The sequence below is a fragment of the Prionailurus viverrinus genome, chromosome C2, assembly GCF_022837055.1.
Source record: "Prionailurus viverrinus isolate Anna chromosome C2, UM_Priviv_1.0, whole genome shotgun sequence".
Taxonomy (NCBI): domain Eukaryota; kingdom Metazoa; phylum Chordata; class Mammalia; order Carnivora; family Felidae; genus Prionailurus; species Prionailurus viverrinus.
In genome coordinates this window covers 144,043,238-144,115,326 of record NC_062569.1, presented here as the reverse complement: position 1 = coordinate 144,115,326, position 72,089 = coordinate 144,043,238, and the positions used below count along the sequence as shown (strand labels likewise).

The window sequence follows — 72,089 nt, the reverse complement described above, 5'->3', positions numbered from 1 at the left end:
TGGGGCTCTGTGCTGATAGCTCAGATCCTGGAGCCTGTTTTGGATTCTGTGTCTCCCTCTCTCTTTGCCGCTCCCCCACCTGGACTCTCTCTCTCTCTCTCTCAAAAATAAATAAATGTTAAAAAAAAAAAAGAACAAAAAGTAAATTCTTACATCATCAGTTTGCTAGGTGTGAGACACAAGCCAGGGATGAAAAAAATGACCAAAAATAGCTGACTAATATGAAGAATATTGGTGAAGAGGCAGCTTTATCTAAATGGGTTTTACCTAAGAACTTCCTTCTTTCCCTTTATACCCCTCTCACCAGGGATGTGATTTTATTTTCTCTTGTGATTGCCCTTTTAGGACTGGAATCCTGCGAGTGTTCCTAGCGCTGCCTTATGGAATAGGTTGAGTTTGGTAGGAGACACAGAATGAGGGTAAATAACTCAAAGTGGATTAGAAGGTAGCTGTGGGTACAGGCATCCATCGCCATGGGGCAGCAAGAGCTGGAAGGAGTAAACAGAAGGAAAGATAGGAAAGAACCTTGAATGGAGCAGAGGGGGTGAGACTGGATGGGAGAAAGTGAGGTGAGCGGAGCAGGCCAGTCACGGTCAGCTCTACATCCTTGAAGACAATGTCAGATTACACCAAGAAGAAAGAAACCAACCTGGAGTTCAGAGAAGGCTCAAGTGGTGAGAGAGAAAAAAGAGCTGTTATCACTGAATTCCTTGAGAAAAAACTGTTAAGAAGCCTGATGCCTTAAAGGACAGTGGCATCCACGGGTCAAACAAGCTTGAAATAAAGGGCAGATTTGATTAAATCATTAAGCATGAATGCCAGGTTATTTCTTACCTTCGGGTTTTATGCATGCTCTTCCCTCTGCCTGGAATGCCTTCTCTCTCTCTCTGCCATCACCTGTTCACTCTTGTTAATTATTAGGTCTCCACCTACCTGCTCTTTCTCCCAGAAGACTCCTCTAACCCCCGGAGACTGGGTTTGGTGCCCTCCCCCGTGTTCTTGCCTCACCCTATTCTGGAACTTATTGCGCCCATTGAGATTGCTTTCTGCCATGCCTGTTTTCCTGAGTGAGCTGGGAGCTCCTTTACGACAACGGCCGTGGCTTGTTTGAAGTTGTATCTCCAGAACATCCTTCAGTGCCCAGCACTGTACGGGAGTTCAACAGATATTTGCCACTAAACTGGGCTAATGAAAGGATGCCTGAAGACACTACTTCGGCTTTCTCAATGGCATTTAAGGCCCTGTGCTGGGCGTTTGGTGGTGGAGCATCAGGAAGAGTGAGGTAGATAAAGCAAAGCGTCTGGACACTCTGCTGAGCCCCGAAGGAGCCTGGTAACAGCTGTGACTCATGGTGTGGTACAAGACAAGTGAAACAATACACTACAGTAGCCCAGGACAGGAGAGTTGGAATGCCAGATCTAGTAAAGAAAAATACAGGGTGCCTGGGCACCCGGGTGGCTCAGTTGGTTAAGTGTCCAACTTTGGCTCACATCATGATCTCACGGTTTGTGGGTTTGAGCCCCGCGTCGGGCTCTGTGCTGACCGCCCAGAGCCTGGAGCCTGCTTCGGATTCTGTGTCTCCCTCTCTCTGTCCCTCCCCCTTCATGCTCTGTGTGTCTCTCTCTCTGAAGTAAATTAACATTAAAAAAAAATTATTTTTAAACACAGGGTGCCCAGTTAAATTTGAATTTCAGATAAACAACTAATAATACATATAAATCTCATGGGATATTGGAGGCATACTAATGCTGATAGTTATACATTGCTTGTTAAAATAAAGGTTTGACTTGGCCTGTGATTTATTAATCCTAAAAGAGAGGAACATGGCCTATAAGAGATACTATAACTTGTGTCTTATAGGGGGCATAATGCGGATAGAAGAGAAATATGGATGATTCCGGAAAGATTTTCTTTTTATTTCTTTTTTTACAAATATTTTTAATGTTTATTTATTTTTGAGAGGGAGAGAGTGAGCAAGTGGAAGAGGAGCAGAGAGAAAGGGAGACACAGAATCTGAAGCAGGTTCCAGGCCTGCTGTCAGCACAGAGCCCGATGTGGGGCTCGAACTCACAAACCTGAGCCAAAGTCGGACGCTTAGCTGGCTGAGCCACCCAGGTGCCCCCAGAAAAGATTTTCTAGGCAAAATGGGAACTGAGTTGAGTTGCAAAGGACGCAAGCCACAACGTGAGGAAATGTAGTTCAAGCAGTAGACCTTTCTGGTGAAAAGTCAGTGGCAGGTCCAGAGACTGGCTGAAATCTGGTTTGGCTAGTGTGAGAAGGTAGGAAATGAATGGTGAGCAGCCCAGCTAGATGGTTGGGCAGGGTCTGGTCACTCCACTTGTGTCAGAGCCCCAGCACCCCCAGCACCCCTGCCCTACTCGCCTAGGCCAGACTTCATGAGCAGGCAAGATGGGATCTTTCTGCCTGGGCAAATGTTTCATCTTTACCCAGTTGAGTAGCATTGGACATTAGTCTCTCCCCGTCAATCATGAAGAAGGAACACCAGGCATATTTCGCAAGGGTGATAAATTGCTCAATTGTTTGCATTTTTTTTTCAAATATGGGTGTCAAAATAGCACCTCTAACCAAGTTGAGGAGAAAGTGAATATTAACAATGACTTATCAAAACAAGATGGGAAATACTAACAACTTCTAAGGCATTTATAATTTAGCCTTTTACACTTCTCTCTTACAACTTTTATTTAGCACTATATGGTAAATATATAATGAAATTGATAAAATAGTTTACTTTCCATCTAGGTAAGAGGTGGAAATGTTTATGTAAACTTTTTTGAACACCTGCTATGCTCCAGGTGGCAACATATACAATTTTTTAATCTTTTTTTAAAAATATTTTACTCTTTTTAAGCAATCTCTACACCCAACACGGGGCTTGAAATCAGAACCTCGAGATCAAGAGTCATAGCTCCACTGACCAAGCCAGCCAGGCACCCCAATAATTTCCCTTAGTCTTAATCACAACATTACTAAATGTTATTGTACATACAAACATATGCAATAATAATATAACACTATTGTGTATATAAGCATATACAATAACGCTATAATGATTGTTATGTGCCTCTTGCTGAGTGAGGTTCATGTTAATTTGCTCATCTATGATCACTCAACGAGCAATTTGGTGATTTTAGGATTCAAATCTGATTTGACTCCAACGTCTATATTGTTTCTATTATATCACACCTATAGATATAGATCCATGGATAAATAACAATTGTTGAGCCTTGTGGCATACACATTGTGGGAACAGAAAGGAAAGAACGTCTAATTCTGCCTTATGGGCATCAGGAATGGCTTCACAAGGGAAGTGATGCTTGAGTAGTGATTGACAAAATTATCTCATCTTCTGATCAGATTAATAATAGGCAATATATGAAGCATACCCACAATAAAAGATTATTACTAGTTTTTTTTAATTATTACTAGTTTTAAAAACAGATATTGTATTAATTCAAAAAAGCTTTTATTAGGTCTTTGTAATCTTTTATTAAATGTTCCACATGGTGACACACACTTACATTGTCATACTTGCTTCCTTTTTTATTAAACACCCACTAATGTAATTAGTCATAATCATTAAATGGTCATTATTTATAATCTTCAGTACTTATATGATTATAGTTTGATGATACCTCTTTTGTTAGAAGCACTACGCATTCACATAGAAATATATTTTAAATATCTTTATAATTCTATGACCTACATGAATGGTTACATAGTTGGGTTGACTAAATTCCTCCCACATAATTATTTCAATTATATAAAATATTACTTACATAAGTAGAATGGTATTATAGTTGTAAAATATTCAATTCTGCAATTATGTAAGATTAAATTAAGTAAGAAGAAAGGACTGAAATTTTAGCAGCATACTACTTAGAGAACACCTGAATGGTTCTCTTTCTATATTTTATTTTATTTATTTGTTTTTTTAAAGTCTATTTATTTATTTATTTTAAAGGTTACACTCGTTACATTTTTTAAGTTCATTTATTTATTTTGAGAGAGACAGAGAGTGAATGGGAGTAGGGGAGGGGCAGAGAGAACAGGAGAGAGAGGAAGAATCCCAAGCAGGCTCAGCACTGCCAGGACTAAGTCCAAGTCTAGAACTCATGAACTGCGAGATCATGACCTGAGCCGAAATCAAGATTCAGAGGCTTAATGGACTGAGCCACCTAGTTGCCTCTAAAGTTTATTTATTTTTTTTTTTAACGTTTATTTATTTTTGAGACAGAGAGAGACAGAGCATGAACGGGGGCGGGGCAGAGAGAGAGGGAGACACAGAACCGAAAGCAGGCTCCAGGCTCTGGGTCATCAGCCCAGAGCCCCACGCGGGGCTCAAACTCACGGACCGCGAGATCGTGACCTGAGCTGAAGTCGGACACTTAACCGACTGAGCCACCCAGGCGCCCCTAAAGTTTATTTAAGTAATCTCTATACCCAACATGGGACTTGAACCCATGACCCTGAGATCAAGAGTCACATGCCCCTCCGACTAAGCCAGCTAGGTGCCCCTCTATTTCTATACTTTAAACGATGCATCTATAGTGATAAAATATGAAAGCAAAATGTTTTTCAATGTTTTGCTTTCTTAGAAGACATTAACCAAATTTTAGTTTAAAACCTCAAAGAGTGTTAGTTATGAATATATTCTTGTGGGTTGAATCCTCTCTGAACCCAAACCTGGCTTCCAAATTCTCTTTCAAGGAAGCCCTCTAGAGGGATTTCACTTACTCTGGTTAATACCTATTTTTCCTGGCAACTCATTGTCCATTGCCTTAGAAACTTTTGCAGATTTTTCTCCCATAGAAAAAGCTATTAAAAAATTCCCAGGACTCTATTCTTCGCTTAGTAAGCTTAGCCGTCTTTGACTGACTTTCTGACAATGACCGTCCAGAAGCTGCAGGAAGAAGTGTGTAATTCTGACCTTGACAAGAACACTGGTGAGGAAGGTTATGTGCTTGAATTTCAGATGTGTTCCTCAGGGAGTCATATAAAATTGATGCTTATACTCATTAAAGAAGAAATCTTTTTTTATTAAAGGATAAATTTAAATGAAGAGAAAATTACGACTTTCACACAATATAAAATAACCATGTATAGAAGATTTTATTTACCTCAGGAATTAATGAGGGGCCAACAGATGTTGTAGCCAGTTTAAAAGAGAACCACAAGTTTGTAGTCAGATAAAGAATGTGAAATGAATTTGCAAACAGATGCAAAACTGGCAAAACTGGTCAATATCCACTGGAATACAATTTGCATTTTTGCGGACAGGAAGTGTTTGCATTGCAATAAATTTTCCACAAGTTAACTTCTGTATATAAAAGGTTGTGAAGGGAGGGATGCCTGGGTGGCTCAGTCTGTGAAGCAGCTGACTTTGGTTCAGGTCATGATCTTGCAGTTCTTGAGTTCAAACCCTGCATCGGGCCCTTTGCTGTCAGCATAGAACTGGCTTTGGATCCTCTGTCCCCTTCTCTCTCTCTCTCTCAAAAATAAACAAAAACATCTTTTAAAATATTAAAAAATAAATAACAGGTTATGAAATAGCCTCGTTGAAGGTAGATAAATATATAGATAACCCAGATGGATGAGGTAGAAGGCAATTAGTAAATTTCAAAGTCTGTCCCATTTTTTCTCATGTATTCTTTATTTAAACGGTGCTTTTGGGGGGCGTCTGGGTGGCTCAGTCAGTTGAGTGTCTGACTTCAACTCGGGTCATGATCTCATGGTTTGTGAGTTCCAGTCCTGCATGGGGCGGGTTCACTGTTGTCAACGCAGAGCCTGCTTCAGATCTTCTGTCCCCCTCTCTCTTTGTCCCTCCCTCTCTCTCACTCTCTTTCTTTCAAAAACAAATAGAAAAAAAATTTTTAAATAAAGGGTGCTTTTAATGCATATGACATCGTATTAATGATAAATAGCTCAAGATTTAGAAATTAACTGGTAAATAAATTAGTTGTTGCAGTCAAAGTCTCACATGCAGGAGTCTGGTACTGAAATTCATTTTGGACAATAACATAAAACGTAAGCATTCTTTTGAGAATCTGGCACTGACTAATTCTACGTTGACACCAAAGCTGAAATGTTATTCTATTTTCTGTCCATGTCCGTGAAATACAATATAAACATTCTGAATGATTCAGATCAGTTATCTATGAGCAATTTCCATGCCACTCACAGATCTACCTCTATCATAATAACAATAATACCAGCAGTAATAATAAAAACTATGGCAGCCAAGTCTTACCAATCCCTTAACATGTGCCAGACCGTGTTAGGTCTTTCACCGATAACTGTTTAATTTTCATAATACCACATACAGTGGGGTATAATTATACCTATTTATGGAATAGCACTTCATGCCTTCCTTACTCTAAGCCCTTCTTTTTAAATAAAGAACAGGAAATTTTAAGCAAACAAGTTTCATTGAATGATTTGAATTATGGTATTTCAAAAGCAGCACGGTTGGGTGAACTAAATAGCAATCCTTTTTTGGCTCTGGTTTCCTCAATGACTTGGCTTCTTTCCCCTCAGTTTTAAGTTATGAATAGCGTTATATAATTGCTGATGTTTAATCTCTGGGCAATGCTTCGAGACATCTCTTAAGGTCTAAAACCCTCAATTATTCCTCTTTTTATGAGTGGAGAGAATTGGAAAGGACTTGAGTGCCTTGCTTTCAACAGACAGATTTAGAGTCTGGAATTGTTGACTTCTAGCCATTCAGAGAGAAAACATCTAAAAGAATAATGCAATAAAATTACAAAACAAACATCTTTTGGGGAACTGAGATACTCTCTGGACTGCCCACGTTGGAAAACTGTGTTCACACTTACCATCTTCTTTGCACTCCTTCCTCCTTTTTTTGTCCATCTCTGTTCTCTTTATTGGCTTTGTATGATTAAAGAGTCATTTAGTACCTCTGACCACACAAAAGAATAAAGAAATAGGCGAAGTTTGACTTTCTCTATGGCATATGCAAAGGAATTCATTTTAATATATGTTGCATTTATTTTACAGATGACTTTTTCTTGTTTTCCTAGAGTTACAGTTCTAAACTCTCTCCAACTTGCTCTGCGTTTTTAATTCCTCACTTTGCATTGTGGCAAAAGGAGAAAAAAAGCAATCACTATGCCAAGGACACCCTCTAAATAAAGATGGTTTATCCCAGGCCTGACTGTGAGCTTTCTCCTCCCCACCGATAGAAAGTGTTAGAAAAAGGAAGTAGCATGAGTCATTACTATTGCCACACATTCAGGAAAACCCCTGCTCGGTCTTCCTCTCTACTCTGTGTATGACAGGAGGTAAATTTTCAGAACACATATTCAGGAGTTTTCTGTAAGAATGCAGCATCAATTTGATTAAAAACAATAAAAAGAAGGACAGACATAAAAAATCTTTGAAGAAGAGAAGAATGAGTCTGATCTAAATTTGTTGAGAGGCTAGTTGTTTGGAAGTGGGAATGCTGTGTCCATTTCTTACACATCCTCTAAAATAACTAGGACCACTCCTAGATCAGGTCACCCAAGCATATCCCACCCCCAAGTAACTGACATATACACAGGATTGTTTCTGTGGGGAAGACACATTCAGCTTTCCAGTTTGATTACCAAGGACATGTTCAACAAAATGAAAAGACAACCTACAGAATGGGAGAAAGTATTTGCAGACCATATAGTTAATTTTATACATGGTGTGAGGTAAGGGGTTCAACTTTATTCTTTTGCATCCAGTTGTTCCAACACTATTTGTTGAAAAGATAAAAGATTTGGTGTGTGTGTGTGTGTGTGTGTGTGTGTGTTTAAAGTATAATCTCTATTTTATTTTATTTTTTGCACAAAGCAGTTTTTCTTCAGTCCTTAAAGACTTATCTCCTTACATGGGCTTTGATGGAGGTCATGAGGCAGCACCTGTGGGTCTAAATCAGAGTGGGGTCCTTCTGTGCTTCACGAGGGTGATTCCTAACTACTTTGCTGTGAATGGCACAACTCACACAGCAATGTAGTTTTGTATACAGCTTGAGAAGCATCTAGGCGTCCAAGACACTTGCTTCAGAAATGTCCTTGATGGTGGCAGCCTCCACTATGTTCAGAATAATGAACTTCCTAATGGTCTTTTCCTTGGGCACGCAGTGGGAGAAGTTGGTGGAGGAAACAGGCTGTAATTGGCCGTGGCCCTTTCTGGCATGACCATTATTCCTTCTTTTCCTGGTCATCTTCGAAGCAAGGACTCGAGAGAGTGAAAAGATTATGGTTTATCCATTGAATTATGCCAGTACCAAATTGTCTTTACCACTTTATTACTGTAGCTTTGTAATAAGTTTTGAAACTGGGAAGTCTACATCCTACAAGTTTCTTAATCTTTTAAAAGATTGCTTTGAATATTCTGTTTCCATGAGTTTCCATATAAATATTAACCTGTCAGTTTCTGCAAAAAAAAAAAAAAATAGCAGCTGGGACTTTGAGAGGGATTGAGTTGAACGCATAGATCAATTTGTGGAATATTGCCATCTTAACAATAATGCCTTCTGATCCATGAATATGGGATGTTTTTCCATTTATGTAGATATTCTTTAATTTTTTTCAATGACATTTTGTGTATTTTCTGTATATAAATCTTGTGCTTTAAATAAATTCATTTCTGGGGCGCCTGGGTGGCTTGGTTGGTTAAGCGTCCGACTTCGGCTCAGGTCATGATCTCACGGTCCGTGAGTTCGAGCCCCGCGTCGGGCTCTGTGCTGACAGCTCAGAGCCTGAGACCTGTTTCGGATTCTGTGTCTCCCTCTCTCTCTGACCCTCCCGTGTTCATGCTCTCTCTCTGTCTCAAAAATAAATAAACGTTAAAAAATTTTTTTTAAATAAATTCATTTCTAAATTTTTTTTTGCTCTTGTAAATGGAATTTACAAGATTGATTATAGGTGATTATAGTTGATTATAGTTTTGGATTATTCTCACACTTTCCTTTAATTCTTTAAACATGGCTTCCTTTAGTTCATTTAAAGTCTTCGTTTAAAAAGTGCAAAGTCTGGACATTGTTAGAATTGTCTGGTTGTTTTCTTTTGCATGGGCTACACATTCTTGTTTCTTTGTGTGTCTCATATTTTTCTGTTGAAAAAATATTTTTCTGTTTTAAACAATATATTGTGGCAACTCTGGAAATCAGATGCTCTCTCCAGGCTTTTTTGTTGCTGTTTTTTTGTTTTTGTTATTATTGTTGCTGTTTATTTATTTATCGGTTTAATGACTTTTCTGCAGTCTTTGTGTAAAGTCTGTGTTCTTTGTCATATGTGGCTGTTGAAGTCTCTGCCTGGTTAGCTTAGTGGTCAGCTAATGATTACCTAGAGATTTCCATAAATGCTTTGAACTAATAACTCTCCCAGCCTTTCTGTGTTGGGATCTTACAGCTCTGTCTTAGCTTGTGCAGAGCGTCAAGGCAAGCTAGACAGGAAAGATTAGGACCTTCTGGGGCCTTTTTGTGTATGCACATGGTCTTCTAGATTTCCAAGAATGTGTGTGAGCTTTTCAAAATCTCTTATGGACCTCTCATTTCCCTGTTGTTCTTTTTTAAGTGTTTTGATTAGGCCCACTCAGTAACCTCATCTCAGATAGCTGCAATATTAAAAAATTGCCATTGATTTTTTTTTTCCCAAAGTCCCTAGAATCAGGGATGTTGGTACAGAGCATGCTCTGAGTCAGGTCAAATAAAATCAGGTCATGGGAAGGGGGATTTTCAATAAGAGGCTTTACTGGTCAAATGTTGACAATTGGTCAAATGTTGACAGGCTTTGGGGAAGTTCCAAACCCATTCTACCCTCTCCAGTTAGACTGCTGGTTCACACAGCTATCACATTGTGCAACTTTTGGTCCTCAAGGGGAGAGGAGGATGGTTCTTACCAAGAGTCAGCCATTTTTCTTGATAAACACGACTTGGAATTGTGTAATTCTTTAGTTAATTTTCAGAATACAGAAAAATTTGATTTCGACTTTTGCCACAGCTTTTATTGCCTTTATGGAGAAGCAGATTTTTGGAGATCCTTATCTGCCATTCAGGAAGCACTTTTTTTTTATTAAGTTAAAAGATAATTTTTTAAAGGTAAAAACATGATACATAAATCAATACAAATATTAAATAAACACATGGCAAAGGTTTTATTTAATTCATTACTTAATGTGGGACACAGTAAGATGTTATATATTCAAGAAAGTATTGAAAGAACACACACACACACACACACACACATATGCATACACAGACAATTGAGAAAGCTGTATACTAGGATTTACAACCCTATGTTAAATAACAATGGTGAGAGTGAACTATTGGGACCTCATCAAGATAAAAAGCTTCTGCACTGCAAAGGAAACAATTGACAAAACTAAAAGGCAACTGATGGAATGGAAAAAGATATTTGCAAATGACATATCAGATAAAGGGCTAGTATCTAAAATCTATAAAGAACTCACCAAACTCCACACCCCCCCCCAAAAAAAAAAATAATCCAGTGAAGAAATGGGCAGAAGACAGGAACAGACACTTTTTCAAAGAAGACATCCAGATGGCCAATAGACACATGAAAAGATGCTCAATGTCACTCCTCATCAGGGAAATACAAATCAAAACCACACTGAGATACCACCTCATGCCTGTCAGAGTGGCTAAAATGAACAAATCAGGAGACTGTGGATGTTGGTGAGGATGTGGAGAAATGGGAATCCTTTTGCACTGTTGGTGGGAATGCAAACTGGTGCACCCACTCTGGAAAACAGTGTGGAGTTTCCTCAAAAAATTAAAAATAGAACTACCCTATGACCCAGCAATAGCACTGCTAGGAATTTACCCAAGGGATACAGGAGTGCTGATGCATAGGGGCAATTGTACCCCAATGTTTATAGCAGCACTTTCAACAATAGCCAAATTATGGAAAGACCCTAAATGTCCATCAACTGATGAATGGATAAAGAAATTGTGGTTTACATACACAATGGAATACTACTTGGCAATGAGAACGAATGAGATGTGGCCTTTTGTAGCAACGTGGATGGAACTGGAGAGTGTTAATGCTAAGTGAAATAAGTCATACAGAGAAAGACAGATACCATATGTTTTCATTCTTATGTGGATCCTGAGAAACTTAACAGAAAACCATGGGGGAGGGGAAGGAAAAAAAAGTTAGAGAGGGAGGGAGCCAAACCACAAGAGACTCTTAAAAACTGAGAATAAACTGGGGGTTGTTAGGGGGTGGGAGGGAGGGGAGGGTGAGTGATGGGCATTGAGGAGGGCACCTGTTGGGATGAGCACTGGGTGTTGTATGGAAACCAATTTGACAATAAATTTCATATTTAAAAAAAAAAAGAAAAAAAGTTGTGCCTTTAATTTGCCTTATAAATCTTTTCAGGATCCAGGTATATCCCATCTCCCTGGGTAATTAGTTCACTTTTCACTACATGTGGATGACGTGATTCTTATAGGTCACTTTTCCATATTAAATGTCAAGGGCCTTTGAAGACTATTCCTAGTTTATTTGATAGGAATCAATTCCCTACATACAGCCCCACGAATTTTCTCCACGTGTGTATACATGACAAGGAAGCAACCTAGGGTACTGCATCGATTTAGAGGAAATCAGAAAACAGGGAAATGTCTGTGAGCCCTGATAGGAAGGAAAGGTGGGGGGGGGGGGGGGCGGAATCTAAAATCAATTAATGTTTTCTCTTTAGATTCTCTCATTTCCTATAATGTTATACAAAGTAAAGATTTCGGAAGAAAGAGAAGATTCGAGGACATGGAGGGAGAGGATAAGGTGGGAGTTTTGTGGGGACTTCAAGGGCATCAAAGTGATGATCATACAGAGCTAAACACGGCTGGCTTCATAGATGTGCCACATGTGTAGTTGCACAGGACCTGCACTCAGAAGGGCCCTGCCCTGGCTTTAAATGGTTTACTGTCAGTGTCAGAGATTCTTAGTTTTTGAACCAAGGGGTCCAAATTTTCAGGTCACGCTTGGTCCACAAATTATGCAATAAACCCTGATGCTACATCAAGCTTTTTTTAAGTTTGAACCAATTACAAATTAAAAGTAAGCATTTATTCAAATTTCCACCTATTTATTACTTTGATGGCCTTATACTAGGATCCAAGAATAATAGCAAACCAAACTGAGATCTCACAGTCCCATGCTTTTCCCACAGATGGAAAGAATAGGAGTCAAGAAATGACTCTGAGCAACAACCATCAGGAGTCATGTACAATTGATCTTTGCGCAGAGCGCAGGAAGAGACCCGTGTTCCTATTAGCAGTTCTTACACGAGCTTAGATAACTGCTCCTAAAATCGAATGCTAGACCTCTAGTAATGGGTGACATCTGCCCCGAGCTAGTGAAGTGGCTTCAAAATCCCCAATCTAGTAACTGAGTAATTCGTCACCATTGTCAAAACCATCCTTTGTCATCCTTCACCCTTAACAGACGTTACCCGGTGTAAGAAAAAGAAAATGCTTACAAGCTGAGAGTGCATCACTCACTGTAGAAAAGTAATTACCCTTACTTCCATTTCAGGCATTGAAACAGACCAAATGTCCTATTTCCACGTTCTATACACACATATTCATATAAATACAAACGTGCATCTCTGCACGAAGTGACAGGGCTTTCTATTTGTAGACATATTTGTATGTAACATACTCTGGATAAAGGGGCACATGGGGGGGGGTGGTGCTCAGCCAGTTAAGCGCCCAACTCTTGATTTCAGCTCAGGTCATGATCTCAGGATTCATGAGCGAGAGCCCCGCCTACGGCTCTGCACTGACAGCGTGGAGCCTGCTTGGGATTTCTTTCTGCCTCTCTCTCTCAAAAAAAAATAGGATGTAAAAAATTTCTTTAACATACTCTGAAAAGATATTTAAAATGAAGGAATTTGGATATGATCAATATCTTCCAAGAACTTTCATCTGGTAAGGCAAAGGGCACTGCTGCCCAAATTGATAAATGGAGAGCCTGACCTGCTGGTATAGCAGTGCTCTTAATCAGCTCCCAAAATAAAAGAACGTAGCCCCGTCACTGCTGATTCACCACTACCCTCAAGGGTTTGAGTTTCCTTCTTGTGGCAGAATCTTCTGCATCCGCCCCCACACACTTCACCCCATATACTGGTTCTTTTTCTTCCATACTAAGTTTCAAGCAATAAGATTGTATTGGCCAGAGTTCCCCAGAGAAACAGAACCATTAGGAGATAGAGAGAGGGGGGGGATTTATTAAAGGGAATTAGCGCATGTGATTATGGAGGCTGACAAGTCCCAAGATTTGTCATCTGTTAGCTAGAGACCTAGGAAGCCAATGGTGCAGTTCTCATGTGAAGGTGGACAGGCTTGAGACCCAGAAAGAGCCAATGTCTCTTATCTGGTCTAAAGGCAGGAAAGAGCCAACATCCCAACTCAAGGGAGGCAGGCAGGAGGAGATCTCTCTTACTCATAGCCTTTTTGTTCTATTCAGTACTTCAACTGATCAGACAAGCTCCACCCACATTAGGGAGGCCTATCTGCTTTACTCATTTTACTAATTAAAAAGTAAATCCCAGGAAGCCTGGGTGGCTCAGTCGGTTAAGCCTCAGACTCTTGATTTTGACTCGTGTCATGATCTCATGATTCATGAGTTTGAGCTTCTTTGCTGACAGTACAGAGCCTACCTGGGATTCTGTCTCACTCCCTCTCTCTGCCCCTCCCTCGCTCATTCTCTCTCTCTCTTTCTTTCTCTCAAAATAAAAACAAAGAAACAAAAAAGTAAATCTCATGCAAAAACACCCTCACAGAGACACCCAGAATGTTTGACCAAACATCTGGGGACCCCATGGCCCAGAAGCATCTCATGGCAGCTTCCAGGATAGCCAGCCCACCAAGTTGGCCTCTCTTCTTCTGTGTCCCTACTCCCTGTAGCCATCTTGAACCCTAACAATGAGCAGCTGGCATCTCAGATTATAATAACGAGGGACATCCCTAGGGGCACCTGAGTGGCTCTATAGGTTAAGCATCCGACTTCGGCTCAGGTCATGATCTCATGGTTTGTGAGTTCGAGCCCCGCATCAGGCTCTGGTCTGCCCCTCCACTGCTTGCACTCTGTCTCCCGCATTGTCTCAAAAATAAATAAACGTTTAAAAAAATTTAATATAATAATGAGGGACATCCCTTAATAAGAGCAGATAAATTTGAGGCTCTGAAGATTTTATGGAGCAGAACCTCCAAACCAACCCAGGACTCTATGTTCACACCTACTCTATGATGTGAAAAAAAAAAAATGCTTTTTCACGTTATAGAAGAATCTTTCCACTGTTACTAGGGGGTGGTGATTGGGGCTGGGGCACAAGCATGGAATCTGCCCCTTTGCCACTGATTCTAATCCCAATACACCTCCCTTATTCCCCCATTGCACATTACAGAACAGGATCACACATTGGACAACAAATTAGCTAAAATACGACTAGAAAGAAAGAAAGCTATAAGACCTGTGTAGCTCACCAACTCTACAGTGAGGGTGATAATAAGACTTCTACAGCACAGTGATCTTTCGTGCACCTTTCACAACAATTCATTTCTTTCCAAAAATAACCTTGTGAAGCAGAGAAAGCTGATATTTTCACCCTCATGTTTCTCTGTGAAAAATCTAGGATTGCCCTGCTTGGATGATAATTTGGTTTTAATTGATTCCTCATATGAAGCTAAGCAAAACCATGCAGAATCAAGTGGGCAATCTAATATCTTATTAAATAGAACACTATCACTTTGCAAACGTTTATGGGGAGCTTTAAAACGGCCTTTATAAATGCAAATTAAGCCTTAAAGCAATATGCTGAGATAATAGTAAAATTCTGTTTTAACATGATGGACATCAAAATGACTGCTAAATTTAATTGCCTTTCAATGGAAACCTCTGGCCACTGTGGAACAGAAGGACCTTGGGCTTGTCATTTGTTCGTTGTCTTGGGTTTTCAATTAAACAAGAAAACGCTATTATTGGTGTCAAATGCATGTTAGCATTAAAGGCCAGGGGAGGGGCGCCTGGCTGGCTTAGTTTAGTGAAGTGTGCAGCTTTTGATCTTGAGGTTGTGGGTTCAAGCTCCACGTTGGATGTAGAGATTACTTAAAAATAAAATCTTAAATTTTTTAAAAACCTTTATTTATTTTTGAAAGCCAGAGAGAGACAGAGTGTGAGCAGAGGAGGGGCAGAGAGCGAGGGAGACACAGAATCCGAAGCAGGCTCCGGGCTCCGAGCTGTCAGCACAGGGTCCAACACGGGGCTGGAACGCAAAAACTGTGAGATCATGACCTGAGCCAAAGTCAGATGTTTAACCGACTGAGCCACCCAGGTGCCCCTAAAAATAAAATCTTTAAATAAATAAATACATAAAGGCCAGGAGAAATCGTAAAGCTGAGAGCTCTTTAACTTTTTTTAGCCCGGTGTTACTCTATTTGATCATGAAACAGTGTTTTCTTCTTTTTTTTTTTATTACATACTTAACATTTCAAACACTGATGTTGCAAAAGCATGGTTTCAGAAATCCGATACCACATTCAACTTCCAGAGCACTTTCTTCTAAACAAGCAGCAGTTAAGGATGAGGTTGGGAGGGGGCAGGGTCTGCACGCCCAGCTTTCTCTCCACCATCCTCCCAAATTAGGATTGCCAGACTCAGCCAATAAAAATACAGAGCTCCCAGCATACCTGGGGGGTTCAGTCAGTTGAGCCTCTTACTCTAGATTTCAGCTCAGGTCATGATCCCCCCCGGTTCAGGGGATCGAACCCTGTGTCGGGCTCTGTGCTGACAGCGCTCAGCCTGCTTTAGATTTTCTGTCTCTCTCTCTGCTCCTCTCCCCCACCTCTCAAAACTAAATAAACCATTTAAAACAAAATACTGAGGCATCTGGGTGGCTCAGTGGGTTCAGCGACCAACACTTGATCTTGGCTCAGGTCCTGATCTCATGGTTTGTGAGTTCAGTCCCCACGTTGGGCTCTGCACTGACAGTGTGGAGCCTCCTTGAGATTCTCTCTCCCTCTCTCTGTGCCCCTCCCCCCTGTCAAAATAAATAAATAAACTTTAAAAAGATTAAAAAAAATTTTAAATACAGAGTTCCCAGTTAAAATTAAACTTCAGATAAATAGCTTTTTTTTTTTTTTACACAATGATTGGGACATACTTATGCCATATATGTATATGTATATATATACACATCTCATATTTTGTCTGACAACCCTGCCCCTGACCCATCCTCAGGAAGGGAGGGGCTGATGGTCCTCCTGGCTCATATTTCCAGACATCTAATGGACAAACTAGGAAGGACACAGGGTTAAAATCACAAACTTGGCCATCCTGGCCATCTTGGGGTTTTTTTGTTTGTTATTAATTAGCTACTGAGGTATTTCTACCTTTTTACCTCGTTGGTCATCTGTGCAAAAGACTCTCAGGGATGCCTGGGTGGCTCAGTTGGTCGAGTGTCTGACTTCGGCTCAGGTCATGATCTCACAGTTCATGAGTTCAAGCCCTGTGTCGGGCTCTGTGCTGAGAGCTTAGAGCCTGGAACCTGCTTCGGATTCTGTGTCTCCCTCTCTCTCTGTTCCTCCCCTGTTCGCACTCTGTCTCTTTCTCTCTCTCTCTCTCAAAAATATAAAAAGTTAAAAAAAAGACTCTCTATGCACCTCTGTAGATGCATCACTCTCCCCACTTTTCCACCCTGGTATGTGCCCCAGGAGCCTGGCTAGAGGGACCACAGCAACCAAGTTCCCTTGCCCTCTGACTTGTGATTGGGTTTTCCTAGTGGGAGCCACCAGCAGGAGAGAGAAGGACAGGAGGAGGGAAAGGCCGAAGTATCTATCCTCTAGGCTACTCCCAGCTAAGCCCTGGGTAAGCTGTGGCCTCACCTCCCCACCAAAGCACAAATTCTTGGGAATGCGATGGGGAGGAGCCTCCTCTCCAGAACAGTCCCTGCCAGGTCCTAGTACTGCTTCTTCCCTCCTTCATCTTCCAAGGCGTAGGAGAGACTTCCCTGAGGCTGCCAGTCCCAACGGCTTCACCAATCCTCCCAGCTTCCCTTAACTCTGTCCCCAACTTGGTAAATATTCCCTTCATTAGGTCTCCTTTCATTGGCCCCTTTTGAATGCGCTCTTGTTCCCTACAGGGACATTGATTACAGAGAGGAGGACTGAGATTTGGGGGATACACAAACTCCTCACCTGCACCTTAATCCTCAATCTCAAACTCAAACTAGATTCGCAGAAAGTCTTGCTTTGGGGGTTTTAGCACCAATAATAAAGAGATTCCTTGCTTCCCATCTCTGGGTCAGCCAGCTAAAGGTCAGTGAATGCCACTCAGTAGGCTTTTATAGTTACTGCTACTTGAACCACTATTATTATAATTAGCACCCTGCATATCTGTATTTATAATATTGCAATGGTTTTGTAACAGTTTGGGGGTGGGGGTCAGTGTATTCAAATGCCATCAACATTCATCTCTCTCTGTGAAAAGAAGAACGTACAACCAGATGGAGATTTGCACGTAGAGCACAGTGACTCCCAAGTCTTGAGTCTTCTCACCTGGGATCTGAGATCTGACCCCTGTGTTCACCATGCTAGTTCCCAGAAGGCAGAAATCCCTAAAATTTGGTCGGGAAACCAGATATTCTCAGAATATATATTGTGACAGAATAGGGCTTGACACAACAACAAGTTAAATGAAAAACAAAAACAGGGGCGCCTGAGTGGTTCAGTCACTTAAGCGTCTGGCTGTTGCTTTCGGCTCATGTCATGGTCTCATGGTTCATGGGATCAAGCCCCCCATCAGGCTCTGCACTGACAGTGCAGAGCTTGCTTGGGATTCTTTCTCTCTGCCCCTCACACACTCTCTCTTTCTCTCAAAATAAATAAACATTTTAAATTAAGTTTAAAAAATAGAAAGAAACAAGAAAGAAAAAAGAAAGAAAGAAAGAGAAAGGAGGAAAGAAAGAAAGAAGAAAGAAAGAAAGAAAGAAAGAAAAGGAAAGGAAAGGAAAGAGAAAGAAAAGAAAAACCATCCCAACGTACGCATGATTTCTTGCTTTTTCCCAGCTATTTTTAAATCAAATCACCATAGAATCTATGGCATTCTGGAGATTGCAGGATTTGTGAGTCATATCCTTATTTACAGGAATGATGGGGAAAGTCAGCATGTTCAGTATTTACTTCATTTTTGAGAAGTGAGCAGGCAATTAAGAAGCAGGGGGGTGGAGGGGGCAGTCTGTCTCACACATAACTTTACCTCATCCTACTATCTCTTTATCTTTCCCTTTCCAAGGCTCAGATCTAAGAGAACAGCTACTGCCCAGACATGTTCAGTGACAGACAAAATAGGTTGAGATCAGCCAGTTGCAAATGCAATTTCTCCCTCATTGGCTGTTGAAAAACTTGGTTCCTCCTCTATTCACACTGGCTCAGTCCTTCTGCTCAGAATTCTCATCCTAAACTCCTTAGTGCAAAAGCAGCCACTAAAAAGTTTTTAAAAGACAAAATCTTCAGGGACCCACTCTGTTTTCTGGCTTGTATGACTCAGGCCATCACCTCACCATCATTATCACATTATCTGCACTCTTAAAAGCCACCCACACACAAGGACTGGATAGGAAGGAACATTTTCAAGGTTTCAGGGAGCAGAATGAAATAGATATGATTTTAACAGTATAACTTAAAACTCTTTTGAGTAGAAGACATTTTTCTTTCAGGGAACTTTTGTTGGTAACCCTGAGAAATCATATATTCCCAGTTATTTAAAATACAGACTGTTAGAATTGGAAGGGTATTCAAAGAATCTAAAGGTTCATGCTATCAGCTTCATGGGTTATTTAATCTTGACCTATGTGCATTTCAAGTTTCTATGTTCATGTGTGAGATGATTTCACTCTCTCCTCTGATTATCATTCTTTAAAAATAACAAGATGGCTGAAAAATATTGTCTTAGAAGTTCTAATTGCTTAAGAATATTCTCTTGCCAGTTCTAGGTTTGGCAATTTTGAAACATGAAATAAACATTTAAAAACAGGTTGCTAGGGGTGCCTGCATGGCTCAGCCGGTTAAGCGTCCGACTTTGGCTCAGGTCATGATCTCGTGGTCTGAGAGTTCGAGCCCAGCCTCAGGATCTGTGCTGACAGCTCAGAGCCTGAGGCCTGCTTTGGAATCTGTGACTCCCTCTCTCTCTCTGTCCCTCCCCCACTCACACTCTGTCTCTCCCTGTCTCTCAAAAAATAAATAAACATTAAATTTTTTTTAATTTTTTAAATAAAAAATTTTTTAAATAAAAACAGGTGGATAGTAGAAATATTCATTAAAAAGAAGGATTATTATAAGCGTCACCCATTTAAATATATTAATGGTGACTGTGAAGGTAGATTCAGTCTGACCAAGCATTTATTATTCTCTAAGGAGAAAAATATTCATTAAGTGACTTATCAAATCAAATGTATATAATAACCCTGTCTAACTAACTTATCATCTATATAGCCCACTAGCTAAATATATACAATATAAATAGTCCTATATAGCACTCTCAGCAATTTAAAAAAAAAATTTTTTTAACGTTTATTTATTTTTGAGACAGAGAGAGACAGAGCATGAATGGGGGAGGGTCATAGAGAGGGGGAGACACAGAATCTGAAACAGGCTCCGGGCTCTGAGCTGTCAGCACATAGCCCGACGCAGGGCTCGAACTCACGGACCGCGACATCATAACCTGAGCCGAAGTCGGACACTTAACCGACTGAGCCACCCAGACGCCCCAACACTCTCAGTAATTTAAAGTGAAGTAACTTTAAAAAGAAAACTCTTAAAATATGTCACTATAGAAGATAATGTGTTCGCATGGTACGCCCTATGTTTAAATTCAGTGACTTCCTATTGCTTTTAGGATTAAGGCCAAAATTCTTAATGTGATCTTCAAGTTTCTGCCTTATTCTACAACTTCATCTTGTATCACACTCTCCCTACATCTTCATGCTCAGCCACACTGGTCTTCCTTCAAGTCTTTGAACATGTCCCAGGGCCTTTGTGCATGTTTTCATTCTGTCTAGATGCCTTCCTCCACCCACCTTCTTTGCCTCTTGAGCTCTTACTCATCTACCAGATCTTACCTCAGGAGTTACCACCTTACGGAAACCATCCCAGCCTCCTTATCTCAGTTAGATTCGCTTTCATAAACTAGGTTTCTTTTCTGCTTGGCACTTACCTCATTTACATGATGTATTTGTTATCTACTGCTAAATATCACCTCGAAATTTATTAGCTTAAAACAGTAAACATTTATCATCTCTTGGTTCCTGCTAATCAAGAAGGAGCAGACTTCTTCAAGGAGCAGACTGGTGGTGTGGCTGTGGCTCAGAGTCTCGTGACATGGCATCAAGATGTCAGCCAGGCTGCAGCCATTTGAAGTCTTGCCTGGTGCTAGAAGTTCTGCTTCCAAGTTCATTTGTAGGGCCTCAGTTCCTTACCATGTGGCCTCTCCAAGGCCTGCTTAAGTCTCTTCAGAACATGGCAGGTGGCTCTCCCCAGAGCAAGTGATCCCAGAGAACAGATGAGAAGGGAGCTACTATGTCTTTTATGACCTCGCCTTAGAAGTCACATAGTGCCACTTCTTCTCTATTCTGTTTGTTAAAAATAGGTCTTTTAGTCCAATCCACACTACACGGCAGGGAATTTACGCTCTACCTTTGGAGGGGATTTTTGGATATATTTTAAGATGACCCCAGGGCGCCTGCGTGGCTCAGTCGGTTGACAGTCTAGCTCTAGATTTCGGCTCAAGTTATGATCCCGGGGTCGTGGGATGGAGCCCTGCGTCAGGCTCTGTCCTGAACGTGGAGCCTACTTAGGATTCTCTTTCTCTACCTCTACCCCTCTCCTTCACTCATTCTTTTTCTCTCTCTCTGTCTCTCTCTTAAAAGAAACAACAAAAAAAGACTACCCCAAGTGGGTATTTGGGTAAATGTCTACCTCCCTTACTAGACTAAGGGTACCTTAAGAATGGCACCCATTTTTTTATTGTTCACTGTTGTGTCCCTGGCACCTTCCAGGATGCCTAGCAAAGTACAAGCATTCAGGAAATAGTTTTAAAAATGAATGAATTTGGGGCGCCTGGGTGGCTTGGTCAGTTGAGCGTCTGACTTCGACTCAGGTCATGATCTCACCATTCGTGGGTTCAAGCCCTGCATCGTGCTCTGTGCTGACAGCTCAGAGCCTGGAGCCTGCTTCAGATTCGGTGTCTCCCTCTCTCTCTGCCCCTCCCTGATCGCGCTTGCACTCTCTCTCAAAAATAAATAAACTAAAATTAATAAGTGAATGAAACTTAGTATTTCAATCCCAGTGCTAGGGAACTTTTACAAATTACTTAGTTACTAATTCAGGAGAATGGGGATAATTATAGCTACCTCTCAGGTCGTTATAAGAATTTAACAATACAGTCTAGGGGCGCCTGGGTGGCGCAGTCGGTTAAGCGTCCGACTTCAGCCAGGTCACGATCTCGCGGTCCGTGAGTTCGAGCCCCGCGTCAGGCTCTGGGCTGATGGCTCGGAGCCTGGAGCCTGTTTCCGATTCTATGTCTCCCTCTCTCTCTGCCCCTCCCCCGTTCATGCTCTGTCTCTCTCTGTCCCAAAAATAAATAAACGTTGAAAAAAAAAAATTTTTTTTAATAAATAAATAAAAAATAAAATAAAAAAAAAAAACAATACAGTCTATATAAAGCACTGGCATAGTCTGGCACAGAAGGGGCTCAGGAAATGTCACCTCTCATCTTCTTTGCTTCTGTTGCATATGGAATCCATCCCAAGCCACGTGGATTCTACCTATCACGTCTCCCCATCCCGTCTAGCCTGTTACTCCATTTCAATTGCGGCCTCTCTCCTTGCACACTCCTATTACTCTTCTGACAGTTCCTCTGCCTCCGGTCTCTGTCTCCTGTGATCCATCCCACGCACTACAACCATATTGCTTATCTTCAAGTCCTGTCCTCATCATTCACTCCTGATTTCAAAACATTTCTGCCCAGGGGCGCCTGGGTGGTTCAGTCGGTTAAGCATCCAACTTTGGCTCACGTCATGATCTCACGGTTCATTCGCTCGGGGCCCCCCATTGGGTTCTGTGCTGACAGCTCAGAGCCTGGAACTGACTTCAGATTCTGTGTCTCCCTCTCTCTCTGCCGCTCCCCCTGCCCATATCCTGTCTCTCTCTCTCTCTCTCTCTCAAAAATAAACATTAGGGGCGCCTGGGTGGCTCAGTCCATTAAGCGTCCGACTTCAGCTCAGTTCATGATCCCGCGGTTGGTGAGTTCAAGCCCCGCGTCGGGCTCTGTGCTGACAGCTCAGAGCCCAGAGCCTGCTTCAGATTCTGTGTCTTCCTCTCTCTCTCTGCCCTTCCCCCTGCTCACATCCTGTCTCTCTCTCTTTCTCTCAAAAATAAACATTAGGGGCGCCTGGGTGGCTCAGTAGGTTAAGCGTCCAACTTCGGCTCAGGTCATGATCAAACGGTTTGTGAGTTCGAGCCCCGTGTCAGGCTCTGTGCTGACAGCCCAGAGCCCGGAGTCTGCTTCGGATTCTGTGTCTTCCTCTGTCTCTGACCCTCCCCCATTCATGCTCTGTCTCTCTCTGTCTCAAAAATAAATAAACGTTAAAAAAATAATAAAGAAACATTAAAAAACAAAGTTTTTAAGACATTTCTGTCCAAACTCCCCCTGCAACCAGGGCCCGGTGGAACTTCCCAACCTAATTATTCACTATCCGCCTGCATATACTGGACAGTAAAGACTCGTCACTGCCCCCATATCTGGGCTTCCCAACCACTGTTCTTCTGCTCATGCCATCCTTTCCTTCTCTGAACTCCGACTGAAAACTTCATCTATCTTATTGCACTGACGTTTATTCATGTCTTCAGGAACTAGAACAAATATGCTACTTCTGTTACTAAATTGGAAGCATCTCGAAGGCTAGGATGGTGTAATTCATTCTTCATCCTCTGTTGTCGCTCCTCTGCCCTGCACTAGGAAAGTGTACCATAAACTTTTGTTGAATTGGATTTGAGTTCCAGACGGCTTTTATTTCCTTATTTATACTGACTTCGCGATACAGCCAAGTCCAGATGCCAGAATGAGATAGAGCACATGCTCTGCCCTTTCCAGTGATTAGACATTTGACCTCTACCCACAGATGACCACATTCTTGTCGTGTCTACATCAACTAAGTGACCCACAAAGAGCAATTCTCCAATAGAGCAATTGCAGAATACAATATGGGTTGTATCTTCCTTTAATTCTGGCCTAAAAGCAAATATCTTCACCTTAATATTCATCGGACCTCTGTGCTCATTTTTAATGCTCTATATCATTTTCATTATTGCTAAGAGCAAGAATACTGTAAATATATTTGAAGATAGGAAATTCTTAAATGGTTCTGTGTTATATAGATAATATGCAGAGGTGAGTAAGACTGGGGGGAATTTGTTACATGCATGGAAAGCTGAAACTGGCAATGCGAGAAATTTTGCTTTTAGATTTCTCTGGCACGACTTCAAAAGTAGATGATGTTTTCATGTTTTCAATGAATAAAAGTCTGCCTCAGACACACACACGTAGGGAAATTCTTGCTGTTGAGTCATGAATAGATACCTTTAGGAAACATGTAGTAAAATTTCAGGCTGAGACAGGCACAGATATTACAAGTATTTACTCAGTGTCTCCTCAATATATTACCAATGGTGTTCCAATATTTTGACCCTGTTAAATTATTTTCATTCTTGTAGAGCAAAGATATTTTGGAACCATATTTCCCTGCTCCCAATTATCTATAAGGGGCCATGACTGCTTGAATTCTGTAAATCTATGTAAACCTCTTCAGATGGGCAGTGACCAAAAACTAATTCCTGTGTTTAGACATTGGCAATGTACTCTTCATTCTCCCAGTCCATTAACCCTGGATTTATACAAATTTAGTGGCCAATTCCTTCTTTATATTAGTATGTATAAGGCTTGGGGTTACTAAAGAAGAAGGTTCTACCAGGATAATAGGGACTTTCGTCTTTGGTCAAATGTTAAAGCAGCTTCAGGATGAATAGGTGCATATAACATTAAAATGTTGAGATCTAGCAAAAAGCTTTGTTTTACAAATGAGGAAACGGACGTTCAGGGTGTATAGAGACTTCATGGACTCTGCACCACCTGGCAAGAAACTTGTGACCCTGCAACATGCTTCCCCTTGGCATCTGCTCACCTGCCCAGTGACTAGTCTAGTCTTGGGTGTATCAGACTGGTCACCATTGGCATGTTGGGCCAGGCAATTCCTTGTAGCTGAGGGTGTCATCCTGTGCCTGGCAGGATGTCTAGCAGCATCCCTGGCCACTATTCTCTAGACGCCTCTAGCACCTGTTCATCCTAGTCATGACAATAACAACAACAAAATGGCTCTAGACCTTGCCATCTGTCCACCCAGGGGTGCGTCACCCCCCGTCCATAAAAACTGGTCTATCCTTGGCCATCCTGGTGTTTTAATCAACCATCCTCTTTTACGTTTTCTGGGAAAATACCTTAAGACACTAATGCATCATATTGAGTATTAGAATTCTGCATGACCTACATGAGAATCTGCAGTCTTTCCAAGAGAAGGGGCTTCACTGCTGATTCTGCACATACAGATATGACTAGGAACACATTCCGACTCAGGGTAGCCAGTCCCAACTAACGGTAGCATAAGGGAAGTTAAGAAAGGGACAAAATACAGACTGACAGTTTGATTCGTGTTTAATGAAAAAGAAGTTACATGAACAGAAATGGACATAAAACAAAGAGATCCGTTTGGGGAACTATGGTGATAGTTGGAACAAGAGACGAATCATTTTATTCTTGAAATTACTCATATATTCTTATTAGTTATCACTGATCCAAAACCTCTCCTTAAATCCAAAACAAAGTCATAGTCATAGTTTTACTCATGTTTTCATGGGAACTCACCAAAGCAACGTCCAAACAATACTTTTCCATTTCCCGCATGCCCCCAGAACACACACAAGCAAAGGCAGAGATGTTTACCGTCAGGTAACATGGCGTGAAAAAAAAATGCAGCCTTATCAGCTTTTTATTACAACAGCAAGTTAGCACTGGCAGTGTGCTTTTGGCGCAAACATGCTTTCTGCTAATATTTTCATGAGAAATCTTTTATGATATGCAACCATTTGTTCTCAGTACAATCAATCATTAAGGGATTAAACCTAACTCTGGTGAACATAAAAATGTGTGCAGAAGTTTCTGACTTCAGGTTTGAGCATAGTTGAAATATTCGAGACATGAAATTTAAAAATACACGGGTATGAAACTACAGTGAGCATCTTACTAGTTTGTTTTCCTGGCTTAATTCTGTTCACAATTGTTAGCGGAGTCAGTTAATATTCTATTTTCATCTTTTTCTACCCTGATGTACACTCTGATTACATCTTCGTAAATAAGAAAAAAATATATCTTTGGAAGTGAGTTATGATCTCGGAAAACATGTACTGCCAATAGGCTTGCTTTAATCATCTTATTTAAAATATAATCTCCCTTCTCACAAACTTGATCTGGCAAGCATTAAATTCATTACAGATGTTTGCCATGTGGGTAATAGAAAGAAACAGTAGGTTTTACACACTATCCCTTTAAAATGAAAATCTTTTGGCCAGCACACAACAGTCACCGACCTTTTATGCTCACATTGAATAGTTGCAAGTTAGGATGAGCCCTGTCTCTTCTGATACTGTATTCTAAGTTTTTCCAGCTGTTCTACACATTGGGACTGAGCCAACTTCAATGTCCGGTTCTCCTCCATCAGTACCTCGAATTCCCGGGCCAGCTGAGCGGCGTCCACCTTCTCCTTTTCTGCCTGATCCAGCTTGGCAATGAGCTCCTTTCTGAAGACCCAGGGGGCAGGTGAGGGAAAAAGCACACAATTTAATGCAAACCAACTAAATTATGCAGTAACAGCATAATGGAAGCAGAATTTTGATTCTGCTTTTCTAAATTCACCACCTCTAGTTACTTCCAGCGACTTCCTTTTAGCTTTTCCAGCTTTGCAAGTTGTAGCCACTTTATTTTATTCTAGCACCTCTACCAGACACATCCAAAATACTCAACATAGACCCAAAAAGCTCAATAAGTCCTTTGACAGTCAAAACAAGGTGATTTGTTTAAAGAGTACAAAGATGGTAAAAGTTACAATTAATTTAAGGGGGAAAAAAACCAAGAAAGTCAGTTTATGAGTTAAAATATTATCTATTGTCTTACAGATAGAACTGTAGTTTGTCCTTTACCTTGTCTTTGTCCTCCAAAATCAGTTACTATCTAACTTTGTTTTCTACTTGAGAGCTTAACAAATCCTTAACAGTCTCCTTTAAACTAAAGAATCCAACTTCTGCCTGCAAATATTATTTTCCATGCTTTTCTGGACTGCTGATATAGATAGGTATAGATATCTGCAGCCCTATTTAACAAAACATTATATCTACATTTCCTTCTGGCCTGACTCTAGAAGTCAGAGAGCAGGCTAAGGTTATTGGAGGGATAAGGAGTGATAAGGTCTTAAACAAATTCAGTTCTCAGTAATTACCTATCAATAATTCATTGATATAAATACACATAATAAGGAGCTAAAGGTTCCCAGTCTATGTTTAGATTTACTAAACATGACAACCCAACACAGGTCCACCTCCCTTATGTGGGTCAGTTAATCCTAAACTCGATCTAACAGAATTCTTTGCCTATAAGCGTGTGTCACATCCCTTTCTCTATAGGCAAAAGTGCACAGAAACCTGGAAGACTCCTTTAACCAAGTGATCAACCTTGACATCACCAGTAAGGAGATAAATAGATATCACATGCACTGAGAAGGACACATCCTTTTTCTGGTATTCCTGCCAAAAATGCATACACTAGACAACCTCAAATTGAGGGAAATTCTACAAAGTTGCTAGCATGTACTCTTTAAACCGCTAGCCTAAATGGTTCCACATTTAAAGAAACTAAAGAGATGACAACTAAGGGCAATGTGCAATTCTGGGCCGGAAAAAAAAAAATTGCTGTGAAGGACATCGTTTGGAAATTGATGCAATTCAAACGTGGATTATGAAATATCCCTGTATCAATGCTAAAATTCTTAATTTGTAATTATTGTACTGTGGTTAAGTGAGAGAATGTCCTTGTTCTCAGAACATACTGGGGCACCTGGGTGGCTCAGTCAGTTGAGCATCTGACTTCAGCTCAGGTCATCATTTCATGGGTCAGGAGTTTGAGGCCCGAAGGGGGCTCGGTGCTATCAGTGCAGAATCTGCTTTAGATCTTCTGTCCCCCTCTCTCTGCCCTTCCCCTGCTCACTCTTCTCTCAAAATAAATAAATATTTTAATTTTTTTTAAAGAAAATACTGAAATATTTAGAATAATGGGGCATGATTAGATGGGGAGGATAGAGAGACGATAGATAGATAGATAGATAGATAGATAGATAGATAGATAGAGGTAGAAAGACAATAGGTAGACAGATAGATACCTCATCTCACTGAGAGAGGGAGAGAGAGAGAACCCTAGTAGTGTGCAGTGTTGGGGGATAGAGACTAAAGCACAACTGGGGAAGTTTTTAATCATCAGTGAATCCAGGGGTGCCTGGGTGGCTTAGTTGGTTGAGCATCTGACTTCAGGTTCAAGTTCAGGTCATGACCTCACGGTTTGTGAGTTTGAGCCCCACACTGGCTCACTGCTGTCAGACTGTCAATGCAGAGCCCGATTCGGATCCTCTATCCCCCCCTCTCTGCCCCTCCCCATCTTGTGCTCTCTCAAAGGTAAATAACAAATATTTAATGATAATACAAGAATAATAATAATCAGTGAATCCAAGAAAGGACATATGGAGGTCTTTGCACCATTTTTGCAACTTTTCTGTAAGTCTGAAACTGTCAAAATAAACAGTTACTCCAGGAAAAGGACAAAACACAAATCAGAATGGAAGTTCTAGTATTTTCTTTCTTCCCCCAATGGACTGCTTCGTGCACCCGCTTTGATGACCACTGAGCAAAACCAGGCATTGGAAAGGAAGGGACAAAAGGAAGGTAAGCTGGAACACTGATATGTATATACACAAAGGTCCTCTGAGTTCTTGTTGATCTTTGAGTCTCACATGGTATTTAGAATATAAAGGCTCCCAATAAATACTTGTTGAATGAATAACTGAAGAGTAAGATGCCTCAAAGACAAATCACATGCATTTTAAAGATGAGGAAAAAGAAATGCAAAGGGCTTAACTCCATTGAAAAAATCCCACGACTAATAAGACTAAGCCAGAAATCAAACCTATCCTTATGATTAAATGCTTATGGCCCTTTGCCTCTAAGCATAGTTTAAGCAATACATGTCAATAATTAAATATTGGTAAAGCTCCTTAGGTAACTGTCCTAACGAAATTTATAGTAAAATTTAGAGAAGTAAAGAGGATGCATATCTCTCAAGCCCCCACCCATCAGATCGTCTATTCTCGTTCTTTTTTTCTTTTCAAATTAACTGTCTCACACAAGTAATTCAAATGGAAGTAGAGTTTTGCTCTCAAATCCTGGTCCAGGAACTGGCAGTACAAGGTATAACAATGGCTGCTGTCCTGGTTCCATATCTGACCTCATTTAAAACTCCTGAAGACCTCTGTTATTCATTCTGACTGGTAGAAAAGATAAATTAGAAAATCACAGACTTTACAACTAAAAGGAATGATCATGATTGTCTAGTCCATTTTTCTTGCATTGGAGAAAGTCAATGATAATTTCTTCCTTACTGGAATCAGGAGGACTCAACTGATAGGTTTTTAAATTAGTTTGATGTATCTGATAAGCAACTATACATATATTCAATGAATACTATCAAAATGTCTGCTGTCTCCTGTCCAAGACCTATTTACTTAGACGTGTTTATGTTCATCCAATAGCAATTCATAATTAAACCTGGCACATTAAGCTATGGAGACAATCTTGTAAATAGATGATCTGAGGAACAAATCAATGTCTATAATTGGCTAGAATGTGGTCTTGCCTTTGATTTTGGGTTGATCACTTCTATCATTCCCTTCAGTGTAATGTGATATGGGGGTAGAAGACCATCATTACAGGAATCCTATTGCTGAAGTCAAAAGTCTGTAATACTGTTTCCAACATAATGTACTTCAACAGTAAAAAGGCCATAACCTTGGGTCCATCATAGACTATCTGCCACTCCCATCATAAGCCATATGCCTGGAAAAGGTTTTATTTGCTACAACAAATAGGGTAAGGGAGAGTCCAAGTGAAGAGAACTTTGAAACTTTGTAGAAACTAACTCCAAAATTAAGTAGATTCTTTATGTTGCAGGAGTTTAGAACATGAATTCATCATTAGGACAAACATTTCTCTAATTTGGGAAAGACCACTACCATGGTTTTTTAGATGTTCAGCATTAACTAAGACTTTCATTTGGAAAAGACAAAATCCTAGACAGTTCAGACATAAAGAGCTAAAGAGTTTTGGGTAATAATATTATAAAATACTGGGGAGAATTTATTTTAAATAGTGATTTCGACCACACTGTTGGTGGTTCTTAAAAGATGTGTGTTCTAGTACAAGCAATGACACACAGGAGAGAAGAAGTAGATGCCTCAAGATGGTAAAAAGTATGTGAAAGTCTACCTTCATTTTATGCAGGTGGGGTAATAATAAATGGTATTGAAATGGAATTGCAAAGTGCAGTCTAGACTGTGGCACTGAAGCCCTACAAATGAATAATGCATAAGGAATAAATGCATTATATCATTTGGGAGCCAAAGGACAACACTACCTTGCAGGAAGAATTGAGATTTGCTCTAGAATTTCTCTTGGCACAATTGATCTTTTGGGCTAGACAACTCTTTGCTATTGGTGGCTGCCCTATATCCACTGACATGGTAGAAGGGTCAGCAGCATCCTTGGCCTCTATTCACTAAATGCCAGTAGCATTTTCCCCCAACCCGTCATTATAACCAAAAATGTCTCTAGGTATTGTCAATATCTTGGGGGTTGGGGGCTGAGGAGTTGGCCCAGTTAAGAACCACTTATTCCAAAGGAAATGGAGATTTCCACTATCAATCATCCCACCAAGAGTTAATCGTGGAATAGGAATAGATGAAAGGCAAAATGTTTCCTCACTCTGCTCCCCCAAAGATTGGACCCTCTTTCCTTAGCCAGGAAGACCTACTTAAAGGCACTCTCACTGAGGAGTGGTAAATATTCTGTCCCTTTCAACATGGTTCCAGGCAGAGATTAGATGGAGAGATGTTGAGGAATGAGATTCCAGTTAGAAGACTGAACAGCATGTAATTAGGTGGCATAAAAGACCCAAATCATTATGACTGGGGCATTAACAGAAAGTGTAATCTCAAAGCCTGATGAAGTTTGGAACATGGGGATTTCACACAAAGCTAAATCCTAAAATGAAAAACTCCCTCAGCTATACCTCTGGAGAAAAGTCAAGAGCCAAGACAGTTCTTTGGTTCCTCCACTCATCCGTTCAAGTATTTATTGAAATCCTATTGCAAACCAGGCGCTAACCTCGATTCTTGCTAGCCAAGTTGGTCTTAGGAAGCATATCTCCACTATTAGAAATTGAGCGCAAGTCCTATACTTTATACAGAGGCATCATACCCACATCAGGATGTCTTAGTGAGGACGATAGGACTCCCCCATTACTGCCAACATTGCAGACATATGGAGAAATATCTCCATTTACTATTTCTTTATGACAGCAGAAACATCATTTCTGGGAGCTGTGTAAATGTCTTTTTTTATGTTTTTTAATGTTTATTTTTGAGAGAGAGAGAGAAAGAGAGAGAGAGAGAGAGAGACAAAGAGAGACCGAGTGTAAACTGGGAAAGGGGCAGAGAGAGGGAGACACAGAATCCAGAGCAGGCTTCAGGCTCTGAGCTGTCAGCACAGAGCCTGACATGGGGCTCAAACTCACGAGCTATAAGATCGTGCCCTGAGTGAAGTTGGATGCTCAACCGACTGAGCCACCCAGGTGCCCCTGTGTAAATGTCTTTTAATAATTTTTTTAACTGCTTGGAATATAGGGGCGACTGGGTGGCTCAGTCAGCTAAGCATTTGACTCTTGATTCTGGCTTAGGTCATGATTTCACGGTCATGCGATCAAGTCCCACATTGGGATCTGCACTGCTTGCTTGGATTCTCTCTCTCTCTCTGTCTCTCTCTCTCTCTCTGTTTTTCTCTCTGCCCTTTCCCTGGTTGTGCTCGCTCTCCCTATCTCTATTTCTCTCTCCCCCAAAGTAAATAAACATTTTTTAAATAAAAATAAGTGCTAAAAATATGGGCGCCTGGATGGCTCAGTCAGTTGAGCTTCCAACTTCAGCTCAGATCATGATCTCACGGCCTGTGAGTTCGAGCCCCGCATCGGACTCTGTGCTCAGAGCGTGGAGCCTGCTTCAGATTCTGTGTCTCCCTCTCTCTCTGCCCCTCCCCAATTCATGCTCTGTCTCTCTCTGTCTCAAAAATAAACATTAAAAAAAATTTTTTAAATAAGTGCTAAAAATAAAATATATATATAAATATATATAATACATATAAAACAAATATAAAAGTGAGGTTTTCAATGTTTTCTAGCATGATGCCCTTTTGCAAGGAAAATCTTAGTCTGAAGTGAAGAAAATAAAACAGAGCTAATGGGACCGTCTCTCGTTGGCCTTTGGACAGTCCCCTGCCTGATACTGGCTCCATCCCCAATCTTTGAAAGGGTCCCCAGAATACAACTTAAAAACCTCTGCCATCAGGAATGTCCTAAAGAAATAAATGTTTCTGGTTAAACATAAAAATCTATTGTTATTGGAAAATTCGGGACAAATTAAATGCCACAACTGAAAACAAATCAGAACAGGGCTATTTTTAGACTATGCTATTACAAATTACATATGCTCCCTTTCCCCCAATTCCAATATTATCCCCTCAATGAGATGTTGCTTCTTCAATCATCATTTTATGTCTTTTCAAAAAATATGAAAATATAGGTCTGCTATTTTTGTGTTACCCCCATATGAAAATCCTTTTCTAATGTTTTACCTGAACTCACAAACTTATATAACATTTTTTTCAATTCCATAATAAAAAGAGAAATAATCCAACTAAAACATGGGCTAGGATCTGAATGTACATTTCTCCGAGAAGACATAAAAATTGCAAAAAGCACATGAAAAGATGCTCAACATCTCTAGCTGTCTGGGGACTATAAATCAAAACAACAACGAGACCGCATTTTGCACTCACTAGCATGAAGTGTTGGCAAAGATAAGGAGAAATCGGAACCTTCGGACATTTCTGGTGGGACTATGAAGGGGTGCAGCCACTTTAGAAAAAGCCTGGCAATTCCTCCAAAGGTTACACGTTGATTTACCACATGACCCGACAGTTCCACTCCAAGGCACATACCCAAGTGAACCGAAAGCATACATCCACCCAAAACTTGTACACAAATGTTCATAATAACCAAAAGGGCAAACAACCCAAATGTCCATCAACTGGTGAACGGATAAAGTATGGACTCTCCGTGCAATGGAATATTATTCAACAAGAGAAAGGAATACATGCTACAATGTGGATGAACCTTAAAAATATCCTGTCAGGTGAAAGAAGCCAGTCACAAAAGACCACAGACCATATTGTTCCTTTTATATGACATATCCAGAATTGGCAAATGCATAGAGAGAAAGTAGATGAGTGGTGGCCAGTGGCTGTTGGGGGCGGGGGGAGGGAGGCAAGCGGGAGCTATGAGGTTTCCTGGGTGATGAAAATGTCCTAAAACTGTAATGGTGGCTGCACAACTCTGTGAGTGTACTGAAAACCATGGAGTTATTTTTTCTTAATTATGTGACATTTTTCATCCTGACTTTTCTAAGAATCTATCTCTCTTTCTGACATTCTAAGTCAATCTTTTAAGCACCACAGCACCTGGCACAATGTTTCATATACACAGAAGACAAATGGTTTCTCCTATGAACAAGATAAAATACCCTATCTGGAGCAAAGCAACCTTTACTAATTGTAAATCTCAATTTTAGATCTAATTGTAGCTTAATCATGTACCTTAACTTGCTGTCGAAATATGGATGATAAATTTCAGAAGGCATCCAATGTCCACCTCTCACTTCTTTCCATTACGTCCACAAAAAAACTGCATGTGTTATATTTTAAGAGTTTATACTATTTGTTGAGAAAATCATGTACACGTTTCATTTTACTATATATGCAATTCTATAAGATTATTCACATTCAAAAGGCCTAGAAAGAGGCAAGAAATAATAGTAGGAGTCCTGGAAAGATGTCAGAATTCTCGGTAAGTTTTTAAGGCTTTCAATAAAATTGTCATTTTTTTTTTCAATTGAGAAAAAAATCCAATAAAAGTAAGAACAAGCTTTTCATACATCACATAAGCCAGAAGTGATTCTTTAAATTAAATTCACTGCGTGCTGAGTTTATAGTCCTAGAAAATGTTGGACTCTCTTTATCTAATAGACATGATTTAAAATAATAATTATAATCAACTCTTCGCTCCCCTCTGCGGTCTCCCAAGCTTGATCCAGGGTGACCCCCTCTGGAGATGAGAGAGAAGTTCAGCTTAACCTGTGCCTGCCTGACTCTACTAAAGAAAAACTTTCATTTAAAATACCTGAGTTAACATCTCTCTGTGTCTAGCTTATGCTAGCCAATCACCAGAGACCAACATAATCGCCCACACTGTATGAAATGATGAGAAATTCTTATCCAAATCACCAAAAAACAGAGAGTTAATTACGTGGGTCAGATCCATTTGGCTTAATTTATCTTGCTTAAACACTGTTCTGGAAATTAGTTGTTGTGTAATGAATTTCCACTTCAGTAAAGTGTTAATGGAAACAATGATCACCAATAACACTTGGAGGACCAGGATCATTTATTTATAAATATAAGATATAACCATACTTCCTATTTTAATTTACCTTAGCAATTCCTTAATGCTGATATTGACTCTGTATTTTAAATATGGACCATATAAATTACAAATGACACATTTGTTACACTGTTTGTATACACAGAGGGTATTACTATATCCTACAATCAATCACTCAAAATCACCTTCACTCATGTTTGACCCTATGCGCAAGTCCCTGTTCGGTGATGGGGACACAAAGAGACATTCAAAGGTATTCACATTTGTAGGTAACTATGCACAGTCAGAAAGTCAGGACGTGAAGTTAAAAGGATAACTATTGATAACCCCAGCCTACAAACGTGCAAAAAGAGTCATTTCAGTGTATTTTCTTTCACCCAGGAAGAGAGATGAATCCCATGGAGTGTTTGGGCAGGGATATTAGCTAAGCTCTCCTCGAGGGTAGCATCTGAGGAAGGAGTAAGTGCTCCAGACCCAGAGGCTGCTGTGAACAAGGTCACAGAGGCAGGAAGAAGCGAAGAGGTCAATGTAGCTAAAGACAATGATGAGAAAGAACATTCTGCTGGGGTGTAAAGCCATAGGGGGCTAGAGCTTGCAAACCAGGCCAAGAACTCCGTGTCCTTTTCCAACAACAGGAAATCATAGGCAGGGAAACCAGGTATAACATTACATTGATCAAGATGTGAAGCAGCAAGTCCTGACCCCAAACAGCACAAGAAGGAATGGAGAAAAAGGAATTTGAGAGACTTTACTTAAAAAGAAAGGAAAAAAGATAACAAAAGAATTTGGCCTTTACCATGCATCTAGCCAATTATTTAGGAAGAAAGTGGGGGCTGGGGAGGGAGGGAGACAATATCCTAGTTTCAAGACAAGTCCAAAGTTCAAATAGGCTTAGGGAAAAAATAAGATGAGTTAATGCAGAAACAGCAGAAATATGTTTCAACAAAAGACCAGATGAGTCACTCTTACATCATTATCCTATCATATTTTTTAACAAAACATACAAAAAATATAAACTCACAGAACATATAATTTAGTGGGTAAGTTTTGCATTGCCAAAAAAAAAACCACACATGGGTTAATTAAAATAAGCCAAGTCCTCCATTACCTTCAATCTGAAGAGTTTACAAATAAATACAGAATTACCTGGCTTTTTTCTGCCTCAACAGCATAGTTCATGTGCACACACACACACACACACACACACGCACGCACACACAGACACACACAGACACATTTATATGTTATCGATTATACAAATTCTCCTTTAATTTCACTATAGGCCACATTATTAGTAAACTTCTTCAGCTTCTTTAAGAAACTTTTTTTAGGACTCAGACTGTATGCAAATGTGCAATCTGAGCCTTCCAACCACCTTGGTCTGAAAACTCTCAGACCAAAAAGAAAGTCTCAGACATATGAGGAGAAGTTGCGTTTTTCTGATCTCCTCTTAAACATATTTTAACCCCCAGGGCGCCTGGGTGGCTCAGTCGTTAAGCGTCCAACTTCGGCTCAGGTCATGATCTCACAGTTCGTGGGTACAAGCCCCACGTTGGGCTCTATGCTGACAGCTCAGAGCCTGGAGCCTGTTTCAGATGCTGTGCCTCCCTCTCTCTCTGCCCCTCCCCTGTTCACGCTCTGTCTCTGTCTCAAGAATAAATAGACATTAGGGGTGCCTGGGTGGCTCAGTCGGTTAAGCATCCGACTTCAGCTCAGGTCATGATCTCACAGTTCGTGAGTTTGAGCCCCGCATCAGGCTCTGTGCTGACAGCTTAGAGCCTGGAGCCTGCCTCGAATTCTGTGTCTCCCTCTCTCTCTGTTCCTCCCCCACTCATGCTGTCTCTCTCTCTCCTTCAAAAATAAATAAAAACATTAAAAATTTTTAAAAAAAGAATAAATAGACATTAAAAAAAAATTTTTTAAACATATTTTAACCCCCTTTGGCCATAAGTCCAGGTATGATTTTACATTTGAAGCACAACACAGCAAGGCAGTAAGGAAAGGTTTGTTATCCGAGGTCTTACAGTAAGTGCAAAGTCTGACCCCATAACCCATACTCCTCCCCACCATGTTGTACTGTCCAAACACGATCTAGGGGGTGGAGGGGGGTCTTCAAAGAGTCCCAAGAATTTTATAAATTTCTCAAAACATAACATATTTCACTCACTTTGATTTAAAAACTAAGTAATAAATATATATCATGTATCAGTAAGAGGAAGAGGGGGAAAAGTAGGAAGTTAAAGAATCAAAATAGGTTCTGATTATGTGTCACTCACTCAACAAAAATGGATTCAGCATTTACATCCCATGTACTGTGTCCAGCTTTAGAAATATGGTGGTGAGTAACACCTGACTTGCCCTGCTTTCACGGGTTCAAAGCACTTAGTAGTTTACCACTTAGTAGGAGACACAACTATTAACCAAAAGATCCCACTAATAAATGTGTAAGTGCAAACTACCCAGTGCTAGGATGGAAAAGTGTCTGGTGCTTTGAAAGTATGAAGGAATGGGGGTCACTGGGGTAGACACTGGCAGAATCGAGTGCAATTAAAAAGGATGATAATTCTGAAAGAAAAAGCTTAGTGTGACTAAAATTAGAATGCTTTAATTAATTTAATTAATAGATACCCAAAGTTCCCTACAGTAGAACTGGAATGGTAATGGAGCTATCAAAATAAAAAAACTTCCTCGGGCTATTGGACTATAAAATGTTAATACATTTACATTATTCCAAAGATCTGTCACAGTGGCTTCTTTACTTGACGTGGGAATGCCACCATGTAACCATTCATTAAAACTCACTCGAAGCCAAAGTGCTCTGGGGGCTTTGGGCACATCCACAGGGCACATAGTGTGCGTCTGGGTGCTGTTTGGGCATTTTTACCTTCCTGATCTAAAAATGATGATCAAAAAATTGGGTTTGGGTAGGAAGTACTCCTGTTATTCGTCTCAGTACTCCGTAGGGTAAAGCTTTTAATCCTCAGCAGTTCCATTTGCATTCTTTCTATAGTCAAACGTGATAAAAACATGGAAGTTTCCCAGTAACCTCTGAACCATAGAATGTCACTTGCCCACACCCCTCCCTCTCACCCTCAAGTTCAGCCCATTCCATGCCCACCTCCCCCAGTCCATGACCAGGAGACATCACTCAGAGGTAAGAGGGTTCAGGGAAACAGTACTTACTTCCTTTCCTCAAGCAGAGCGATTTCCTTTTTGACCTCATTGTATTCTTCTGCTATTTGACAGTGCTGTTTGAACACCTGCATGGATTCCACGGAGTCATGACAAGGCGGCAGAGGCTTCACAAACAACAACAAGAAGAAATCAGTCCATTTCTTTGTATCGGAATACATTATAAATGATTTTGCTCTACTGATGTTCTTTAGAGAGAGATTTTTTGCAGGACAATAGTATTGGCAGTCAACATTGGACAGGGTCTGGCTGATTCTGCTTGACTGAAAATAGGGAGGTGGGCTGATATTCTCCACATTCATCTTCCAGTGTCATTGTTGGGCATTCTCAGGCCTGAGCCAGAACCGGAAGGCTCATGACATATCTATTATTTGCCATGCATTGGAGTAAAATTAGATCTTCTAATAATTCTGTACTTCTCCCCGGAAATCTCAAACTCTGCTTTCAAGAAGGGCAGTGGTGGGGAAATAGTTCAGCTGTCTGCTTTAATTACCCCTTACTTTCTGTTCCTGCAGCCCAGAGGCATAATCTCATCCTGTAGTGTGGAGTAACCCTACAAGAAAGGCTCTCTTTTGAGAGATGCATCCAAACTGAAGAAATGATGCTGGACTGGAAATAAAGCTTACAAGGATTAACAAATCCCATGAAAGACCAAACTCCAAGTAAAACAATGCTTATAACATGTGAGGTCAAAGACAGCATGGATTTATGTCTTTGTTTTTCTCCCATCTACAAGGAAAACAAAGATGAACAGGGCAAGCCTGCAGACCCATCATGTGTTGAAAATCCTACTTCTTTCTAGAAATTATTTTTTAAAGAACTGACTTTCCCTGGGTTTATAATTCTAATTTCTAGTTAGCAATACATTATTAAAAATATTACTTTAAGGAACAGTAGCTAATTAGACTTTTAAAGAGTTTTTTAATCACCCTTTTCAATTATTTATAGAAAATGGTATATAAAATCTGAGAAATACAACTTTACTGTTAAATGGGCTCTTCAGTCTAATCCCTTTCTCACAGCAGTCTATATATGAAAGTATGTGCCTGACTAGGTCATATTTTCACTAATTTTACACTAGGAAATTGGGAAGTAATGCATTTCTTCCTTCTTTCTCCTCTCGTTATACTAAAGACAAAGATTTCTTTGGGTGTTCTATTTAGCAACCCCATCCAGGATGTAATAAAAATTCTATAAAGTTCTATAAAATCCTATAAAGTTTGACAGATAAATAAGATGATCCCTATTTATTCTGAGGCCTCTGAGTAGAGATTTTCTAAAGGAAATAAAATTCAAAATAGATTTGCATGAAATTTACCTTCACGTGGATCATCTCCTATGTCCAAATTCATGGAAAATGTAATAATAACTACATTACATAGCATTTTTCCCTACTGCCCCATAAACACATTCGTAGCATAAACTCAGTCTGTTGGAACCATTATCTCTTTATTTATGATAATAAATTGAAAAGTAATGCCCTGTAGTATTACCGTATAATGCACCCCATGAGGCAAAGCTCTTGCCAAAGGAATTCAGAACTCCTGGCTCCTCTGGGCCTATGTCCTAGACATCACCACCCTCTCATCAATTTTCACCTGTTACCCTGGCAAATTACCAAGTATAACAGTAAGGAGAATGAAAACAATTTACTCCGGACACCTTAGCCAAGTCGCTATTAAATCATCTGTGCCCTGTGTCCTTCCTGAAAGGCCCTAAGACTCTACGCATCCCATTTCCTGTCCTTACGAACATCACATAAGCTATATTCAGTCCATGCCAAAACTTGCCACCACTTCGAGGTCCCTGAGCCACAAATTCAGCATAGTTAACCTATGTGACAGCCAAAAGATTCTAGGACTCTGTGCAAAGGCTTTATGTCTTAAGAGGAAATAAATGAAAGTAGCCATGTAGAGGGAGAAATATCCCCTAATGTCATCAAAAAGCGAAACTGAAAGTTACATTCACAATTTTCTTAAGAACAGAGGGGTCTCTTTCCCCCTTAGCTTGCTCCCCTGCAATGCTTTTTTATTAAGTGGGAAGTTTCTTCCTCTGCTCTTTTTTTTACTGGCACTTCTTAATTGTGGGAAATTTGAAAATATTATGTAGAGGTAGCAAGATCATGCTGCTAAGGGTGTATGAGGATAGGGAGTATTTCCGGATATATTCAGTACCCTCACATGCTCTTAGCAGGGTGATCAGCCTACTTACACATAACGCTATTTTCAAGGTTTCTCACAATTAAAAAAGGACAGGCCCAAAATACTTAGTGTTCAGCATCTCAGGGTGTAAAAGGATGCCAGGTGCTACTCCAGCCTCTAGCTCCTGCGAGCTCTGTCTTCATCCAACCTGGTATATAACTGGGCTCCACTTCAAGCCCTCACAATCTGCATGAACGCATTAAGGAGCAATATAGTTTTGTTTTTTTTAAAGCAAGGAGGGAAGTTATATTGCATAACCCACTACAACATCGTAAAATCATTCCATTAGTCGCCAGGGGCTGGGGGGAGGGGGAAATGAGGCATTGTTTAATGGGTATAGAGTTTCAGTTTTGCAAGAGGAAAAAGTTCTGGAGACCAGTTGCACAACAATGCGAATACACTTAATGTTATTGAACTGTACACTTCCAAATTATCAAGATGGAAAAATTTATGTTGTGTGTTTTTACCAAAATTTTTTAAAACTTAATGCAAAAAAAAATTGTCATTAGATCTTTCCACTGTTCCTCCCTCATCTTCTAAGAACTCCTATGAAGACTCACTATCTGAAGTTCACTTCATTTGCACCCAAACACTCTTTCTTTCCCAAATTTCTCTCCAGGGAACTTAAAATTTCTCACCCCTTTACATCCAGAACCATTCACCACAAACCCTAAACATCACTAGACAAATCAACGCCTCCCCCCACCCCCAAAAAAAACAGGCAGCAGGACCTATTGTCTTTAAAAGGCATTTGACAGTTATCCCAGGCAAAGAAACTAAGCAAAGAATTTTTGAAATACGTATGGTTCTCATTCCAGCAGGAATTCTGGTGAATGAAGAATTTTAAGATATTTAGGTTTATACCCCCCCAAAAAAAGTAAAACTATAAGTAATGAGATGTTGTTCTGTACAACACAGAACACTGTCATTGCCTTATGATATAACGTCTCTCCCTCTCTCTCTCTCTCTCTCTCTCTCTCTCTCTGTGTGTGTGTGTGTGTGTGTGTGTGTGTGTGTGTAGCATGATAAGGTCTTCACTGAGAGTGACTCTCTCTCTTACCTTCTTATAACCCCTCAAAATAAGAGATAATCTATGACCAACAGTATCCATTGAAGAAAATGAAAGTGTTTGAGGAAACATTTCTAAAATTCAAGCACAATAATCTGGTTTCCAGTGTAAAAATGGAGCTATCCTAAGGCTTTTATCATGTGACATTTAAAACATTGACATTCATGAATTAATCAGCCATACCTAGGTTTAAGATAGGGTTTAACACATGTTCACATTGAAAACCAAACAATATTGTAAAAGAATACTGGTGGTAACCAGGTGAGAAAAATCTATTTGCTTCTTGGAATAAAAATTAACACATATTTTCATTGCTTAATTTTGACTGTTCTCCTCCAAGAGGTTTTTGTAGTCCTCGCTCCGTGCTGGGAACAGGCGAGCAATAAATAAATGCTTCTGTGTTGACAGTGAATTTCCTTTCACATCCAGAGAAAAAAATTTTCCTTATTTTCTCCATAATTATGCTACATTCTGGATACATTTGTCCTACCCTCTTGCCTGAAGAATGAAATATCGCATTCCAAAGACAAGGAATCCAAAGATACTTGATTTGAAAGTGAAAAGGTCAAGGTATTCTTCCTGGACCAGAGAACGAATTCTGTGGGATCACAGAAACAACTCTTCAGACTCACTCAATGCCATGGTACTAGTTTTCTCACAACGCAGCCAGTTCTAAGAAGGTTGAATTAAGATAGTCTCCCAACAACGACTCAAGCCAACTTTGAAACACATTTTTCCAAGACCCAGATGGGGGTTTGGATGAGGTCAGAGCCCGGGAGCGGGACTTCCTTCTCACCTCCTTTCCTCCAGCTCAGCCCCATCTGCTGCCTGAGGATGAAGCTTGTAAGGGCTTTAAATTACACGGCAGTGTGACTGAGCCACTACTCTCCCTGGTCTCCACCCCAATCATCAGGACAGATTTAACAAGATGAAGTAAGAGAGAAACCACAGGCTCCTGTTCCAAGAATGCCGGCTTGAGCCACACCATCCCATCTCTGCTCTCTGCCCGGGTTTAGATCTCCTCCTGAAATGGACTCCGTCTTCTGGAAAGCACCCCGTGGGACAGGACCCAGCCAAGCATCTCTCCGCAAGGGGGCAAAGCCAACTTAAGTGCTTCCGTTTTCTACTTGGCTTCTTCAAATACTACTGGCCCCATCCACTTCAAGAGATGTAAGAATTTAATTTTCCTCTCCCAGCTTCCCACACAGAGGATATATTTAGGAAGCTAAATATTCTACAGTTGCTGAGCAGATTTTTTATTTATTCCTTGAATCTCAGTGTTATCTTTATTGGGGGAGGGGCAGGGGGGAGGTATCTGGTTCAAATTTACATTGCATTTTAATGTCCCAAAATTAACATATAATTTGTTAAAAACCAAATGGAAAAACATGGGACTAATTGCAATATTGGAAAACTCTGTTATGTTAGAATTTAAAATATTTTTAAAATTTTTTTCTTAATCTATTTTTGAGGGACAGAGCGAGTGTGTGCAAGGAGGAAAGGAGCAGAGAGAGAGGGAGACACAGAATCCCAAGCAGGCTCCAGGCTCTGAGCCGTCAGCACAGAGCCTGACACGGGCTAGAACTCACAGACTGAGCCAAAGTCGGACACTTGACCGACTGAGCCATCCAAGCACCCCTAAAATATTTTAAGGATTGACATTTCTACAATATCTACATTATAGTCAGAGTCAATGCTAGTAATTTTACTGCATATCTTATATAACATTGAATTGAAGGCTATTTAAGTCATGTTTATTAATGTAAGCAATATTCAAGAGAGAGGTAACTCAAGAGTGTCTCAGACTTTTCCAACAAGGCATCTTGTTAGACGACTACTGGGCTTCACAAAAAAGGGAAAAAAAAGTACACCTACCACTGTAAAGCTCCAAGGTATGTGTGTATATTTTCTGTGTGGTCACAGCAGCCAACAGACAACCATACCATACTTTCCAACATGTGTATGAGAAAATGCAGACATTTTCAGTGTTTTCCATGGGATTATTTCTTAATTGCATTTCCAGATGGATGTTCAAGACTGGTGTAGCAGAATCCTGGAATGCTGAGACTTCTCCGTTTTCTCTCACTGTCTTTCCCAAGATATCAAGCAATACACTGATGCAAGACCCAAAGGAAATTTCTGAAGAGACTACTCGGATAACAAGATCTTACGGCACACAACTGAAGCTAGGAAATTGTTTATTTGTGGAGGTGACATCAGTTTCTGGACTCACCAGACTCTGTCTGAGAAAAAGCAAGTTCAGTGTGTACCACAGAGACACCTGTCACTGTCTTCTCAGATTAGATGGGAGGACTTTAGGAGGATTGAAGCTATTGCTCAATTTGACTTAAAAAAAAAAAAGTCATATTGTTTTCCAAGTACCTTAGCTTAATGGAAAAGAGAGAGCATCAGAACCTCTATCCCTAACTCAAAAATCCAAAGAGATGCTTCTCTTATCATGTTATACATATAAAGATAAATTGCTAATTCTTAAATACATCATTCAAAACACAATTTCACCAGAGAAGAAGATTAACATTAAGTGAGCAATCATTTTGCCAAGCACTGTGTTATATCTACTCATTCTCACATTTAATTCCCACAATAACAATGTAAGATCGATACTGCTGTCTCCACCTTGCAGTTCAGAAAAGTGAGGTTTAGAGAGAGTAAATAATATCAATCACGAAACTGGTAGGTGTAGAGCTGAGATCCAAATTCAGGCCAACCCAATGCCAATACCCGTGCTCCAGCCATTGTGAGTCCCATTAGGAAGTTGTTACAACGTACTGGTTAACATGTTCCCTGCCCGATTATAAAAGCATATTTTCATTCCAGTGCACTTAAGACCATATTGCAGCTTAGCTTTCGATCATCTATAGGTCAAACGACGATCTCCGAAGCATAAGAACGTGGTTAAATTTTAAGACAAATATGGTGCTGACTCACACCATCCTTCAGGATAAAGAAGGAGGTCAGGCATTATCTCCTTTCCTAATAGAAGGAAACCAAGGCCTAAGGAAAAGTAGTGATTTTTCATTCATTCTTAGAAGTGGACATAGAATTGAGCCTCTTTTCTTTGGACTGGCTGTGCTACATCAGCTGTGCCCAAATACTGCCTCTACTAGGCATAGAGAATTTAGAAACCAAGTTCCAGGAAAGGAATCCACATAAAATAGAATCAACCTACCCATTGCCCCCGGGCTGAGGCTGAAGGCCCACAAATGAACATTATAAAGAGATGTTCATTTTAACACCTACCTTACCCCAAAGTCTCTTGCCCAACATTTTGCATTAATAGAGACATCAAGAGAAATGTTTGTCACTGCTATTCTTGCACAGGGCTTTTTTTGGCTTCTGTGAAAATAGAAGCCACACGAATTACATGCTCAAACATGTCCACATTCTTGGCAAAGCAACAGAAAAATCTAGGGGGTCAAACTGGTGATAGAGTATCTACCAAATAGATACTTTATAGCTCCATTTTATAAACAACACAAGAATGTGTAATGGATATCAGAAAGTCAGAACAGGTTTTGCAAGGTTCTATAACCACACTATGGCAACCTTGCAAACCAGAACAAAAAACCTCTACCTATCAAAGTAATTTAAACAGCCCGTAGGTTTCACAAAAGGTGCAAAGGAAAGAAGGCTACCTAGACTCAGAATCCAAGATCTAGTCAGAAATAGAAAATTCATTTAGACCAAAATTTGACCTCAGGTTTCTCATCTCTAAAGTGGAGACATAATAGCTCACACAATCCTGGCAAGGCTCAGATGAGATTATTTGCGAGGAAGCATCACTGGCCTAGCGATGCTCGACATGCATGGCGGGATTTAAATCTGAGGCTCTGCAGAGAGCAGGGCCGGCAATAATCACCTGGCATCATTTAGTTTTCATTTGGCAAGTTTTGAAGGCTCCTGGAGAGATAATCAAGAGTCAGTTTATCCTCAAGCAAATAGTGACAACCACAAGGCACTTCATATGCCTTTGTAACCTAACTTTTATTCTACCGTAGAGGACTATGATGGTCGGTAAAATTCCAAGAGCCATTACCATGTGATGAAAGCACATGACACTGACTGTGAAGTCGGCCTGCTCTGCAGAATGGATTGTGCCTTTTGTACATAAAGCATTTTCATTGCTTTCAACACAGAGACTTCCTGCTGCGGAATGGCTTAAATTTATATGCCTAGGCTAAGCATGGAGAGAAGAATCTGCTTTAAGAGTGATTTCCTGTATGAGCTTTCCCCTCTCCAGTCTCACTGTCTTGTATTTTCGTCATTCATGCACTGGAGACAGAATAAAGGTAGCAGGCAACAGACCCAGACAGAGGTGACCCTAACCAAATGGCTTGAAAACTGGCAAATGTTTGTAACAAACTCAGTCATACCTTTTACCCAACAAACAAGCACTTACTTAAATGATTTTAGGTATAAAGCTAAGAATGTTCCCTCCATTCGTGAAGGCTTAAATAATACCATATTTTAAGGGTTGGGATGGGGCGGGGCAGGGGGGGAATCAAAACCCAGGAGCCAGAAAGCAGCCTCTCACCTGCTTAACTTCATCAATGAACATGAAATAGTCTCATTGGACTAAGATAATTAAATAGACTTAATTTCTAATATATGTCAAATGGAATTAAAACCATAAAATCCAAATGGATGTTGCAAGGCTTTAACAGAAAAACTGTCTGGAGAATTGCCAAGGGTGCTATGAATCCTGTGAAGAATGATCTGTGAGCCAGGCAAGATCATTAATGTTCCCGAAGGGAGAAAAAAAAATTTTTGTCAATACAAAAAAGGAGAATTAATGATCCGTAGTTTGATGGAGGAACCAGAACCTGAATATGTTTTTACCGTTTTATTTCCAAAACATGTTTATTCATTTTTATCTAACTCCCATGATAATAAAATAGCTTTGAGGTGACAGTAAAATGAAGTAGAAAAAAAAAACCAACTAGGACTTGGGGGGAAAAAATCTAGTTATTATCTTACAATCCCAACCATCCCACCAGCAGCACAAACACAGCCCTCCTGTGAGGACAGAATGGAAGCAAGGGGTGTGTGTGGTGGAAAATGCCAGACAGAAACAGAGAGCTGGTTTGTTCACCCTGGTGGAAAGAAGTGATGTTGGGGGATATGGTTAGATATCAGGAACCAGGAGAGCTGGGTTAAAGACCCTGGGGGGGGGGGGGCAGAAGGAGGAGACAAGATGGCTGATACCTGCGAGGAAATTTTTGAGACAGTAGAGACAATCTTCAGGAATCTCTGTATACCTGATACTGTTCTGTGGAGTGGGCTCTCTGCCGGAGCACCGTGACAATGCCCAGGACTGTGGCAGAGGTAAGAACGAGGACTCCTCACACCTAGTCACACCTGAGTGGTGCTGGCTTGCTTTTTCAGAGAGCACTCCGGTATGGAGGACCAGCTCTTCCTTTCTGACGTGGCTACTTCCAGGTTTTTAACTCAGGGCCCTGGGACTGAGATAAGAACCAGAGCCAACGGAAAAGACTTTCGGTTGGGTTTGCATGAGGGCTCTTCCCACCTCTGTCGAGGGCTGTGCAGGACCAGGGCTCCCAAATGCAAATGACTTCAGGATGCCAGTCACACCCACGAATGGGAAAAGCTGCTGGGTGTTAAGGGGGAACATCACACCTGGGGGGAAATGGGGGTGGCAGACCCCTCCTAAAGGCGTTCAAAATCAATACGTAGAGAAAAACAAGTAAGAGATGAAGCAAATGTCTACGTGGAGGATTCAAGACCCCTATTAGGTTTGTCTAGATGTAACTGCAAAGTGAGGCACTCAAGAGAACATTTGACCCAAGGCCAGTATCCAAATATTTCAGGCAGACAGCCATCTTTGCCTGGCATCACCATATGTCATCTAAAGAAAATTGAAGTGTTACAAATTAATTCCCTTCAAATAATTCTGGTGTATTAAAATGGGATCCCTTTGATAGATCATCCATAAACTATGCACACAAAATATTTTTCCCATGGATCAAACCAGAAAGTTTTCAGAATGTTTAACTTAAAACAATTATATTTTATTAAAAGTTGTCAGGGGCACCTGGGTGGCTCAGTCCGTTAAGCATCTGACTTCGGCTCAGGTCATGATCTCACAGTTCCTGAGTTCGAGCCCTGCATCAGACTCTGTGCTGACAGCTCAGAACCTGGAGCCTGCTTCAGGTTCTGTGTCTCCCTCTCTCTCTGTCCCTCCCCTGCTTGCACTCTGTCTCTCTCTCTGTGTCACAAGAATGAATAAATGTTAAAGAAAAAATTTTTAAAAAAGGTTGTCAGAAGAGTGGAGAAGGGTTGGGGTGGAGGAGACAAAGGAAGATTATTCTGAAGTCTTCCCCACTCCCCTGCCCCATAACAAGTAACATCTGCACAGTTTACCACTAAATCACCAATTCGAAATGGGTCATCACTGCAATGGCACAGGGACATCCTCAGCAAAGGAGAGTAGGTACAAGCCCTGTTCCCAGGCTCCAGAACTCCTTAAGCTCTTTAGAAACTTGCTTTCACTGATATTTCACTTAGACTTTGGAGTTCTAGAAATGCAAGGCTTCATGACTTGAAAGCTCCCCGCTCTGTCTCTAAGTCAGTCTTTTCTCAATTATGCCATTTGTCCATTCACTATAATTTGTGAAAGTAAGGAGGAAAAAAGAAAGACTCTGGAAATATCCTTACCTGTAGCTGCTGGTCTAATTCTGGGAAGACCAGAGGAATGGAGTCTTCAGGAGGTGTATCATCTAAAACATGAAAATAAAATGATTCTTCACTATAGAGCTCTTTCTCTCACGGGCAATGTTCCGCTCTTACCGTCTTTAGACTCGTGTGATGTATATTTTCATCACTTCCGGTGGGGACAGATAGAGGACAGAAGACAATTTTGCTCACCTTTGGTACAAACAGAACCACGGAGAGCATAGTTGGCCTGACCAACATTTTGCAAACAAATACCAGAATCCTCAAATGTTCAGTCTGGTAGCTCTACAATTAAGAAGTATTGTTTGTCCTTCAGTATTCTCATGTTGGCCAAAGCCAGATTACATGGTATGCCAGAAAGTGCTTTAACAAGGTGCTAATGAGGCAACCAAGACAACCTCAATGGGACAGAAGAACGTGTTAGTGAAAAATAGAAGTTCTTCTGTGAGGTGGCAAGCTTTGATGTCTTTACCACAAGCCACCACCACCAGGCAGTTAAGCAGAGCCTCGTTCTGGGTTACAGTTGATAACAGGCGGCAACCCCGTCAGAGCGTTTCTTCTCAACACACCAGGTGGTGGTCCCCATCTGAGGCCCAGATCACTGCCTGGATGTGGGAGAGCATGAGCGAAGAGAGCCATGGCCGCTCTGTCCTCAGCTGCCTTAAACTGACTGTCTGACAATAGGCAGATGTTGCCGGATCAAAAGATGGTCTCAGAAGCATCAGAGGAAACCTGAGAGGAGTTTGGCCTCAAATAATCAAATCAGCCCCAAATCTCCTCAAGGACACACTGCTGACCCTGCCGTGCCACCTGAGGACAGTCCCTTGTCAGCAGGACCTCATGTCTCCGGGCAGACTCTGGCTCTGTGGGGCCATTCATTTCCCATCCCCTCCATGTTGACAACACCTATCCCAGGGCAGCTGACTATGAGAATAAAATGAAACATAGACTAAGAATAGCTTAAAAATCAGGGCACCTGGGTGGCTCAGTCGGTTGAGCATCCAACTTCAGCTCAGATCATGATTTCACAGTTTGTGAGTTGGAGCCCCGCATCGGGCTCTGTGCTAACAGCTCAGAGCCTGGAGCCTGCTTCAGATTCTGTCTCTCTCTCTCTCTCTCTCTCTCTCTGCCCCTCCCCCTCTCGTGCTCTGCCTCTCTCTCTCTCTCTCAAAAATAAACATTAAAAAGAATAGTTTAAAAGCCAAATCTGTTTTAAATTATAACAAAGAAAGGAAATATCATGGCTTTTATAATCTCACTACCATAACCAAATTTGTTTATAAAAATGTGACGTTCTATTTGTTATTTTGGTTTTTTTTTTCAATGTTTCTTTTGGGGGGGGGAAGGGCAGAGAGAGAGGGAGAGAGAGAGAATCCCAAGAAGGCTCCAAGCTATCAGCACAGAGCCCGACGCGGGGCTTGAACTCATGAACTGTGAGATCATGACCTGAGGTGATATCAAGAGTCAGACACTTAACCGACTGAGCCACCCAGGTGTCCCAAAATGTGATGTTCTGTTTGAACAAGAGCAAGTGATATGGGCCATACCCAATGCAGAAACAAGTCTTCTCTCCCTACTCTCTGATAACATAGTCCAGAGCAAAATGAAGCTCCCGGCTTCTAGGCATTACAGTTCTTTGAAGGCATCAAAGAGAATTACCAGAAAGATAATTCAAACAAGGACAGTATTTGCCTCTGCCAAACACCTCAAGGGTCACAGCAGTTAACAGCCTCTGGTATATTTTAGTCAAGCATAGTATAATAATACTCCCATTTAACACTATTCAGCTTCCCAGAGGAAGCAGAAATGGAGAAATGCTCCCAAGACCCTTGCTGCAGCCTAGAGGATTGAATCAAGAGGACACCCAATCCTCAGGCCCTTTTGAGTACTCTCTTCCTACTCAGAATGACTTCTGACAAATACTGTGGCTTTTTAAATACACCCCTTCATCTGAAAAGCATTGGACAAAAGACAGAAATATTCACTTGTTGCTATGGATCCTTTACAGGTAGCCTTCATTATAAAACCTATAGTTTCTAAAACTGATTTTGGTCTAAGGTTCACTTAAATTTACTTCAATAAAATATCAATAACCCAGACCCAGACATCTTGATTATGTCAGTGCATTGAGTTCAAGGCCAGGGCAATTTGGCACAGGTCAATGGGAACATATTATACTTTGGCATCTAATAATCATAGATGAACAGGCACTCGTTAGAAGGAGAAACCACTTCTATAAAGTACCAGAATAGACAGTGCCTTCTAGAATTCCAAAAGACAGCCAGGAATGGAGCTCAAGGCTTCTTGGGATTTAATCCACCTTCCTCCATGTGAAGTCACACTCCTTCCTGCTCAATCATAAAAAAGAAGAAAGCTATTCAATTGCTTTACTATGGTCAAGCAAATAGCAAATACTGGTCTGACCCAGAATTAATAAAGTGTATTATAGAAATCTATGTCATTATCTATAGTTAAACCATGGCGCTTCTATGTAACCATGCTGATAATTTTGCAGATAACGTTTCAGACTGGATTTCTTGAGTTTGAAAACAAAGTCTAATTAATTGGCATAGAAACATGTAATGGACGTCATAACGACGAGCAGAATAAAAATAAGACTTTTGTTAAACAACGGGTTCAAGCTGGATTAATTCAAGCAGGAAATGGCAACGGAAATAAGAAAACCAAAGACAGATGTAAGGAGACAACCAAGTCTGAAAGTCAGTCCTGTATTCCACTGCCTGATGCCATCTGGTTTAGCTAGCACCCTTGCAGCCAGAAACTTCAGGGCTTGTGAAGCTGCTTGCATAGCTGCCCTGAGTTGATGCGTGGTGTGTTTACTTTCAAACAGTGGCTGCCTTCTTTGACTGGTTTTAAAAATAGGCAAATATTCTAAAAGCAGAATGATGAATCACAGGATTGGGCCAAAAGGAAAGAAGGAAAATGACTCAGGCAGACTAGTAGCACAGCTGTTCCACAAACATTTGGCCAAATCGTTGTAAAACATTTTGACAGTGATATTGGATCGGAGTTCCTGAGAGCAGTTAAGTTCGTTTTGACGATTCCAGAAGAACAAAGTAGACGGTGCAGTAGGTATGCAAGAGACCCTCTCTCTGGCAAGTTTGGCTTGTGTTTTTGTTTTTGTTTTTTTTAAAAAAGGAAAGCAGTTTACTAGTCATGCTTATAATGTGACAAAATCAAAATGCAAGTATACTTTTATTAAAATATATTTGTTTACCAAATAGTGATTGAATGCTTGTTATGGGCGGGGCAGCAACTAAGGCTGTATGCTAAATTGGCAGATCATTTTATCATAATCTTTAACGTGCTATTATTTACAAAAATAACTCATTTTCAAAATGCCACAGTGGGCTGAATGGACAAAGTAAAATGTATCCTAAGGAACTTTGAAAGAATCAAATATAAGGGAAGGAATCTAAAGGGATTTTTTTTTGATAAGCAGATGTTCACTGCCTGTTTTGCAAACACAATGAGACTAAGTCAATGGAACTTAAGATAGAACTTTCTTACTGGTATTCCAACCATTATGACATGCCATAGTACATTTTATTATGGGCTCGCCTCAGCATCTATCGAACAGCTGTTGAGTTGCCTTTGAGGTTATTCTGTTTCAGATTTCCTTAAGTTGTCTGCTCTGTGTTTCTCCATGAATAAGATACATGGGAACAAGTGGGACTGTAAGTCCAAATCCTCACTGTTATTTAGCAATGAGAGGCCATGGGGTCAGAGTTTTTGGAGAATGGGGCTAAGCTATCATGTGCTCCAGGACTCGGTGTAGAGCAAAGGATAAGGGCCCCGACAAAAGAAAGGAGTCTCCTAAGATTAAGGGGTGACTCACAGCCTGGGGCTCTTCTCTATACTACTCTGCTTTTCTTCACTTTCTGGTCCATGGGCTCCCAGACTTTTGTACTTCATGCAACAGTGAAATGTTCCTCAAAACATTTGGAATCGCGCCTTAGAGTGTCCACATTTTTATTCGGCGAGTGAAGATGAGTCAAAATAACTACCTATCATTAGCTTCTCTTTATGACAGAGAGAACATGTTAGTCCCCAAATCTGAAGACAAAAATGATCGTAGAAGAGTGTCCATTATATTGGATAAATTTAGCTTCAGAGACAAAATCAAACACACACCAAAACACTTCATGCCATGTCCTTATTTCTTTTGTTTTACATCAGAGAAGTGAAAACTTCGTCAAACCAGAGCAGGTTTACAAAGCAGCATTTGAGAACCACTGTTCCAGGCAAAATCTTGACTGGACTTTGGAATCAGTTACCTCCCCCCCCCCCCCCCGCCCCCGCTCCCCCCCACTGTGCTCTCCATCCTGGGCATAATTGGAGGCAGATCCTTGGTAGGAAGAGTCTAGATTTCCACACAGAGGAGACCTCGGGACAGAGATAAGCCACCCTCAGAGGACACTTCCAAGCCCCACTCTGCTCCCCAACCAGAAACCCAAGAGTCAGCCTTGTCCAGAATCCATTCCATCTGACTGCATTCTCTGCAGTCAGAGCTGGCTCCATGGGCATGTGTCTGTGCAGACACACAGAGCCCTTCCCTCTGGTGGACCCTGCTCCTGGTTTAATGTTCTATCCATAATACTTGAAATTCTTAATCATTTTTGAATAAGTAGCCCTGCACTTTTTGCACTATGTCTCTGCAAATTGTGTAGGTATCCTGCCCGTGAGTGTCCTAGAGATCATCCTTCAGGAACAAATGCACACTTAAGAGGCAAATGAGTTTGGGCAATGGGTACATGTGCCAAGGCTCATGCAAAAATTTTCCTGGAACCATTTGCCTGGGAAGGCTCCTAACCACTAAAGGCAAAGAGGGTCAATACAAGCCTCTGTAGGGCTCAAGTCAGCCACCTTTTGATATGAACAAACCACATAATCTCTTTGAGACGTAGTTTCTTCTCTGCAAAATGGGCATGATATTCCCTGCCTTGAAAACTTGTTATTAGTAAAGGAATGCACATGTCAGTTCATTTAGCCTGAAGCCTGACACCTAGGAAATAATCAGTAATGATAGTAAATGCTTAATAAAACTGGGTTCACTTTCTCCGTTCCTTTCACCATAAACCCAACCAAAGGGGTAATGGGGGACAAGGCACCTGTATGTGAATATGTGCATATGTGTATGATGGTGGGCATTGAAGGTATTGTTCCTCATCTGAATAATACAGACAGTAGGCAGAGTGAGAATCATTGCTTCTGATTACTTAGTTATCCCCATGCCAGTTAAGAGAGATTTCCCTAGTGCAGCCACAACCTCATGTCTCATGGGTTTTCCTTCTTCATTTAACTCAGAATTTAAGAAATGTTTCTTTTTTACTTCCCCATCAAAGCAAACACTTTCTATATGAAATATCAGTAAAAAAAATTAGGCATGAAAGTTCTTTAAGTACTTTCATTTTAAATCTAAATCGAGATTCATATTTTATTTTTAGAAATAAGTGATATAAGGCTGCCAACTCGCATTACTAATGTATCAAAAAGACTTTTTTTAAAAAAGCCTGTGTACCTTGGTTCTTGTTAGAGAACCACATTATTTGGAGACATCTCAAAAGCTTTTTGGAACTTTGCTTCCTGCTTGTTAAACATTAGTGATGTGAGGGGCGCCTGGGTGGCTCAGTCGGTTGGGCATCCGACTTTGGCTCAGGTCATGATCTCACGGTCCGTGAGTTCGAGCCCCGCGTTGGGCTCTGTGCTGACAGCTCAGAGCCTGGAGCCTGTTTCAGATTCTGTGTCTCCCTCTCTCTTTGAAACTTCCCTTATTCATGCTCTGTCTCTCTCTGTCTCAAAAATGAATACACATTAAAAAAAAAACATTAGATATGTGAAAATTTAATACACATTAGATTTTTCAGGACCCATAAAATTAAAAGTACAGATATGGATATGGATGCAGGCAGTGATTTGGTATATCTAGCAGATTGCCAATGCTTTATAATTAATAGTAATTGTCATATCGCCTCAACCAGTACCTGTAATAATGAGGCAAACAAGATCACACATCAAATAGCCTGAATGATATTTCCCCACACAGAGAGATCTGATTCAGCTTAAAGACAGGTTTTATGTTTCTTAGAAACATTCATCTAGCCACTATTATTGTAGCTCTTATCAATTTATTCTTTTATAAGAATATTTTTACTTATTTAGCTTATAAGAAACATTTGCTTCAAAAAGAATATGTTGGAGGGGCGCCTGGGTGGCGCAGTCGGTTAAGCGTCCGACTTCAGCCAGGTCACGATCTTGCGGTCCGTGAGTTCGAGCCCCGCGTCGGGCTCTGGGCTGATGGCTCAGAGCCTGGAGCCTGTTTCCGATTCTGTGTCTCCCTCTCTCTCTGTCCCTCCCCCGTTCATGCTCTGTCTCTCTGTCCCAAAAATAAATAAACGTTGAAAAAAAAAATTAAAAAAAAAAAAAAAGAATATGTTGGAAGTATATTCAGCACACCACCAAATAAAACTTAACTCAACTTTTCTTCTTTCCCACTCTATAAAAGCAAATCAGAACTAACTCTTCTCCATCATTTCCTATGACTACTGAGGAAGTTCTTTGCTTTCAGAAACAATCATGCTTGTCTCTCATTACATGGACCCTGCCTCCAAATGGGTAACAAAGGAAAAACAGCCCCAAGGGCCTGTCTTTGAATCCCTTCCTACTGTTTATTAACTGCTTGATTTGAGGCAAGTTACTTAGCCTCCCTTTGCCAATCAATGGTCCACATCTGTAAAATGGGTCGAATAGCATATCCCCACAGAGTTGTTGCCAGTCTAAATTGATGAGATGATGCAAGTAGAAGCATTTATGTACTCAATAAACACTGACTTCCCTTCTGGCCTTTGTGGCCTCAAGGGACAGATACCAACCAGTAAATCCAACTGTATCTCAAAGAACCTTCATCGGCTATCAGAATAACAAAATCAAAATGATTACAGATACTGTATTGTTGACTTTATAGTATTTGATGATAAAGTTTCTACCGTGGTTCTCACCTCTGTGCTTTGTAAAAGGTGTAAATACAGGAGACCCCCCACTGCCACCAACCTATGAGGGATTTTCAACTGCTCCTTGTCGCGGCCTGTGGAGGCAGCTTTGGAGGTCGGGTCAGAGTCGGGAACGGTGACTTGAAAGAGCTCAAAAAGTCTCTCCCAGCCACTATTTTCCCAAAGGCCATCCTCACCTCATTGGCTGGCAAAACTCCAGGGGGATTCCATGCCCTTATTTCTTTTGTTTCACATCAGACAAGTGAAAACTTCATCAAAGCCAGACCAGGTCTGCAAAGCAGCATTTGAGAACCACTGTTCCAGGCAACATCTTGACTGGACTTTGGAATCAATTACCTCCCCCTCCCACTGTGCTGTCCATGCTGGGCATAACTGGAGGCAAATCCTTGACTTCCTACCGACTCCCCTGTGGAGATGCCAAAACAACGACAACAACAACAACAACAACAACAACAACAGCAGCAACACCGTGAGAGAGATTGTTTTTAAAAAGTTAACCTCAATATTCATTTAATGCTTAGTGTGAATGAAGTTTTCCCGAGTCTTTCCATTGAACAAGGACTGAGAGCAGGGAGCAAAGAGAATATGGGAAACATTAGGGCCCGGAGGAGGGAGAGGGAAATACTACCCAAAGGTATCACATATAGAAAAAGTTGAAGGAAAGCAACAATGACAACAGACACTTCCCTGCCTCACAATTTTGCTGAGAACCAATTGTGCACGTGCACACTAGACAGTCACACGGTTAAATTAGATGCATGGGAGCTATTTCAGCAGCTCCATACAAACACCCTGATAGGCGAGAATAGTGTTACTTAAAAGAGACACCAACAGGATGGGCCTTGTGCTTTTTCAACTAAATGTCATCTGATTAATTTATATCCAGATAGGAAAACTTCTGATACCTTGAAAGAATTATTTAGTTTTTTTTTTTTTTAATTTTTTTTTTTTGAGAGAGGGAGAGAGACAAAGAGACAGACTGTGAGCGGGGGAAGGAGAGAGAGAGAGGGAGACACAGAATCTGAAGCAGGTTTCAGGCTCTGTTGTTGTCAGCACAGAGCCTGATGTGCAGCTCAAACTCACAGACCACTGGAACCCATGACCTCAGCCAAAGTTGGATGCTTTAACCAACTGAGCCACCCAGGTGCCTCGCTTGCAAGAATTTTTTAAAAACAAAATGTTGAAAGCTACCATCTTGGGCTGATACTAGTCTCCTTGACACTTTCTAAATAAAAAATAACAACAACAACAAAAAGAACCCCAAAGTCAAGGTCTAAATCCATGCTTGAGTGTACCAGATTTCATAGCTTGACTGAAATAAAGAAAACTCTCAAGTAATGAGCATGAAATCCTCATGTCAGTCCAACTCTAAATTCTCTCCAATTGGAGAAGGGCCAGTGACTCTCGAATAACCCAAGAGATGGGATTCATGTTTCTCTTCTGCATATTTTCTATTGGGAAAACTAACTCCATGAATGTCCCAATTTAGAAAGTTAACTCTTTGGAATTCGCAGTTGGGAAGTAATGTCAATCAGATCATTAGTTTATTAAAGACACTCACTGATGCCTCCAAGATTATTGTTAGCTAAGTGTTAATCAACAAAGGGTTCTGATGATAAGCTAGAAGAGGTGATTGTATTTTAAAGGGCTTTTGTTCCCCTAAAAACTTGCTTCCTTTATTTAAGTTCCTGGAGGTCCAGGGTCTATTTGGATTGTTGTGCCTCATTCTGCTATCAAAAAACAATGATAAACTCCCCATCTACCAGGGCCAGTCTGTCACCAAGTCCTTTTTTTTTTTTAAAGCAATTGTAGAATTTCTTGGAATTAAGCTTTACCAGTATCCCGTCCTTTAGCAATTTCTTGCTACATAGCATAAGACTGGTTTAAGCAAGATCATGCACACTTTGTTAGAGATAGAAAAATTTACATTTATAACCCTTTCTTCCTTTCCAATCAAGTACTGGATGCAACTTATCCAAAAGGAGATGGATTAATAAATTGCTTCTAGCCCACCAAGGGCAATGGAGTATTGTTTAAAGGATATCAGTGTCAAAGAGACCTTGGTTTGAGTCCCGGCTCCACCATTTTCTTTTTTTTTTTTTTTAATTTTCTAATTTTATTTAAATCCAGGTTAATTAACATACAGTGTAATAATGATTTCAGGAGTAGAATTTAGTGATTCATCACTTACATATAACACCCAGTGCTCATCCCAACAAGTGCCTTCTTTAATGCCCATCACCCATTTAGCCCATTCCCCACCCAACACCCCTCCGGCAGCCCTCAGGTTGTTCTCTGTATCTAAGAGTCTTTTATGGTTTGCCTCCCTCTCTCACCAAGTCCTTTCAACTCTTCCTTCATAGTGTTCTCTGAATTCAGTCATCTCATTCTGTTATCTAATCCAGGTACCCAGTATCTGTACCATTATAAAAAGCTTCATCCATTTTTTCATCTCTACATATTCCAGACTATGCCAATGGAACATTTACCATTTTCATCCTATCACTCCCTTGCTCAAGAACTTTTGACACTTGACTGTTTCTGATCAAATGCAAACTGTGTTGTCGAACTTTCAGGATTATATTGTTAACTTTAATCTATGGCTATGTAAACAGATATTCAATGTAAGGCTCAAAGCAGGGTTCATTTAAATGGTATGCTACTCTCCCTCCATTCAGACTTCTGCTCCAGTTGACAAGAATTTTACTATTCCTTGAATATATCATGCTCTTCCTGACTCTTAGGTTTTTCTCAGCTTTTCTGTTTGGCAGGAAAAAGAAGAATTGCTAAAAGTTGTGTTGCCCCCATTTTTTTATACCTGGTACCCAGAAATGCTACACTGCTTTTCAATACCCTACCCATCTTCAAGACCTGGCAGACTATCACATCTCCCAAGAAGCTGTTCTCATCTGCTCTTGGTGACACAGATTTTTCCCCAAATCTCTTTGCCTTATGAAACCCATAGGAAGGATCATGCAACACTCCTCTTTTGCACATCTCACCCACCTTTGGAAGGTTGCTGGAAGCACAGAAACTAAGTTCAGCTCATTGATAAAAGGAGAGGCAGGGATACCCACAATCCACCAATTGGATAACTAGTCCCTAAATAGTCTCAGGTCATTTATGCTATAAACCCTACCTTGACATTTAGTAGATGTGGGAGATATAGGTGGGACATAAAATTGCTTAAGTGGTTTATATTTTCCTTAATACTCCAGAATCAATTATCATAGATACAAGGACCAGTTGAGTACATAATTTGTATCAAGCACTATGCTAAATGTTTTACCTATATAGTGTTATTTAATTCTTACAATAAATGTGTGAATTATCACTATATACCCCTTGTGGGAAACTGAAGTTCAGCAAAATTGAGTGACTTCACCAAGATCAAAGAAATAGTGATGGAGACGGGTCTAGAAACCACATCTTCCTGACTCCAAAGCCTTAGCCTGGAGTCCAAAGACTCCAGAGGTTAAGGACAAACCTCTACACCAAGACATCTCAGAAAAATGCAAAATATACAAAAACATGCAAGAAGTTTAATATAACTTAATATAACTGTATTAGGCACCCAAGAATGAATAAATTAATATTAACAGGCAAAGATATCTCTTTTCTCATGGACTCTGCATACCCCTCAGCAATAAATCCATGAATATGGAGATGCTTCCCAAAATTCCACCTTAGCTCCCCCATTTACAATGGAAGTCTAGGATGTTTTCCTTTATTTCCCCCTAAATGTGTGGTCTAGAATGCACTGGAATTCAAAAGGCATGCACAGTGTGTGTGACGGCAAGTGTTACTCACTGTGACACTCCACATGCTCCTTCTTCAAGAATTCAGAGGGAGTGTCTCCAAATATCTGCAAAGCATCTTTCTGTACACTCACAAGTTCATGTGCATGCAAAAATACAGATTCCTGGGCCTCCATCTGTACCTACTGCATAAATGCGAACATAAAGGACTAGGGCCTGGGAACATGTATTTTTGATGAGGGCTCTCAGATGATTATTTTGAGAAAAGCTGAGAAACACAGAAACCCATTCCTGCCCTGGATTCTCTAGTTGGATGCCTTTTTAGAGATACGAGGACACATAGATCATAAGGGAAAAAAAATTTTAATTTTAGCAATTTCTTTATAAATCTTCCTAAGCATCTTTTTGTGGCACTACTGGAAATAAATGACAACCCCTTTTTGAAACTACCATCTCAAAAAAAAACCATGAATTTCAAAAGTGGGCATTCCCGGGACATTTGAAAGAGTGGAACAGATCAATCTAAATTGACTGATACAAAACATGAAAGAGCTCCCAGTCAGGGGCCAATAAAGGATGGTGGCAAATTAATTACAAGCTGTATGTCTTGTACTTCAAGGAAGAATCTATTCACACGGCCCAAGATCCACCTCTCCATGGCTCTTTTCTGTACAGAAATTAAATTCTGTTAAAATAAAGACGAGGAAATGGTACATTTATTTGTCCCGTCCAAAATTATGATACAATAATATTGCTTGGAATAAACAAGTTTATACACTAAAACTTTCTTTGTAAGGCTGTTGCTATAATAAGACTTGTTCTGGGACAGAGTCACAGGGAAGAAAATTATACTTCTTTCTCCCGGGATTTGGGGGCTTACACGTACCTGTCTTGAGAGCTAGCCACTCAAGCATGAACTATTCCTCAAAATCTTGCACTTATGAAATGCATAAAAGCAGGAGGGACTTCTCTTTTTCTTTTCAGAGAAGTGATATAAAATATAGTTCAGATTCATAAATCTAGAGACCTGAGTTTAAATCAGAACTCTGTTACCTACTAACAGTGTGGTCTCTGGACCTCAAGTTCTCTTTCTGTAAATTGGCAATACTAATGCCTACATTGCATGGTTATTTTTTTTAAGATTTATTTATTTATTTGAGGAATAAATAAATAAATCTCTATACCAAAAGTGGGGCTCGAACTCATAACCCCCAGATCAAGAGTCTTGTGCTCTACTGATTCAGCCAGCCAGCCACCCCTATGTTGCATGGTTATTTTATAATTTTTTTAATGTTTTTATTTATTTTTGAAGGAGAGAGACAGAGCATCAGCAGGGGAGGAGCAGAGAGAGGGAGACACAGAATTCAAAGCAGGCCCCAGGCTCTAAGCTGTCAGCACAGAGCCCGATGCAGGGCTCAAACTCACAAACTGTGAGATCATGACCCGAGCCAAAGTCGGACGCTCAACCGACTGAGCCACCCAAGCGCCCCTGTTGCATGGTTATTTTAAAGATTCGAAATAATACATGTGAATGCCTAATGCAAAAGAGGAATGCAATTAATGTTAACTATCATTTCTTTGTTGGGATAGAGTGGTTTGCCTATTGGGAGAATTTCCCTTTACCCCTGCGCTTGAAGGCAACCCCTGAGTGGAGATATAGGACAACAGCAGACCATGGGAAGAGGGTCAAAAGAACAGATGATGAAGAGTCAAGGCTTCACTTCTCCTTACTCTGGAACATATCCTCCATGGGGGGCTGCACAGTCCAGGAAAACGGAGCCACATGTCCTACCACCATAATTACTTGATATAGTAACTGGCTATGTAATGTCAGACTTCAGAGAGCCCAGATCCTTACTTTGCATTCTTTTAGGGATAAACTTGGTCCTTTCCAATTATTACGTTTTAAAATATTACTCCTACAGTGGCACTGTAGGAAGAAGAATAGATGATTGATTGATTGATTGATTGATCGATTGATTAACAGAATCAGCCCTCAAAAGACCCAAGGTATAAATGCTAATGTTGTTTGAGCACATGATTACGTGATTTTAACAGATGACAGACTGAGAGAGAAGGCTTACGCCAGTGAAAGAGACCCAAGCATTCCCTTCCTCACGTCTGTGACCTCACACCACCTGAGGTCTCCATCATAGGTGGTGTAATTCAGTATGTGTGTTAAGAGGCCACTGAGGGGAGCCATGACAAAGGGCTCTAAGTATGGCAGCCTCACCTCAGACCTTACTGTTTCGAGAGGGTCTGTCTCACCTGTCCCATTCATCCCTCTGGCTGAAATCTGTTGATTCAGCCGGAAGTGGGGGAGCACCAGTGGGAAACCAGCATTTGGAACTTGGGCTCCAGGAAATGCTGCTGGAACCAGGACAGTGATATTTTTATATTACCTAAACAACTGCCAGCCCTTCTATAAATGTTTCCTCACACAGTTTCAACAATGACATACGTTGGAATCGTTAGAAGTGGTTATAGCTCCATGTATTTGATAATAAAAGAAAGTGGGGAAAGTAAAAAGGAAGAAGGAATGTGCTAAAACAACCAGAGGATTGGAAATGGGGGAAGCATCACCAGAGGCATTTCTGGAGGCCACGCTCGAACAAGACATGATGAAAAATCACACACCCCATCATTAGGTCATGCCAGGCATGCATGTTTAAACACCCTTTGTGGAATAGGAAAAGATGATGGTTAAGAGGTGACCCTTTCCCTGGGGGCAGAGCGTACCTGAGGCATTATCGAGGCTGAAGGCGATGCGTACTGGCTTATCTGCAGGTACCCTGGCTGTGCTGATCATGTGGGCACCTGAGCCTTGGCCTTCCCCTGGGTCTTCCAGCTGTAAGGACAAAAGAGAGCCATTGTCATTTACCCAAGTCGTCCTTCAAATATTCAGAGGACCTTGGAAAGTTAGTAAGCATTACTGTCTTATTTTGAAGATACTCCTAGTCCCTAGCTTTCCTCCCCTGCATGGAAAGTATTCACCTGTCCCATGTAAAATTCTTTTTCTGGCTTATAGAAGAATTGTTTTGGAAATACACACCTAGAATAAAATATACAAGATAGAGCAAAATCTCCACCCACCTCGCTTTTTTAGTATCCCTTCACACTGACTGGTCCAACCCTAGCCCTTCAAGGTCTGATATAATGTTTTATTTTGATTGAGGGGGATGAAGAAGTCCTAAGAGGGCATCAGACAGCCTCATATTAGATTAGCTTTTCACACTCAAATGCCTAAATTGGACCTGAATTATTGAGTGGTAAAGAATGAGTATCACAGAACCATTTCAAGGACACCAAGACTATTTTTAAATACCTTACAGTTATATTATGAACATTATGGGCTTTGAATATCTAATTAACTACATGTAAATATATGAAACACTTCCCAGATTGTACATCTTAACAACGTATGATACAAGCAAAAGACAGAACTTAAAAACATTCTACTGATGTACGTGTTAAATTATCATTTAATTAATAAAGATAGAATGAATGGGAAAACATCCTACAGATGAGTTAGGATGGGCAAAAATACATGAATATTTCCTTGTTATAATAATAGAACTTAGCACAAATACATTTTAACCAAGATATTTGATAATTTTTGTTCAATGGGACTAAGGAAAAGATACTGTTATATATATATCTTCATTATTTGAATACATATGTGCAACTTTTCTATTTTTAATCATGCTTCCCTAAACTCTCTGCTTTCCTTGTCATGTAAGCAGTACATGAGTACTGAGTGATATTTTAAGGAAAAAACTGAGTGATATTTTAAGGAAAACGTCTCTAAAAATGGCAAAATATAAATCATCTCTTCTGCCATCCTGAGCGAGCTTCTGGGAAATGTTTACCAGGACATTTTCTCACAGCAAGGTTTCTGACTCTTTCCCATAACTTTTCTATATCTAAAAATAGTGTCTAGGACAGTGAATTTTGTTTTTACGCTTATTTATAGAGCAGACACGAATGCATATGTATATTTATATACGCACACACGTATATTTAGACATACATACATATCGAATCATCCTACCCCGTACATAGAAAGAGAACAAGCGTATATTAAACACCTAGTACAGCTTTGGAGAAAAACCCACAGCTGTTTATCACCCAGTTAGAATGATATTCGGCCCATTCATTTAAAACTACAAATAGCAGTGAACCATAAAGCACTCCGAGTCGTGTCGTTTTAAGTTAGAAAAGAGTAATCACGTGAAACATTCAACGTAAGAAAAGGGTAATATGAAATTGCTGTTACTTGACTCAGGATTTGTTTTATCTTAGCTCTGACATACATTTCTGTGTAGTCTCCTCTGCTTAGAATCAACCATCTTGTTAGCCACCTGTTCCTAGGGAATAGAACAGACTGTCTCAAATTTGACAAAACAAACAATAAAAAGCCCCTTAAAGTTGCAGCTAAAAGAAAAAGCCTTATGGTTATGCACTATACCATCACCAACCCATTTTGTCCTAACATCTAGGGATGAAAAGCACTCCTCTTTTGGCTACATTTCCCAACGCTTTCCTGCACCAAGAAACCAAGCACAAAAGGTGAACGTTTGCCTCCAGGTTTCTCGCGCCGGGCAATGAAATTGATAAACACAGCTCATTAGAGCCCCTCCCCTCCACGCAACCAAGAACATCTGTCTGCCTCAGGAAGGATGACAACAGCCAAGTGGGGTAGATTTTGAGTTCCCCACGGTGTCGGCCAGGAGAGCCCCTAAAGCAACTTGCCTTTTCATCACACCGCCTGGGGAGATGGACCACTGATTCCTCCTCTCGGCTGTAACAGAGCTTTGGTTCAGTGGCCGGTGCCCCGAGCATTTAGTTCGGTTTTCACACCTGTTGCCTTACCTCACTTAGTTGAGTGTCTGCACTTGTGTAATCCAGGGCCAGCCGCTGCCTTGGCCAGTCGTTGCCTTTGTGGAGTGAAGACCTAGTAAGAGGGCAGGCTGCACCTGCTGCATAGCAACCACTGACAATCTGAGGAGCAGTGACAGCTGTCAGGGCAGCTCACTGCTACCTGCTCTCCCCCAGACCCCCGCGTCCCACGGGCCTCCTGTTCCGCTTCCCTCCACAACCCCTCTCTCCTTTCCTTGCCTCTCCAACAGCCAGGATGTTGTCATGCTTCTAGAAAAAGCAAGTGCAAAAGAAAACCCTCCTCCTGTCAGAGGCATTGATAAACAGCAAGTTGTGGAGAGTCCAAATGTTTTAATTCATTAGTCCTGGCAAACCTAAAATACAAACAGACTTGCTTCACAAGACAGGAATGTCTTCAGCGTGACCCAATCGGTGTCTGTGTCTATTCCAGCAAACTGGCAAAGATAGCATGACTCCAGTCAGCAAAAATGTCGGCAGCTCCAATCAGCTCAGCAAGACCCAGCCAACTTGGACAGACCGCAAGCTAACTCTCAGATGATAGCAGCAACGATCCCGGTTAAGAATGTGAGGTTGGAGATGGAGCCACTGATGGGCTTGATGACTTGATCCCATCTACAAGTGCACTTGACCGCCAAGCCAGTCAATGGGGAGAAGGAATGGAGCATTAGAACTGTTCAACCTTTTTAATGGCTATAAACCTGAAGGTCAGTAGTACTTTGAGAGAGTTGGGTGGTGATGTTGAGGTTAAACAATTAAAGGAAAAAAAGTATTAAGAGGAGGCAAAGACAAGCCATAGATGGGAAGAACAGCCTTTGCAAAATAAGTACCAGAAAAAGAACGAGTATCCAAAATATAAGAAGACCTCTTTAAACAATAGGAAAATAAACCCAATGTAAAAAATGGGCAAAAGATCTGAGCAGACACCTCACCAAAGATGGCAAATAAGCAAATGAGAAGCTGCTGAGCACCATATATTATTGGAGAATTACAAATTAAAACAACTATGAGTTACCACTGCACACATATTAGAATGGTCAAAACCAAAACAATGACAACACCCAGTACTGACAAGGATGCAAAATGGCTCAGCCACTTTGGAAGACAATTTGGCAGTTTCTTACAAAACTAAATGAACTCTTACCATATGATCCAGTAATCACACTCCCTGGTATTTACCTAAAGTCGCTGAAAACTTCCATCCACACAAAAACTTAACACCTGCGTGTCTACGGCAGCTTTATTCATAATTGCCAGAACTTGGAGGAAACAACACGTCCTTTGGAAAGTACAAACTGTAGTACATCCAGACAGTAGAATGTTATTCAGTGATAAAAAGAAATGAGCACTTAAAACAAAAAGACATGGAAAAAAAAAACCTTACATGTACATTACATTTTTTAATGTTTATTTATTTTTTAAATGTTTATTTATTTTTGAGACAGAGACAGAGCATGAACGGGGGAGGGGCAGAGACAGGGGGAAACAGAGAATCCGAAGCAGACTTCAGGCTCTGAGCCATCAGCACAGAGCCCGATGTGGGGCTCGAACTCACGGACCGTGAGATCATGACCTGAGCCGAAGTCGGATGCTTAACCGACTGAGTCACCCAGGCGCCCCTATTTATTTATTTTTGAGAGAAAGAGAAAGCATGAGCAGGAAAGGGCAGAGAGAGAGGGAGACAGAGAATCCCAAGCAGGCTCTGCGCTGTTAGCACAGAGCCCGACCCGGGGCTGGAACTCACGAACTGTGAGATTGTGACCTGAGCTGAAATCAAGAGACAGATGTTCAAACTACTGAGCCACTCAGGTGCCTCTTAAGCATATATTATTAAGTGAAAGAAGCCAATTTGAAAAGGCTACAGACTGCCTGATTCCAACAATGAGACATTCTGGAAAAGGCAAAATTAGGAAGACAGTAAAAAAGGTCTGTAGATGCCAGAGATTCAGGAGAGAGGCAGAGAGGTTCAAACAGGTGGGATGTTTAAGGCAGCGAAACTGTTCTGAATGATACTATCATGGTGAATACAGGTCGGTATACATTTGTCAGAATCCACAAAATGTACAACACCCAGAGTGAACCCTAACCTAAACTATGGACTTTAGTTAATAATATATATATTGGCTCATTGATTGTGACAAATGTACCACACTAAGGCAAGATGCTGATACTCGGGGAAATAAACAGGGAAGAAGCATTGGGAGGGCATATGGGAATTCTGCTTTGAAATTTTTCTCTCCTGTAAACCTGAAGCTGCTCAAAGAAGGTTAAATAACTAAGACTTAGCAGTTTCCCTTGATCTCATGAATAAAAGGCTAATTTGTTAGGATATTCACAGCAATAAATGGCACAGATTCAGATGATTAGAGCATTCACCTGTAAACCTATTTGCATTTCACAACTGCAAACCTTTTCAGGAATTATCACTGTTTTGCTGTTATTTTATGGTTAATATCACTTTCCATAATGCATTCTAATTTATTAAGAGATCTTATCCACTACCTTATCTTTATCTTCCCTGTAATCCTATAACACAATCATGGTCAATATTGTCATCCCTATAGGTGAGCAAACTGAGACTCAGACAATCTAAGTAACAGGCTTAAGGGGTAAATGATACGTATGGAATAAAGAACCCAGATCGTATCTGGATTTTCTAATTGGAGGTTCATGCTATTTCCACTACACCAGATGCACTCCGTATGAAATATCCAAACTGAATTAGTTCATTAACAATGTCTGACTGGAGAAGACAGAAGTGAAACTTTCTTCAATGGTCTGGCATCCAGATTCATCTGACACCAGCCATATTTATCACCACACCCCAAGGAAATCCAAGTTGTTCACTCTATCTGTGATGATAGGGAAGGGGGTACCACACCATCACTGGATCCCAAATCAACCACTAAGTGCCCCTAGAGAAAACCTGGTGGTGACATCAACATTTCCAAGGGAATCAGCAACAGGAATCATCTGGGTTCCAGTGAAATTGATCCTTCAGAATGGGAAGACCCCAAATGAGGTGGCACCTGCCTCCTCTGCCTCGGCCATCAAAACTCTGGAACCACCCAGAGACAGAAAGCGACAGTTACACATCAAATACAATGAAACCATCATCTTTTTTTTTAGTCCTGGAACTATCATCTTTGATGATATTTTCAGAAGCACCTGACGGATGCAGCATAGGCCTTTGTGCAGAGAATTCTCCAGCATCAGTTAAAGCAATCCTGGGGACTTCCCAGTGTGTGGGGTTCAGTGTCGATGGCTCCGTCCTCATAACATCAAAGATGGTATCAGCAGTGGTCTGGTGGACGCGCAGTTGGCAAAGAGCTGTAAAGAAAAGGATTTTATTAAAGGATAATTTCACAGCAACAAGAAAGCAACAAAAAGAATAAATCCAAATAATCTAAATGTGCTCTGTCCAAGTTTCATCATATAAATTCAAGGTTTTAAACAGCAATTAATATTCACTAGCTCTTCTGTTCCCATAGGAGCGACAGTGTATTTCTTGGCTCTTTATGTAAACACTTCCAAGAGAGAACAAATCTGAAACCCAAGTGAAATCCCTTCCCACAACTGTAACCCAAAATAACTACATGGTATTTTAAGAGTTCAATAGAATTGTACTAATTCAATCAAAAAAGGATTGTGAGTACACATCAAAATATTAGCAGATTAACAGTACGACTCTGGGTAGAAGCAATATGTATAATCTTTATTTTCTTCTTCTCAGCAATAAATGTATTTTGTTGTTATGTGAAAATTTATTTCTTTAAGTGTATTTCTTTTGAGACAGTGCACACGCAACAGCAGAGGAAGGGGCAGAGAAAGCCAAGCAGGCTCCGCGCTGTCAGCATAAGCCTGACGGGGGGCTTAATTTCACTAACTGAACCCTGAGATCGTGACCTGAACAAAAATCAAGAGTCCCATGATTGACTGAGCCACCCAGGTGCCCCATGAGAAGTTATTTTTAACAGCATTCAAGGAGCTTTTCAAATAATGAAACCTAGACTTATTTCTGAATTATGGTGTATAATATGCACAGAGGCTCATGGTGTAGACCTTGTCACAATTACTGTGGTCTGAATTTCTTGATAAAATTCAATAAGCATTTGAGGAAGATTGATTGATTGATTGATTGATTGATTGATTGTAATTGTTACACCCAATATGGGGCTCAAACTCATGACCCCAAAATTGAATTCCATGGTCTTCCAATTGAGCCAGCCAGGCATCCCTCATTTGAGGAAGATTTAATATGTTCTAGGCTAGCATTTCCCAAATTTTCCTCATTACTGGGTTCATGCCTTTTAAAAATATCTACTCCCAGGCTCTGGCATGGCAGTGACTCAGTAGGGCTGAGATGAGCCCAGGGTTTTGTAGATTTAAATAAGAAATACTAATGCCTATGCGCAGTGTTTAGAGAATTGTTGTAAGGGAAGACTGATTATTTCACTGTCATGAGATAGTTGACTCTTGAACAATGTGGGGGTTAAGGGCACCAACACCCTCACTGACAGTCAACCATACACATGTAACTTGATTTCCAAAAATTCTTAACTACTAATAGCCTACTCTTGAGTGAAGCCTTACTGTTAACATAAACAGTTGAGTAACACACACTTCATATGCTGTATGTATTATACATTATACCTTTCAATAAAGTAAGCTAGTGAAAATAAAATCTCAAAATCATAAGGAAGAAGAAATACATTTACAGTACCGTATTGAAAAAAATCTGCACATAAGTGGATTTGCACAGTTCAAACTTGTGTTGTTCAAGGTCAACTGTATTGTGGGTGGGAGGAGAATTCAGGCTTAAGATAGCAGAATGATCAACTTTATATCACTAAGCTCAAGAGAGGGATGAGTAGATTAGAATCACAAAACAATTCAATGGGTCCTTCCTGGGCCTTTTGGTTCCCCCACTGGGAGAGACAGAATAGTGTACAGAATTTAAGAGCCAGGCTTCCTGGGTCCCTAGCCTGGTTCTGTCCCATTCTGATATGGGACTCCAGTAAAGTTACTTAACTAATCCGTGCCTCAGTTTCCCCAAATATGGTACATATATATGTCATAGAATATTTTGATTATTAAAGACTTAATATAAGTACTTACAACAATGCCAGGAAGATAACCACAGTGTAAGCAGAAATTATTATTTCAAGGGGACAAAAACATAGGGGAAACCATACCCAAAGGGTATCTAGAGTTAGAAGACCTAGATTTGAATTGTGATTCCATGCAAGTTTACACTAGACACTTCACATCCCCAGCCTCAGTTTTGTCATCAGAGCAGGGGTTGACAAACTTTTTCTGTAAAGAGCCAGAGAGTAAATATTTTAGGCATGGCAGGACATTCATGTCTGTAACAATGACTCACCTCTGCCATCTCTGTTGTCGAAAGTGACAATAGACAATATGCAAACTGATGGATGGACTCCAATAAAACTTTATTTACAAAACTGTAAATAAATAAGCACAGCTGTATCCCAGTAAAACTGTATTTATAGGTGCTGACATTAGCGTATCATACAATTTGGTGACAATGTGTATCACCAAATAATATTTTCCTTTTGGTATTTCTTAAGGTTCTTTGAGATACAATTGACCTCTAACACCATATTAGTTTCAGGTGTGCATCAAAATGATTTGCTATTTGTACATATTATGAAGTGATCACTATAATAAATCTGGTTAACATCTTCACCATACATAGTTACCGATTCTTTCTCTTGTGATGAAAACTTTTAAAATCTACTCTCTTAGCAACTTTCAAATATACAATACAGTATTATTAACTGTAGTCACCGTACTGTAAATTACATTCGAGGACTTATTTATTTTAAAACTGGAAGTTTGTCCCCTTTTGATATTTGTCAACTATTTAAAAATATAAAATCCATTCTTAGCTTATAAGCTACACCAAAACCGATAAGGGGCCAGTTTTTCCTGATGTTTATAGTTTTAAGACCCTTCCTGTATGGAATTAACCAACGTCAAGCATGGGATAACTCAGAGTTTCCCAAACTGGAAAAATGTGTGTGTGTGTGTGTGTGTGTGTGTGTGTGTGTGTGTGTATCCTTTATAACTTCACTTATATAGAATTTTAATGTTTTGTACTATATGTTTATAGTTGACTAGATTTGACATATGTGTCCCCGTTTCTGTAATAACTTAGACATCAGTCTCTGGAAGAAGAATGAACTTTTCTTTAATATTCTTGACTATGGGAAATTATATTTATCTTCTATTTCAATATTTCCATCTTTCCCAAGAATCATCTAGAACTAATAAAACCAAGTTTTAAAACTTGTTACTACAGTACAGTTAGATGTATTTCAACATTTTAATAGTAGTCTAAGGAAAACATGAACTTCTTGTCAGCTATAAACATCCCAGTATCTACCCCAAAGGACAAGAATACTCCCTTCTCTAACACATAGAATAGTGCTATCATACCAAACAACAGCCCCCACAATTGCCTGACATCATTAAACATCCAGATAGCACTCAAGTCCCCAATTTCCTCACAAGTGCCTTAAACTATTTTTTCAGTCCATTTTTTAATATATATTTTTTAATTTTTTGAGAGAGAGAGAAAGCGTGAGCAGTAGAGAGAGGCAGAGGAAGAGAGAGAGAGAACCCCGATGCAGGGCTTGACCCCACAATCCTGGGATCATAACCTTAGCCAATTTTAAGAGTCAGAGGCTCAACCAACTAAACCACCCAGGCACCCCTCATTTTTTTTTATTTTTAATCAAGACCTAAACAATGTCCAAATGTATGAGTGGTTGCTATTTTTTTTACGTTTTTTAAATCTATAGATATCACCTCCGATTCATTTTTTGGTAATTTATTTATTTTAGAAAACCATTGAGCTCCCACAATTGTTAAACATGATTCCCTTTGCTACAGATTCCCTGTAAATTGACAGTTGGATCCAGAAACTTGATCAGATTCAGGTTTGATTGATTTATTGATTGATTATTATTACTTTTTTTTTTTTTTGGTGGGGGAGAGAGGAGGAAGGACTTCATAGGTAGTCAATACTATTCTTTTTTTATTAATTTTTTTAGTATTTATTTATTTATTTTTAGAGAGACAGAGAGAGTGCAAACAGAGGAGGTGCAGGGAGAGAGAGACAGAGAGAGAGAGAGAGAGAGAGAGAGAGAATCCCAAGCAGGCTCTGCAGGGTCAGCACAGAACTCAATGTGAATACCATCCTTTTAAAAGAAAAAAATACTCTCCGATAGTGACTTAGATCATTTTGATAAAATGTTACTTAAGTAAGTACAAGCATAAAACTATGGGTAAGCTTCTTATGAAACTCTTATTAAAACCAAATTGATGAAGCACTTATAAAAACAAGTTTACAAATTAAATACAAATAAAGCAAAGTTAGAATAGAGTTTAACCACATCAATTTCGTGTGACAGAATGCTTTCCTGGAAATAAGAGAGTACACACAGCTTGAATATAGTACTCATTCTGTGGGGTATGATTCATCAGGGTTCCTCCCATCCACAATGCTCCAAATGACTGGTTGCTTATGGACTCTTCCTGTGTGACCTGCCTGATTGTTGCCCATGACATTGGTCCTCTCTGACCACTCATGCCTGATTGTTGCCCATGACATCCTTGCCCTTCACGCAATAAGTACACATGATGAAGAATGTGCTGAGCATCTGGTGTCTGCAAACATTGGTCTCCTTTTGTTTCTAACCACAACTTGCTGTTTCTTTTGTACCATATTAGCCCGTGAACACAGCCTGTTAAAATTAGAAGGGCTAAACCGATATATCCTGAATGCCTTTCTGACATTTCTCAAACGAGCTTGTTTTAAGGTCTTTACTGAATTTATTAACAATTACTAATTAAACAGACTCATTGAACTATTACTAAAAATCCCTGACACTGAGCTGTATGGTTCATTAATGATTGTGGTTGTCTGTCTTCTTGGTGTATGTCTTTACTTTGAAAGCCTCCAACTGGGAGAGTGGACCAAATGCCAGTCCAACCTCTCGTGTTATTAAGGGGAAAGAAAAAAGAAGTTTTAACTTTGAATTAGGCAGGATTCTTTCGGATGTAAGAGTCAAAATCCAATTTAATATTGGCTCAAATAACAAAAGGCATTTATTGGCTCATATAACTAGGAAAACCAGGGACCTTCTCATTTAAGAAGTGGATTTATCCAAAGGCACAGAGACATCAAGAATCTGTCTCTCTTCACCTCCTGGGCCATCTTTCTCTTGTGTTAATTCCATTTTCAGATGGAGTCTGCCCCTGAGGGGGCATCAGCTTTCTAAACTCACATCCTATCAGCTTTAAAAACTCAGTCAAAAGAGAGTATCTTTTCCTCAGAATACTTGGGCACAATAGTCATTGGCCAAGTCATTGGCTATATCCATCACTGTAGACTGACAAGGAGTAGAGTATTTGGACAGTTGAGGCCTGCATCACAGGCCCACCCAGAAAGTTGGGTAGAGAAGAAATTACTACCCAAACTGATAAATTGATGTTGGATATACCGCAAAATAAAGGAAGGAAAGAAAGAAAGAGGGAGGAATGGAAAAAAGGAAAGGAAAGCAAAGGCTGCTTTAAAATCCTATGCTAATACTTTTGGAAGTAGGATATGTTAGTGTCCCAAAAGGCACTCGGATTTCAAGATGTTGGTGAAAATGACCTTGATGGGGCAATAACTATATTCCAGACACTCAGCTAGGTTCTTTTCATACACATGGCATCATTTAATGCTCAAAACACTTCTTTAAGATACCTACTGTCATTTCTGTTCTACAGAGGAACAAATTGGGACTCAAAAAGTTTTAGTAATTTGCTCAAAGTTCTGGAGCTAATAAAGTACTAGACTAATTTTTTTTTTTTTTGCCAAAATAAATCGCTTCATCTACAAACCAAAATCCTGTTCAAGGTATATGGCTAAAGTTGCCTTTGTAGGAGATGCCTTTTCCCATTACCAGACTGGAAGTCTCAAAAAAGCCAATCCTTTATGAAGGAGAAAAGCAAAGTCTTGGAATATACAAAGTATTAGCTCATTAACAATACCAGTAGATACAAATGTATTCACCTCATCCAATGAATGAAATGAGTTATTTCTTCTGCAAGGAATCAATAAGAAACCTCCATCATTAGCATTCAGAGAAACACAGAATATTAGACTAGACTAGGATCTTTGTCTCCTTCCTGGGGAAACTGAGGCCCAG

The 72,089-nt window shown here is 40.4% G+C and overlaps 1 protein-coding gene and 1 pseudogene across 2 annotated transcripts; both read right to left on the bottom strand.

Moving 5' to 3' along the window:
- Positions 1-7,893: 7,893 nt before the first annotated feature.
- LOC125175478 (40S ribosomal protein S26-like) lies at positions 7,894-8,233 on the bottom strand (annotated as a pseudogene).
- A 16,549-nt stretch (positions 8,234-24,782) lies between these two features.
- Positions 24,783-63,106, bottom strand: MAP3K7CL (MAP3K7 C-terminal like). 2 transcript variants are annotated; one of them, XM_047876625.1, is made up of 5 exons: positions 62,842-63,106; positions 60,709-60,817; positions 47,163-47,224; positions 37,188-37,303; positions 24,783-25,942 (listed from the first exon to the last, which is right to left on the bottom strand). In XM_047876625.1, exons 2-5 carry the CDS (start codon positions 60,776-60,778, stop codon positions 25,762-25,764), a joined length of 429 nt encoding a protein of 142 aa, XP_047732581.1. In that variant the 5' UTR covers positions 60,779-60,817; positions 62,842-63,106; the 3' UTR covers positions 24,783-25,761. The 2 variants fall into 2 exon arrangements, with proteins under 2 accessions (XP_047732581.1, XP_047732580.1); XM_047876624.1 differs by lacking the exon at positions 62,842-63,106 and adding an exon at positions 62,283-62,353.
- Between the last annotated feature and the right edge of the window lie 8,983 nt (positions 63,107-72,089).

Bases quoted from the DNA above. Each gene is read 5' to 3' on its own strand.
- MAP3K7CL (XM_047876624.1), bottom strand. From the start codon at position 62,318: ATGGTTGATTCTAAGCAGAGGAGACTACACAGAAAT. The intron at 47,225-60,708 runs GTACGCTCTGCC...TTCATGTTTTAG, and splicing joins CAGCCTCGATAATGCCTCAG to ATGATACACCTCCTGAAGAC. The intron at 37,304-47,162 runs GTAAGGATATTT...TTGTTTGTGAAG, and splicing joins AATTAGACCAGCAGCTACAG to CCTCTGCCGCCTTGTCATGA.